This window comes from Strix uralensis, chromosome 4 (assembly GCF_047716275.1).
Source record: "Strix uralensis isolate ZFMK-TIS-50842 chromosome 4, bStrUra1, whole genome shotgun sequence".
Taxonomy (NCBI): Eukaryota; Metazoa; Chordata; class Aves; order Strigiformes; family Strigidae; genus Strix; species Strix uralensis.
Genome location: NC_133975.1, coordinates 77345670 through 77417758, shown reverse-complemented (window position 1 = coordinate 77417758; position 72089 = coordinate 77345670). Strand labels below are relative to the sequence as shown.

The window sequence follows — 72089 nt, the reverse complement described above, 5'->3', positions numbered from 1 at the left end:
TTTTAATCAAAAAATTACGGACTTTGTTACAGAAAAAACTCTCATATAGTGGTTGGATTTGCCATTTCCCAAAATGTGCTGGTTAAGTCAATTTATTGGTCATTGCAAATGGCTTTCTCTAGGAGCACAAAACAGTAACCAGGGTTACTAATCATCTAAAGATGATTCTCACCCCTCACTCCTGAAACAGCATTCCATATGTTTGGCTTGTTTCAACCTGGAGGTGGATCTTCCCTGTCAAAATTTAGGATCATATGGTAGAACTGACAAAGGAGGAAAGTGGTTGGAGGAAGAATAGGAGGTACAGCCCTTGGAAAACCCAGAAGCAGCAGAGAGGGCACTAGAGCAAAGCCAGATGACTGTGAGGGACAAGGGCTCTGCTGTCAGTCCTCACTTGATGAAGGGTTGCTCTCCCAAACAGACACATTTCTGTGCCCTCAGCTAATGTTATCGCTCTGAGAACTTATGTGACCACCCTGTGGTTTCCGTTTCTCCTAGAGGAGAATCAAGTCCCTTTTGCAAGTACACAGCACATGTTGTATATGGTCTAATTGCAATGTTGTTCCTTATTTGAGGGATGAACAAAAAAAAGGGGACTTGCTGAAGTGTTGGTGGTTGGTGTTGCTAGGATCTTGCCATGCTAGCAGTACGTGGTGAAGCACAGTCCCAGTTGTCCACCTTCTCATCCATCCCTCTCTCTTTGAGCATCCCCAGCCTGCAGCAGCACAGGAAAGGAAGAGGACTTTTAAAATGTCCCACACTGCACAGCAGAGCTGTTGGAACAGATGACATAGGTCCACTGAAACCCTGCAATACTTGGTGTGGTGAAACAGGATTGTCCTTTCACCCTGTTCACTGATCGAAGGAGATGGAGAAATGCCAGTCTGAATTCCTTTGGCTTGAATTCAGCAGTGCCTTTGAGTAAGAGTCAGCAAAGCTTGTTTTAAGTTAATGATTGTGCTACATGCAGTCCTCATGGAGAACATGTGCAAGGGATCATGTTCCCCTTTTATGCATATGTCAGCCCTTGAGAAAAGTAGAATGAGATGAATAAAACCACTTCATCAAGATTATTTGTGAGAATTTTCCACTGAGTCATCCAAGTTTCATGTCTTTCAGAATTTAAATGATCTATGTAGTTGTGTTTTGCCTTCTGCAAATAAATACATATGCAAATGAATGAAGGAAAGGAAAATAATATTTTTGGGAGTTGGTAGTGGTCACAAAAGAACTATTGTGTTACTTGTTTGTTGCATTTTTTCTCTTTATTTGTCCACGCTAGGAACAATTCTTATCATCAAGTGAAAAGACAGTGCAATTACTAATCGCCTTAAAAATGCTGCTGCTTTTTGAAAGGAGAAGAAGCAGTGTTTGGGCTAAATTCTGACCCTGCATTATAAATCAGTGTTAGTCACAAGCATATTTATTCAGTATTCTTCTTCTGTAGCTATTTTTATAGTAGGAAGAGAAAGACAAATTTACACAAAAGAACAGATAAATAATTAATATTTTTCTTTTTTTTTCTTTTGTTATTATTATTATTGTTGTTGTTGCTATTATTGTTTACACTTAAGAAAGGAAGAAATGTGCTGCTGGGCCAGACTAGTAGCCCATCTATCTCAGGACTATTTCTTAGAAGTGCCATAGGGAAGGACACGTGAGTTTATGCACTTCCAGCAGTCCAGCCCCCTTGACTCCTTGACATCCAGAATTGTGGTACTAGCTGGTTTAGGACTAGGCAGGAATGTACCTCCTTTTATTCAATTTGATGACTTGTTGACCATGAGTTTGTCTAATCCTTAGCCTGCTGATACCTCTAGACAAGGAATTGGAAATATAAATCACAACTAATGTGAAATAATCCATTCTTATCATGTTTAAATCAATGTTTTACAATGCAACAGAAAAGATTTAATAAAACATACCATTTAAACAATTTTAACATGTTTTGTAGAATCACAGAATTTGACTAAATAGCTCTTGATTTACACATAAGTTTTAAACTGACTGTAGCATAATTTGTGGTATTCAGATAGATTTATAATTTATTTTAAAATATATCATCTATAGCTATGAGTTTAATCCTCTCAGGAATGCCAAGTATGATAAAACAGTCTTAAAATGAAGTGTTCATAAGTCTAATTGAAGAGAGTCAAAGTACTTAGCATCTTGCTATATTCTAAGTAAACTGTTTATGCAGTATCATATGGCCAAGAACTTTGACTCATAAGGGAAGTGAAATGTCTTTAACAAGGTCAAGCAATTTATTTAACAATTTGATTTTCATAAGGACTCAGTCTTCAAAGGCAAGTAAAACACATTAATGGAAAAAAAACGTTTCAACAGCCCCTACGATATTTCCAGTATGGTTTGCTTGTGAATCTCAGTTACAAACCTATGGTAATTGTATTTCATGTGGGTAGTTTTGCCCATTTTTTCAAAAAGGCTGCTAAAGCATCAAAGATAGCTTGCTTCAGGTACCACAGCTACAGAGAGTCCCTGAGGCCATGGGCTCTGAACTAATGTTTATCACTGCATAAGGATATGACATCCATCTTGATTTTTCACTGAATATAGAGTTTTGGAAAATCATTTGACAGGACTTTAGACAACAAGAACTGCTCTACTCAGACATCTCTCTTCATGATTCTGGGTAGCACAGAAGTGTCAAAATGCATTGGTTTTCAGTTGCTGTTATTCATATATGGTTTTGACAATGAAGACATTATTATATCAGATTTAATCAAGTATCATAATTAGGTGCCTCATCACTTTACAAAAATTATGTCCTATCAATAACTGTGATGACAGCAAGATTTCATAAGGGATATCTGTAGAAAGATATGCACATTTGATATTTAAACATAATCTGATATATTTACAGCCTGCAGTAATTACTGTTATGCTTTTTTCAGAGGAAGTAACTGACAGTGGTCATTGTACCTTGACTGTCCTGCAGCCTCCAGGTAGGCCATTGCTATAGTTTGACAACTGGAACTGTTCTTGAGTCTTGCCTAACGTAAGGGGATTTCTGAAGGAAGGTTTCTCATTGATGATACAGGAAACTGCTACTCAGAAAGGGCTAGGCATCTACTAGTTTATCAGAGGAACGTTGAAAGCTATGACTAATGGTACTGAAATCTTACGTTTAGAAACACATACATGAGAAAGTTTCAAGTTGGTTTTATATTGCATGGAAGACTTTATGGAGCGCTTAATGTAGCACCTATTATTACTACATGTTCTCCTTTTCATTTTAGCAACATTAATTCAGCGAGACTGTAGCAAATAGCTCAGATACTGTCTAACTAAACTAATACAGTAAATTTGTCGGAGAGCAATGTGCCAGAACCTGACACTAGTTAATCAAATGGTTTTCAGGGAAACATCCTTTTAATTTCGTACCCAAAATTTCCAATAGCAAGACGTAGCCAACTTACAGGTATAGCAAAAAATGCTTGAACTAGCACTGTTAAGAAATTATCACTTATAAAGGCTGAGTAGAGTTCTGCTTTCCAATTAAAACAAATTGGTTTAATTTTAAATATAATTAATCTGTGTTAGTAATGAAAATAGATCACTAGAATACAAGCTGAGTGTTTAAAAGAATCTTAGGGATTCTTTTAGCCCATGTGGGAAATAAGACATTCATATGTAAAAGCTCTTGTTCCTGATTTAGGGCATTACTAGAACTGAGTAATGTAGGCTACACTTGGTATTGAAGCAGAAGAAATCAGTAGAAATCACGGTGTTCAGAAATGGTTTATCATTCCCAGAATAAGTCATTCTTAAAAATAAATTTTCATTTTTTTTAAGACACTACATAGAACTGGAATTGAGATGGGACTGTTCTAGACAATCACTTTAAATCAAATATATTTCATACTGTATGAAGAGAGCTGAATGATGTAGGCCCTGTATCTCTTCTGCACACAAATTCCTGTGAATCAAAGCCTTGATGGATGCTCTTTGTGGAGATTATCCTTCAATAATCCAAGTAAGTTCAAAAACTTAATACCTCATTTGATATCCTTCTTCATTTTGTTCTTGTGTTTATACGTTACCTCACATCTACCTGAACAGCAAAGACTATCTTTTCCTATTACCATATTCTTTATATATTCTATATTCTTTAGGGGTTTAAATGCTAGGAGCTAGAAATGGGAAAATAGAAGAAGCATACCTATGCTAAGAATTTCTGTTTTCACTTGTAACATCAAAATCTTTTCAAGCAAGTCAATAGTGGTGAACCCACAACATATGGATTATGAAATACATATCATATAAGTACATGTATGTACATATACTATTTCTACAGTGGGTAACTTTAGAAGTTGTATGTGCTATCAATGTCTTAGAGGTTGTATCTGCCGTTAAAACATCAACCAAGTCACAATGGTCAAGATTTTCCAAGATTGTTGTTAGGTTACCAAATCCTGATTAGAAATAGATATGCAGGAAGTTAGTTTTTAAAAGCTCTGAAAACCTACTGATTTTTACTGATTTCAGTATGATACAAGCATTCATAGACATTTATATTTCCAGATGTAACAGCACTCTAGGAAGAGCTGTGTACTTGGTACCCTGTAAAAGGAAGGAAATAGGCAGCTGTTCTTTCCAGCCAATTTATTCCACTGGAAACTCTTGGGTTCTCAGCACCTTTTGCTGAAAAGCAGCCACTTACTTAACTTTACTTGCTTAAGTTACAAAATTTTGCTATTTACAAACTTCCATAACCATTGTAGTGTTGCAGTTAAATAAATAAAAAAAACAAATCTGTGTTCCTTACTTCTGGAATTGTCCAACGCTTTTACCCACAGAATTCTTCAAGGAAACTGGTATGCTTTTGTTCATGGCATTGCCCATGCTGGGACATATGGTATCCCAAACTGTGTGGGTTGGGAAGGAAAAAAGAAGTCTGGGCTACTTTTCATGCTTAATGCCCAGTAAATGTTAATGTATTATATAATAACTTTGTGTTCAGTTTCATTAGTCATTCTGCTCTCTGCATCATATATCATTGATTTCTCATAAGCTAGAAGTGTACTTCACTCAGCAGCCAAAGGTTTGTTACTAAGGATTTTTAACTTTCTGCCAGATGGTTTCTGCTAAATTCTGAAAAAACACCAACCCTACATACAGGTTTAACCTTAAACACAAGTCTTCTCATTTTATCCCCAAGTTAAGCACAGGTCAGTGGCATACATTTCTGCAGTCTTTACAGATGCAGTAGGTGATTCCTTAAACAAACACAAACCTAAGTAGAGGCAATATTTGCACAGATAGCTATCAAGTCAAACAAAATAAGCCCCCATTTCATTACTGAATGCAGTGCAATAAGCACATCCAGCCTCTGAACAGAAACACATTTCTTCTGGAATTTCAGCCCTAGAACATATTGAAGGATCCCCATGGCCAAGTAAAGTAAGTTGAAAAACCATGTGTAATGAGAAGCAGGATATTATCCTGTTTGTCACTTTTATGGGGTTACATGCTTTCTAATGTTAAAACTGGATCATATAGCTCTTTAGTCACACAATAAGTAAGTAAACACTGAATGGTCCCTCTTCCTGTCCCTGCTCCTTCCTCCCTGACCCTTAGAGGAACAGTGGAAAGAGCAAAAGAAAGGGAAAAAAGACGACTTATATTTGCTAGGATTTAGCTTCTGGCAAGATACATTTAAGGAATTCATTTCCTGGCACATAATTTACATGTCCAGTCCTCCCTCCCACTCATTTTTTTCTCCCACCCTTCCCCCCTGTTCTTTCTCCATGCTGTCTTCTCGCTCCGCAGTGTTTGCCACAGCTTCCTGCCTTATGTTTGCTTTCTATTTTCATATCCATGGGAAAGGAATCTGCTCTAGCACAAGGCTGCTATCCTGCCTGTGCCCGTGATGGTTGACACTGCCACCTTTAGCTTAGGCCACAGGTATTTGGACTTCATTAAGTGATGGTGAAGCATCAAGCAAATGACAGTCATTAAATTTTAGCAGAGTCAGCTGGAGAAATCTCCTCTTCTCTTTGAGGTTTTTGCCTTCTGCTAGCAAGCTCCAGACAAAATAAAATAATTTTCAATTTTAAATATTTAATCTAAATCCTGTTTTAGGGTTTTATTTTGGAGAAGAGACAGTCATGTCCCTCTTGCTCATTAAAGGGCTCTCTGTTGTGTATCTTTGATGCTGCTTTGGGCAGCTCTGCTACTTTGATCCTCTTAGAAATAGGCTCATTACAACATCCACCTCACAGAGTAACACTTCAAAGAGCTTTGCAAGGACAAAGGGAGGAATTTAGAAACAGAGCCAAGTGGCTCTCAAGTATCTTGACTAAATTAACTTTGTATTAAGAGTTACTGGCCCAGTTGCAATTTTGAGAGGAGGAAACAAAGAAGTAACTCTGTGTGCTTCTTTCATGCATTTTATATCAAATTAAGAAACACACTTGAAATCTTCTAGGACACTCTGCCATAACTTCTGCTAAACTAAGCAGACACCACAGTTGTCACATCAAACTTAACAATTGCTCTGGAGTTGTTAAAAAGGTGGATTGATGTTACTACTCCATTTATATTGTTCAGAATGATAGAACCGACATTAATCAACCAGTGATATTAACAGAGGAAATAGGCAGTTCTCAAAATCATTTTCTCCAGAAATAGCAGTAACCATGTACATTTTCAACACCCTTAAATCTATCATAGCTGTAATGATTAGTATTATTGGTCATTTCCCAATCTAATTTCATTACTTCTGACATGTTTGATTTAGGACTTTAGTTAGGAAGTCATTACCATTACAATATATTGTCTATACTATGTGCTTTCAGCACAAATCACAGTGCTAGGTGCTGTACAAATAGAAGCTACTTAAGCATCCTTGTCCCAGAGAAACTACGGTGCCCATTAGAGAGCTCAGCTGATAACCTGAGTGTCATAGTCATGTGCCTAACAGGAGCGGGCAAAGCAGTCCAGCCCTTGTACATGACTATGAGCTTAGACTCTCAGCTCATATTGTCATCATCCCTGCCATGAAAAGGGTTTTCTCCTTTTGAAACACCAGATGACCCTAGTTTAAGTGGTAATGGTTCTTGACATAAACCCTTTGCATGTGCTGTAAGTCAAATACAGACGTCATTCATTACTCTAACCACTGCGACAGCCTTTGAAAACATGTGTATTGGTCTTTCTCAAAACCAGCACAAGGCCAAGACAAGTTCACTTGAAAGTTCTGATTTTATTATTTATTCTATTTATTCTGCCTTTTGAACACCTTCACCAGAAGGCTTTCTGAATAAATCAGAACATAATTTGTCTGAGGTCCCAGTAACATAATCTAATCCTGGCAATACTTAGTTAGGCTTAAGCCTTTCTTAGTTTAGAAAATTCTCCTTTAACTAGCAGGTGTTTTACGGTGCTTAGTATTAAAATGCAAGTTGTGCATTCTACTGTGAAAGTATAGTAAACGTGGAATAAACAAAGAAAAACCACCAGGAAGCCTGCACCTCTTAAGTGTCAGGATGGAGTGTGCAGATGGCTGCCATTCATCAGGCCTAGACCATGTTCATTATGTGACTTATTGCTCCACAAGAACTGTCACAGTTCCTTGCTCACACATACTTCTACTCTATCTTCCTAACAATCCTTAAAATGTACTTACATGTCTCCTTGAACCATTAATTTCCCACTTGCAAAGAGTTATAAGTGAATTTAATCAATGAGCTATGATTTTACTGGGAAAAAAAAGAGATAGAGCTGTATAAACTTTTGTTAATACACAATATTTCTTTCAAAATAAAGAAAATCAGAGTTCATATATATTTGGTCTACCCACATGTATTTCTTTGTGAAGTGTGAATTCAGTGCTAATATAATTTCAAATTCTTCTTTATCTGGGTTCAACAGGGCTCCTAGGATTTCCAGTCTGGTAAAGGAAAACAGAGAATGAAAATGTGACTTGGATTGATCCCTAACATGACTAAATTTGAGGTAGAACATTTGAGGACCAACAATGAAGCTATTCATTGTCTTATTCATTCCACTTATTGAGGAATCTACTTCCCAGCCACTCCAGCTGTATCAGCCTACCCAGATGAAAGATATGGTGATCAATCAACTACCTCAATTTTATGAACAATTTTTTCTCTGCCGTTAAATGTTTTAAACTAGAGATTAGGCATCACTACCATTTCACTCTTTATATGTCCTATAGCTGCAGCATTTTCCCCAGCAGCAACTCTCACTCTCTGGTTCCCATCTTCAAAATTATTGTTTAAATCTTTAATCTAAGATTCTAAAGAAAATATTGACACACTGTGTATTTCATTTGCAAACTGTATTGCAAATTGCACCTAACTCCATAAGCACCTAACTTTCACATTTTCTGCTAGTCCTTCTGTCTATTATTTGATTTTTTTTCTCATAAGATTTCTTGCAAATAATCATGTGAGATAACCATCTCTGTAGCTGCATTACATGCTTTATATCCTTCTTGTGGTAGTTAAAGTAGTCACATAGTGATTGCTCTACTGAGATGTCTGTTCTTAGAAGTAAATTATGGGATACATATAATCAGTCTGCTCTCTAAATTTTATCTGTGAAACCTAAACACACCTTGCAAGTGTTGTCTTAATTCTGTTAAACTCTGCTCAGCCCTGATTATCCTGAGGAATGCAGATTTTTTTCCACCCAGTGCAATAGGTCGAGGGTCCACTTGTTTACTTATCATTACTCAAAGTACGTAATTCTTTCAAAACAGTTTGGACTTCTCTTGAACCAGGCAGAAGTTTCAGTTTCCTTTCTTCCCAGTATGGCTGATATGTGATCCTTCTAGCTCTCCTTAGGCTGGAATGACAGCTCATCCTAAAGTTCTCCTTGTCAATTTTACAAATCCAGCAAAGAAATAAAAGCTCTTGCCAGCATCATCTGATTTGACAATTGGGACAACATCCAGTGACTAAAACATCATTAACTTAGTAAGGGACAGGGAGAAATCCTATCCATTTCATAAATAAGAAAGCTACTGTAAAGAGGGCTGTGAGTTGGTCTCCACTGATGGACTGCCGAGCCTACATGGAGAGTACTCTAGGGTGGAGTTAGAGATTTGCTGCTGTTTTGGGACCTTGCAGAGTTGCATTCTGTCCTGAACATGATACCTCAACATGATACTTTAATGTTCTTTTGTATTTTTCTCTTTAATGCAAAGCATGTTAAAATCAGCCTTCTCTCTGATCAGTCACAGCCTTCTGGTTCAGAAGGCTCCTTAACCTTTACACTTCAGTGACAAGTCTGGAGAATCTGCCTGGCATAGGCAGAACCCGTACTAGAAGTTAGGAGTGTAAGACTGCAGGCGCCTGCCGTGTAACCTAGTTATGTCAGTATATACATGCAGCTTAGGTCCTTTTGCATGTTGAGTAAATGGGAAAACCTTGATTTGTCCATGTTAATCTTGCTTTGGACATTGACTACTGCCATGTCTGGATGATAAGGCATCCGTATAAAGAGATTAATTTTCCTTCCTCAAACAGCAGAAATGTCTACCGTGTGCTACGTGGACTCTGGAATCAAGTCTTCCCTTCATAATTATCTTCAGGTAGAATAGCAGTTCCCTGTTCCTAGTGTACTTGATCTCTGAAGGAATTTCCCAAAAGAAAGTCCAGGCTATATGGCAATTTCCTGAAACTTTCCCACTTCTATTCTGTCACTGCTCAGAGAGATTATGGGCACTGACAGCAAGTCTCAACAGCAGTATTTTCTCCAGTCCAAGCAGTGACAGAGCCCTTTCATAGCTGCAGTTATTCTTCACTATTTAATTCACATTTCTATTTGTATGGGCATGCCATCAACATTGTGGTTTGATATAGCAGGACCCTAACACAGTGATAGTTATGACCTTCTTTTATGTAGAAAGGTATTCCTTTCTCTGACTGTGCCTAAGCAAAGCTAGAAAGCTTGAGAGATTCTTTCACTCTTGAACTGACCCTTGTAATTTCTGTGTCTAAACCTGTGTTGTATCTTTCCACAAGAAACTCAAAAAGTGTTTGAACAGAATACATGGTGACAACTTGCCTTGAGGAAATAAACTTTTGTAACTAAACTCCTGGAAAAAGCTCTTTTAGGGCAGTTAGGGGTTTACTATCCTGATGGGCTACATACTGTCTTGAGGGTGATTCTTTCAAAGCTATCTCTTCCTCTAAATTTCTCACCATTTTTAACATAGTTGACCTTTAGACAATGACCTTTAGACTGGTTTCAATTCACATCTTAGTTCTTCTCAGTCCTTCCCTCAAAAGTAGACCCTAATCTATATTTCAGTTTCCTTTTAATATCTGTTTCAGGCACAGCCTCATGGAGAAATAGACTGAATTTTACAAAGTTGTTAGCATACCCAAAAGAACATCCATGCCCAATATATGAGGAAACCCAACTTTTACCGATTGCACTGGTCATCTCGTAACGTTCAAAAGCTATCTGCCATGTCCAAGCAAATAAGATTTTCCTTGGAAATATTAGGTCTTGTATTTCACTATCTATTCCGTTCTCCTACTTCTCTATCTATTTAACTGTTGACTAAAGAAGATCCTGTTAGGACAAATCATACTGTGTTTTAAAATCTGCTTACTAGAAAGCTGAGTTTAGTGCTTGTACAATTTTATTCTATCCTATTTTGAGCAGTGTTGCAGCCTCTGTAACAGATTCAAAAGCAGCCAGTAGTGGCTTATACTGCATTATTAACAAATCCCCTGATTTGCTGGGAATCTTGATCACATACGAGTTTTTGAGGAAGTATGTATTTGCAGCTGCTGTCCTTTGGACAACTTTTCTTCCCCTTCAGTCCCTCTCATGAAGATGGGTAGATTCGTCAGACATAGCTGCTTTAATTGTAAAGCACCCTTACCAGCACTATGAGTGCATCTAATTCATCGTATAGCATCCTGGAATGTCATCCTTTTACAACATATAAATATCTTTCTATTTTTAAGACAATCTATCACTTCCATATAAGGAGAAATAAAATCCTGACATATTTCTCAAAATTGTGACATATCTCTGGAAGACTGTTGCCTAACTATGCTTTTCAGTTCATAGTAAGTTTGTCTCTCAGAATCTTAGGTTTATCAACTTCTACAATTTTCAAAAGCTCAAAGGAATTCATAGCAATAGGAATACATTCATGAACTTGGACTGCTTTCTCATGGGAATGTAGTTTATCTATTTGTTTAGTTTCTGAGGAAAAAAACTCACTTGTTTTTATCAGAGAAGCTAAGAAATCAGAGGCAACAGTAAAAGACAAATAATGGAAAGGGCTGACAAAGTGGGACTGGAGGGAAAGGAATGTGCTAGGCTTTTTTCTGTCTTTAGTGACAGTCCTCATTTTACCCCAAAACTACTACTCATGTTTTCATGGGGAACTACATTCCCTTGTTCCGTTATAGCAGAAATAAAACCTAGTGATCTGAGTTCTTTTACAAGAAAAAGACTAAAAGGTACAGGGTTTTTTCCCTCTGATAAAATGTCATTCTAAAAGCCTCTAGATAAATAGATATTACAAGCAACATAATATTTCTTGCATTATGTTCAGGCTAGTTTCTAAATGGACTAGATGATCACTGTAGGTCCCTTCCAACTGAATATCTTGAGAATTGATACCATACAACAGTATATGCTTGTGTTTACTATAGAATTCTGTAGCAGTAGCAGATAGACTCATTTTCAGTCCATACCTTTTATAGGTTTCCATAGTAGAATGACTTTTTTGCTTGTCTAAATTGCACAGATTTAATAGAAAAAGGCTCTATTTTAAATACAATTTTTAATTTTTGAAAAAAACATATTTTAGCACTTATTAGTCTAAGATGAAGCTTATTAAAGTATTTATTTTTACTGACAACAAAGTCAAACTTAAGACTTTGGCAGGATGACAGATTCCAAATGTAAATATATTCTGAAAATTCTGTATGGATTTTCCTAAGGTATTTACTGACATTCTCAATCATATTTCTTAATCTATGAATGATTTGAACATCTAAGGCAAATGAACCTAGACAGGTACATAAAAATAGAATTTCAAAATTGTATCTGCAACATGGGCTTATCAAGATTATGTACACAGAGTGAATGCATTGTGCTTGCATGGCTATTTTCTCAATACAAGGGCACAGAGAAGCATCTCGTGGCTGATGTAAACGATGTGTATAAATACAGAATTCTCTAGTAATTAAAAATTAATTTTTGTCTATGAATTTATGATATTTTTGTGTTCATGCGGCTTGGGACAGGCAGTGAGTTGTTAACCTGCTAAGGTATGTGAAATGGGATAGCTTACATCATCTGGGGTTGCTGTGCTATTTGCATGGTCATTAAGGAACGGATGAGACAGTCGAGCCTAATGAGATGGTACCCTCTGTGGCTGGTCCTGCCGCCGCCTGTAAGACCTCCAGGTTCCTCTGACTACTATGGGGTCAACAGAGCAATCGCTGTGCCAGGCGCTAGACAAAAAGTCAGACAGCTTCTTTCTGCAAGATGAAAAATGAGATGGCAGAGTTCAGTGATTAAGGCAGTGGTCAAAGAGATTAATGTGACCAAACTGAGACACTAAACTGACCAGACATAATTCACAAACTAGTATTACTCCAGATAACATGACAAAGTGCTCTGGCCCAGGGAGATCTATTTTTGATGTACTGGCATCTGAACAAGAAAACCGGAATTAATAGTCACATAATTTGTTTCCCACTCCCACCCCTCTTAAATTATTGGACAGGGCTCATGGGAGAGCACAGAGGTTTAATGCCAAGGCTGATGAAAACTGACCCATTTCAGTTTGCATGTGACTGGCAAGATGAATTTTAGAGAAACTGTGGCAAAAAGTCTCATGTTTCCACTGATGAATGCTCCACAATTGATCTCTCAAAGACAGCAGATGGGAAACAGAGCGAAGCTTTTCTAATACAGATAATGCGGAACAGAGAGGGACATTTCCAAACCAAATAAATAAAAAGTTGAAAGCATAGCAAACAGCACCTTTATAAATGTGGGTAACAAAGGGCTACGAACTCAGCTATCAAAATGAAGCTTTCTTTTTCTTTTTGCAATCCCCAGGATTCTTATCAGCCACACAGCAAATGGCACCTCACTAAATGCAAAGCAAATTCATGCTTGATCTACACAGTGACTGCAAGCACATTGGTAGAATGAGACATAAGATTTTTTTATCAGTTTAATGCAAGTGTGAGGTAAATAGTTTACACTGGGTTTAATGTTTTAATATATTCCTTTTTCTAACGTTATGTGGAAACGAAATTCATCTCATCAGTGTTAAAAGTGTAATTTAGAGTTGTCTCTGAGCAATGTGTACATAGCCTTCTAGCAGCTTCAGTCTCAAAACTGTATAATTATTATTGCTGAAAGCTGGACACAAGCTAATATTCTCTGCCTCCACAATTTCTGGACTAAAACTGTTGCTGAGGGAACAGATATATCTTTTTCTATCCACATAAATCTGATACAAAGTAATTATATTGGGGTTTACATCAGCTTAGCTAAATTGGTTCATAATTTAAATCAATGCAAGATGTTAGAAGTGGTCCTAGGTTTCAGAAACAAAGGTTTCTTACAGTGCTCGCTCACGGCTGTGGACAGCAGCCTAGATATGGAAGGCCACTACACTTGTATGTGACCATTGTGAATTAAACTCAAGTGAAAACAACTCCAAAATGCTGTTGATAATTTGCTAAGTCTCATTTGCACAAGGATAATAATGTTCTGCTGAAGTGGTACCATGTTACTACTATACTGTTTGCTTGTTGCAAGTCAACAAATTGTTTGTTGCCTTTTTTTTTTTTTCTCCTTTCCTCCTAAAAAGCAGGTTTTTAGTGGCAGTTTCTGCCTGGAATTACTTGTTCTTTAGACAAAATGGTGTCATCTTTCTTTCTTTCTTTAGCTGGTACAGCTGCAAACACTGTTCACTAACTGAACTAAAGTATTTTCCAGGCAAGATGACAGGTATGTAGATGGTATGAGCTGGCAATTTGCAGATATTAGCTGGCAATGCCTGAAGTGGTTTCTAAGAGTCAGTTGTGAAATAACTTGCAAGCAAGTGACTTCTCTGTATGTATGTATGTCTATATGATATTTTCTTTCTGGAAGACCCATTGTTCTGCCCGTCCTGTGTAGCTGCATTTGTGAGATCCAATGTAATATTCCATTTCTCACCAGTTTAAACGTGGCTCAGCCCTGCAATAACCACGGCCGTGTAGCTGCCAGGCAGCTCACAGTCAGACTGAACTCAGGCTTTTTTAAAGCCCAGTCAGACAGCACTCACATGGGTCTGCAAAACTCTATATAGGATTTAACCTTCATTATGTCAAAGGGGCCTTTGAATATTCATTTCTTTTCAGAAATAATGGTTCTGAAAGTTCCCAGCGTTGGCTATATGGTAACATTTTGCTCCCACTAGTCTCACCTATAAGGATGAAGGTCAGGATCGAGTGGATGAGTTGATTGTAGCACAATGTAATGTCTACTGGCCTATTTTTACCCTCAGAAGGAGCTAGAACCCTCTATTCACATTTTATATTCATTTATGCCTATTTGCTAAGTAATTCTTTTCTTCTTCATCTTTCTATACCCTGACACCTTAATCTTGCTGACATCTTACAATAGTTAATGAGAAACAGCTCCCTGTCTTTTCGTTGCTTGCTTTCCCTCTCTTAACACTAAGGCATCGGATGATAGTTTACTTTGCAAGACTTGAAAATGTTGTGTTGTATTTCTCTTTTGAAGAATACATATATATTAACAGGGCTCAAACCAAGAGCAATAATGACAGCCTTATAAACATGATTACTAGCTGAGACACAAGTACAGACATTCTCTTGAATATATCACCCAGGTATTATTTTCAGCTCCAGACCTGAAAGCAATTTCCATATTTTATAGACAAAAACATGACACCTAACTCTAGGAGAAACACAACTGATCTAATGTCTTTGGAAACACAATACTTCTTCTAAACAACACTGTTTCAGGGATGTCTATAAACTCTCTGTCATGAGGGTATTTCACTAATTCCAGTTCCTTTAAAGTCCATCATCTACTTAAGACATGCAAATAGTTTTAACAAGCAAGATCTCTGGCTCTCAGGAGGCAAGGTATTGTAAGAAAACAAACAATCAAACTCTATTAAGCTAGTGCTCAAGACCTAATGTAATTAACATAGAAAGAAGAACAAAACCAACAAGGGATTGAATTTGTCCTTAATATATTTTCAAAAATCTGGATAAGAAAATCCAGGTGGCTGGATAAACCATAAACTATTGTTTATACTATTAATGCGAAACAAAGAATTATCAAGTGGACAGGTTGCACTTAGGGTACTCTCAGCAGAGACTGTTGTGCCAGTCTCTTCCTCAGTTTCTCTCCATGTACTGAAATCACGACAGGAGTGTTAGGAGAATTATTGAGCCAGCCACTGCTGAGCTGAAAAGATATTACCTGTGCACCAGGTACACCTTGTCTTTTCATGCCAAGTTAACTGCTCTATGACTGAAATAAAGAATGTTTTGGTAAAAGAAATCCTGACTCTACACAGGTCAAGGGAACTACTCTTTTTATTTGATCAGGGAAGACTGTTGGCTTATGGTAGTGTGCTGTATACAAGAAAGATCACCTGTTTCTTCCAGACAGGAATCATGCCCAATGATATCTATTCTTCTAGGGTAATATCCAGGTTGTGAATTCAACAGCCTCTGGCAAGCATACCACTTCTTAAGTCCTGTTGAAACTTTGACTGCAGGGTGCCAAGTCTACATCTTTGTAATACCAGCAGCTATGGCAAACAGTAAATCTGTCCAGACTCAGGGTCTGCACCAGTGAGACACCTCCTTGATCTCCTTCTGATCTCACAGCCTGTCAAAAAGTGAGCCAGACCAGTCAAAATTGCTTTAGATGGTTGCTTCTCAGGTTTGGATGGGAATTGTAATATTCTAATTCATTCTTTTTCAGAAATTGATGGGAAGGGCTTTCCTGGTGATGACTGTTGCAGAAACTTTTTCTGAATCTAGTAAATTTATGTCACTGTCTCTTATCTCACAGTATTACAGTATTGATAAACTTGGCAGCACTGTTCTCACTTGTTTTTTCCACAAGATAATGCACACATTTTAGACTGTCATTTAAAGCTTTATCGCTTAGAAAAATTCGTTCTCTGATGAAAATCTAGTAGTTCCTTCTAAAGTTAGCATGTTAGCTCTGCTAATCTACCAACTGTTCTATGCACTGTTTATCTGGAAGTCAGGGAGGAGGGGTAGTGGTGGAGACATGGACCTCCAGCACAGGCCTGGTAATATAGGTCTTAAATGGTTAAGATGAAAAGACACAACATTTAGAATAAGGTACTGAATAGCAACAAGCATGAAACTTATTCTGCTGTCTGGTGGTTTGAGCTGGGGCTTCTGTGGTGATTTTCTGTTTGCAATTGCCCTAGTTCAAAGCAATAATATATTTTATGTAACTGTATCTGTCTTATTCCCCATTGAGTTTCTCTCACTGTTCTTGAGAAAACAGTTAAAAAAGATCTTTGATAACATGAACCTCTACCTGATCGGTTGTTCCAAACACAAACAGTTTCTGAATATCCTGAGCTAACATACCTTAATTTCCTCCTCAGCAATGGTCTTTTTGAAGATAAAGTATTCCTACTCTAATCTATTTTTTGCTTTGTGTATGTCTGTTTTTTTCCAGGTTGTCTTATAAATCATAAAGTCCTGAAACAATGGTAACTTCCCAAGACATAGTAGAAGTTCTGCTAGCCCACTCATGGCTAGTAGTTCTTATAAACACTGAATTTCACTGCAGAAATTCAGAGCTTACCTCAAAGCTGGACAGTGTATCACAGCGACTGTCATGAATTGATGCAAAGCTCATCACTCGTAAAACTCATCTACCTTTATGTTTGCTCATACAGATTCAGTTAACTTTCATGGCTCCATAATGTACGTAAAATAAAAGTATTTGGTAAGAGTGAAGTCCTGGCTGAATTGCATGCTAGTATGCTGACTTCAAAACAAATGTCCATTGAAGACTTCATTCATCTACCAAGAAATTATCCCAAACCTGGCCTAGAACACAATGATAAGTGAGCTTCAAATCTGAGGAGAAGCTGTACCATAGATTAGGACTAATTCAAAGCCTCCTTAAAATCCTCTTTTGCTTTTATCCACAGGCTAACTCAATTCTTTTTCCCTCTGGCCAGAATGCATGCCAGTAAAGGAAAAATTTATTTCCTGAAACCATGCTGCCTTCAGCAATTTCGAATAGCTCTAAATTATGTGTAAGTATCTCATTTCTTATTGATATTTCTCCTTTAGTGTTACTGAGTGCATAGGTCTGCACTACTCATTTAGAATTTTTTTTTGTAAATATCAGTTCTAAATTACTAACCCTGTTTGAGCACTTATCATTATTCAGACTATTAAGGATTAAGCAAGTATCAGAAAGTCCTTGTGTTCTTTTCTCCTCAGTCCTGGCTTGTAATTTACTTGCATTTATAAAGCCTTGCAAACTTCAGATACTTTTAATGGTCTGTCTGCTTTAGAGTTATCATAAAACCTTCTAACATTTCACCTTTGCATTCTTCAGGATGTGACCTTTAGCTTTTTCTGAAAGTACTAAAACAAGAATTAATTCTGCCTCTCCAACAATATAAAATTTCTCTATCACCAGCATCCTACTTTTTGTTCCATAATGGTCCTATTAGTGTCTGGCTTGACAGTTTGCTTATCTACATACAGAATTTCAGAGTGTAGATGAGAGGACCTGGGAACAACTCCTCGTATGCATTCAGGTCTAGCAGTATGAGGTACACTTAGTAACCCATGGTGCATATGCAAGCTTTTGCACACTTCTGCTATTCATATACATGAAACATGCCTCTATCACGTGGTATACATCATAATTTGGGTACTTATTACTAAGCACGAAAGACTGATGCTGATCAGCCATTGTTACAATGCCCCTTGACTGACGTCTTGAATTTTTTCATCTCCATTTTTCCCATTAGCTGGAGACTTTCACCCTCAGATCTTCCTTTTCAACTGTAAGACAAGAATAGAGCCAATATTGAACTAAATCTGAACATAATTCAGTGATTGAATCTCTCCCTTATTCCTTGCATTAAAGTTTGTTGGGCCAGGATTTAGAGTTTGGTAATGTTTACAAGTTAAAAATGGAGACAAGTGTCCTCTTTAGTGTAGCATTTAATGAAACATGACTGTTGTTCTTCTAAAATTCACTTCTTTATTAATAAATTCAGTTTATAATTTCCTTTGTATATTATACCTCATTAAAAAAAATCCCTAATGTATACATTTTTCAAGATTTTCTTACTCACTTGTTCATTCTTTACAACAGAAAATAGCTGACCAGCTGACTACACAAATGAAAATTAAAAACCCCAACCCTATATAAAAGTACTGTTAAAGAAAATACACTGCATAAAAGAGAAGTTCCTCATAACTTCTCCTTTATGCCACTTATCCCCTTTTCCTGTCTCCAGAATCATCCTTTAATCCTACTTTTACATTTTCCTGAAATAAAAGCCTCAAAAGTTGCTGTAATATGGGAAAGTGTCAGCTCTAATAATGCACCTGCTTGGGATACAGTAGACTTTCTTTCTCTTCAGAGGAATGTAATCTAGTCTTTTATTAATAATACAAGTTATCTTCAAAAAGAGATGCTAAGTAGAACTGAACTTTCTTCTCTGTTTTGAATTCACTTTGTTAAAAAAGGTAAATGCCAGGATTATGTCTGTCATCTTACTTTCTCTACTTCGCCACAATATCATCTACAGCTGGATTTTACGTTTCTTACTCAGGCATTCTTCTTATGGTCTGGACTGATTCATTTGCAGTTTCTGCTGTAATACTAAAGTTTTCTGGCACCAATTCTTTAAGAATCTCAGGGATTTCCAGTTACTCCTATTTGAGCACATACAGTTCTGAGTATATCCTTTTTGGATGCAGTCATTTCTGTTTTCCAGCTCCTCATTTGCATTAACCATCCTGGCTTTGTCCTTATATTTAAAGAGTTTGCCCCCATAAAGCAGTCCACTGGGAGGACTGGAGTTCTTGACAGCACATCACAGTAGACCGATAACATCTGCTTTCTGTCCTCCACTCATCAAATTATTCAGAAATTAATCCGATTCTGTTACGGTACGTAAACTTTTCAAAAGTACATGTATGATTTAGGAGTCCAATTCATATACTCATCACTGATAAGCTGTCAGGGCTAGATTCTTTTAAAGGTATCAAATGTTTAAATATTTAGCTGGACCGGTATTTCAATTGTGTCTAGGTGCCTAATTCATTGATTTCAGTGTATTTTCAAAGTTTCCTGCAGCGATCATTCAGATTATTGAACATTTAAACATCTTTTAAAAATCTTGCCTTTGAAAGCTGGAATTTCAGAGTTTGTTAAGGCATTTCTGAAATTTCTACCAATTCTCTTTGGTTTGGTGAGAAATCACTGCACATTAAAATTACTTCATTTACCTCTGCCAAGGAACCTAATTAATTCCCATCTCTTTCAAGAAACATTTAAAAAATAAATCATTATTGATTCTATACAACTTGATATCAGGTTTTACCTAAAAAATTTCCTCTTACATGCATCTTCCTGTGATCCTGTGATGCCTCTGTTCTGGATCATGAGTACAGTACTGAAGATTTTAAAAAAATAAGTCTAACACACATATTGTTCCACAGATCATATCAAGAATACACTCTCTGACTGAATATTATAAGGAAATCAACCATCAAAGCAATAAATGATAGTAGGAATATCAGTGAAATTCTCAAAATAAAAAGAAGAAAATCATACATTAAAATAAAGCTGCAACAAGCCCCACAAACCTGATGAAGGAGTAAGGGCCACAGTTCTTTGTTCGCTCTCAGAGAAGTTAATTGTTTTTCAGCTTTGGCAGAAAAGGTAACACTGAATGTGAGTACATGCCTAGGGAAATGAGGTTAGTGAGAGTCAAATGAATATTATGTACCGATTAATCAATATAAAAATGAATTACAGAAGCTCTTCCACAAGTGTAATCCATCTTACTTTTAAAGTCATCTTCAAGTTTATGCACTGCTATTTATTAGGTCTTTTACCTGAAGAGAGTGGCCATGTTTTCCCTACTCCTGTCCATGACTCATTTACCCACATACTGACTAATGTCTACACAGTGCTGATTTATGCAGATTCTCCTTTCCTGGCATTGAAATGGAGAGAATAGATTAGAATAAATCAGGATTTGAAAGTTAGTCTTTATGACCTGGGCACTGGATTTGTTTTGGTTTTCTTCACAAATTTCTATTTGTGAAAGTTTTTGAGAATTGTGATTCACTTTCATTTGGTAAGTGAAATAAAAGCAAAATCTTTCTAATGTTTTGAGAAATGGGGCAGAACAGAAGCACACATTCTTTCTGTGGCCAAAATTTACTGGATGACCTTTTTCTTCAGACAAGTTTTCATTTAAAGTTTTGTTGAGAGAAACAGGTTCCAGTAAATGTCCTACTTTAGGAGAAACAGCATATTTTGCTAAAACTATGATTAGTTGAAAACGTCCTGGCCAGCTCTAACAGGAACACAGAAATTATACCATGTTGTTAGGCTGGTTTGCAGTCTGCTGACTTCGGTATGCTTTTATGTTGTTTAAACATCTGCACAAGAAGTGTGCTGCTGCTTCGAGCTCAAATCATCAGGAAAGCAAAGGAAGAAGCTGCAGCTTCTCATCAGGTCCTTTCTTCCTCTGTCCTGCCAGGTGGCTGGCTCTGTTCTGCTGCTTCCAAGGATTTCTCTCTCTCTTTCCTGTACTGCCGGCTGCTAATTGATCCCTCCTGCTGCATTCTGCCCAGCTTCTGCTCCTCTCTGTTCACTGGTCTCAAACGTTGATCCTGGAACCCCTTTCTGCTGGCCACCTGAAGCATCCAGACAGCTACAACCCAGGCAGCGCTTCATGCTTCTCCTGCTCCCCTCGTCCCAGGACTGTTTTCTTCCACAATGCACATTCTGGAGATGCCTCACAGCTTGGTGAAGGCTCTCCTCTTTCCCATACCTTCTCTTGTTTTGAGCTCAGTCACTACTAATCCCCAGGACTGCACCCACCATTTCTTTCCAGCTGGCAAGGAATTTCTCCCTCTCTTCATCTGTTTGTATCCTGTTCTCAAAAGACACAGCTGGAGCTTGAAAGTGATAATTCAATACACATGTCCAATAGAGGAAGGTAAGCTAATAGTCAGAGCTCCTCAATACATTTTTAAAATCACAGCACTTAGGGCTTTGAGTACCCTGAATATAGCCACAATTTATCCCAGGAGCTTGCAGAAATCTGCTATTAGATGACACAGTGGGACCAAGGTATCATTTCTTCCCAAAACTGCAGAAACAAAATGTAGCACTTTCAACTGAAATGCCTAATTGTGAACATTCAGAGCATTAAATATTTTGACAGCTGGAGGAGAAAACATGTCCTGGAAATGTTCAGGACTGTTATTCATAAAGTGATGCAACGAGTAGAAAATCTAGTTACTTTAATAGATAAAAAGTGAAACCTTGCATTTCCTGACAGAATCTAAATAACATCTTCCCTTGGAAAGAAAAAAGGGGAAGTGGAAGAAATCCTTTCTAGATGATTATTATGTAATGACAAATGCTCTGACAGCCTCTCTGTTAGACTGATCTGAATAACACCTGAGACAGACAAGACCTCCCCTGACTTTAAGGGTCTTTGGATGAGGCTCTTAACCATATAGAAAAGATAGCTTGACATTTGCATGCAATAAAGCACCCACTCTTGACTTTATGCTGTTTCAATCTTAACCAACCTCCCTTACCCACACACACAAAAAGTGCTTGCACTGGCTGCTAGCACAAAGAGGTTGGTCTGTACGAGGTCCTGCTTCCTCTTCCCCATTCCAACACAAAAGGCAAACGAACAGGAGCACAAGCCAGTTTTTATCTAGAAATGATCATGAGAAAAAGGAGTTACGCATCTGAGATACCTAGAAATAAATTTACTACAACCAGCTGTCTAAGTAGAGTAAATATAACACAGCCCCACAAGAGAGAGGATGTTTAAACTTTGAGCATCTGATGCTATGCCTTTGACTTACTTAACTGTGCTGCTTTGCTGAGTGGAAAATCTAGTTACTTGAATGTATAAAGAAAATGAAGACTTATATTTCATGACAGAATCTAAATAACATCTTATCTGTCCAAGTGAAAATCATGTCCATTACACTAGAATGGTTATGTACATCATCCTTCTAGTTTACATTGTTAGAGTGCTTTTACATCAAAGATGTCATTTTATCTTCCATCAGACATCCAGAGGTTTCTCATGAAGTCTCTCTCCTCCCGCTCTGCCCTCACTGCTCATTGTTTTACTACCAGGTACTATGAAATTGTAGCTGTATTTTCTGAGCTGTTTTTCACAGGTTGGAGTAAAATATATTTATAACATGAGTAAATTCTGCATTTCAAAACATATAAAAGATATTTCTTTATTCAGAAAACTGTCTGAACTTAGAGCAGCAAATGTATTATTAGAAGCAAGGTTTCACCATAAAAGCTTTAAATGGTGTCTTAAAGCTTTTTAAATACAGTGTGTTGTCTTTGTGGCTCTGTAAATCACTAGCCTGTTAGAGGTCAAAAGATTATCATTTAGAGAAAGGTTTCATTCTTTATGAGGGAAACAGGTAAACCAAAGTTATATAAATAAGCTGTCTGCCCTGAGACTTAGTCATGTGGCAAAATATATCTTTGCTGTCAAATGCAGAGATGCTAATATGAAGACAGTATCTATTGTTTTCATGCAGTGCTCATGGATAGTAGCATTTTGTTTACCGTGAGAAAGTGAGGCTGGTGGATCATATATATTCTCAATGCTCCTAACTATCCAGAAAGATCAAGAATTTACAGCAGACTACCTACTGTGGTGAGGTACATGTACGAAGGAAGCATTTCTCAGAGTCAATAAACACCCACTCGACTCATTCAAAATTTCCTTGGTTTATATGTTTGACTTTGGGATAAGTACAGCATTCCAATAATGTGATTCAAGTATTATTATATTTGTATTTCTTATTCATATTCTCAATCTTTAGTTCATCATAACATAAGTTTATAGTAAAATTACCTGTGTACCTGCAGAAATGTGTGTATGCATACATATATTTCAAAGAACTTGTTTGTGAAATATGACTCTCAAGCGTAAGGTACATAGCATTATCAATATGCTTTTATGTTAACCTCTAGCAAAATCATAATAAATTAACCTCAAGCATGGCAACTTGGACTTGACTGTCCAACAGCTTCACCACTCAGCAACACTATAATTAAGATATAATATGGAAATGTAAGTGGTTGCAATGTGTAAGCAGGATTCCAGATACGTTAAAACCCCAGAACTGGCATGAATGTACATGCTTGACTTCTATGAGCATGTTGGCACACAAGTAGAGGGAACCCTTTCCTAGGCAAAACATGCAGGCATTAATTTATATTTTTAGTCTTTTTTTCATACGCTGGTGGCTTAATGCCAAAAGAAAGTTTCATTATCTGAGTTGATAGCTAACAGTCAAAGTTGTTCTCTTGTCTCTGTATCTTTCAGTGACTGGGAAACTGATTTATAACAATACATGGATGCACTGAATTAGAAAAGACAGTTTTAGAGCAGTGACATGTTTTTTTTCATGCAGTGCACACTCCACTGAGATACGTCAAACAGGCTGTAGGAGAGCTGCGTGCACTTGGAAAGGTTCTCCTTCCCACTCTCTCCTTTTCTTCCTTCCCTTTTCCGCATGTCCTTTTGCCTCATCTGGCTGCAACCGGAGAGCTGCTCTGCCAGCCAGAGGGCAAAGGGGAAGGGGTTGAAGGTCTTACTCCCTGGTTAAAAAGGGCACAGCAACCAGTGAGCTGAAACCCTGGCTCCTGAATCCAACTGAGCCCATCAGTTCAGTGGCACAAACAGCTTCCACTGTTTGCAGCTTGGCAATTCAAGATCTTACCCAAATTTCACCCTAAAGCAGCTCTAACAGGCTGTAAAGGCTTTGAACTTACACCCAAACTTGCTTTTACTTCTGAAATTTTCAGGAAAGATGGGATGATTTCTCAGTGATAGTTAAGTGTCCAAGACTGCTGTTTCAAAGGTTCTTTCCTTAACAAAATGTCCACATGCATTTATAAATCTAACACCAGTTTTCCAGGCTGAGATAAAGGTCATTTGCAAACTAGACTTTATATACCATTTTAATTATTTTATTTAATGAAGTTTCAGAGATGCTATTTAATCACACTAAGCTGTGTATTCAGTTTGATTTGATATCTAGGACAATATTCCTTTCCTACCCAGTTGTACCTGTATAGAGTTAGCATATCCTCTGCGGCTTTGGATACTAAACACATTCCTACCACTGAAACACATTTTCCCAGCTCTTCCACTGTGTCCAGAATGCAAAAGGAAATTTCTTTCATACTTTTATAAATTTTCAAATCCCATGAGCGGTGTATACCTTTCTAGCCCTAATTTCTTTTACTTTTGCTAAACAGAGAAGAAATAACAAGTAAACATTTCCTGTAAAATGTCACAATATGCATCTAATCTGTTACGAAGTGAAACTAAGCCAAATATAAAATGGCTGCTCCCTCCAGAAGACCCTTATAGAATACAGCTCAGCATACAAAAAGCACATTTGTAATGTTATACATACGTATATATACACCTACATGCCATATGCAGATGTTTCTGTCATAGACAAAATTGTTACATTCAGGATAGATTTTGTCACAATGTCCACCTGACTGGATGAATGAACTTAGCCTTTCCACATACAAATATAGGCACAATAATGTCTAAGAAAATAGCCCTTGGACCTGATCTGCCATTGAGGTCATATCCTTTCATAACTGTTTGGAAACTGTACGCAGTTGCTGGGGACTGCTAGAAGAAAATGACAAGATTTCTGAGCAAAATTTGTACATAAATATTTGAAAAGAAAGATGACAGCTTCTTCTGTTTGCCAATGACAAAACTGGAGTTCCTTAAAAAAAAAAAGGAAAATAGCTTCCAAACCAAATGTAACTTCATTGGCTTCATTGTAATTTGCAAATGTAACTTTTTAAAAAATTAATTTAAATATAGGGCTGATTATATATGTGTGTGTATGTGTATACATGTATTCATATATACATGTATTCATATATACATATCTACAAAAAGGGTAATCATAATGGACTATCTTTTTGTTAGCAAATTTGCAAAATTGCAGAACCAAAAAGTAAGTGTGGTTTAGGTGAGGAAGAATACGCAATGTTCAGAAATAACATTTATGTTCTGTCAAGCAACTGTGTGAGGAGTTTTCATGAATAAAATCAAAATTGTCAGGTCACTCAATATAATGGTTTTTATATAATGAAATAACCGAAATATAACAATAATAATTATTATTGTTGCTATTATTGTTATTATTATTTATTATTATTGAAATAGTTTTGATTTTTCCACAATAATGAAAATAATTCACCATGAAATTTCATCTAGCAAGGTTTTACTGAGAAGCTGTTTTATAACACAACACAAAGAGCTAAGATCATACTTACTGATTTATTGGAGAGGCTCCAACTTCAAATGCAATCAATTCCAGCAATGTATTTGAAGTCCTACTTTTTGTTCATATCTATTATATTTTTTTAGTTTCTCATAAAATCTCTTCTTTTTTTTTTTTTTTTTTTTTTTTCCCTAGAAAGTAAAAGAAAGGTCTTCAAATCCAGAAGAAGTTCTCCACTCGCTGTGCGTTTTTCTCTGAGGAAATTATTGCTTTTTAATCTGCCATTCATCTCATCCACATAGGAGCAAAGAGGATTTTCAGGTCATATACCTCTCTTACAAATCAATAAGGCATTGTTGAAAAGTTAAGTTTGAAAAGTATAGTAAAAATAGATGTATGTGACTTCCATGTAAATGAGGTACTTATATGTATACAATATTGAGAGATGTTTGAATCCCTCTTCACCACCAGAACCCAAGTGGGTTCTTGGCTGGGCTGTACATGCGGTGGAAATGAAGTCTTACTGAATTCACATTTTTGTCAAGGATATGTGCAGGATGTTTTTCTTTCAGGCAACTTATTCCTTGAGGTTAAATACAATCCATGTACATAGAGAAATTGGGTCATACTCTATTAGGTTTTACAAAACTATAATTAGCAATAAGTGGACTTTCTAAAAGGTTATAGAAGTGCCACTGTGAGGCTGTGAGTACCTAGCCAGAGTGAACAAGATTCAGCTGTGATTTAGGAGTTAGTTTAGAGTCATGATAATGAAAATGGTTTTTTTGGAATTGATCTGGAGTATTAATAATTGATTTTTCAAAAGTAAAGCTTTTATAAATGAAAGAAAAAGATCTCCTGTTTTAATTTTAAAAGGAATCAATTACTATAAGTGAGCTACAAAGACTGAGCTGGTATTTAAGTAATGGGAGCTTTCACAAGTAGATCACTCCAAAGACAAACATCAGGCTGGCCAAGAAGGCATTGGGACACTTTGAGGATTTTTTTCCCTATGCAGTATAAGCTTTATAAAACAACTGTTCATTGCCAGGTTTAACCATTATGTGGACTAAAGAGATGGGAACTGGCTACTGCTGCTGAAGCATTACATGTCCTTCATTTCTCCTGATCATTTGTACTCGTTTGGCTGCAGCCAGCTTGTGAGGCGTTTTGGCACTGAGGCTATTTCTACGCTGTGGCATTTGTTTCTATTTGGATCTAAACTTGCTCCAATTAAAGCTTGTTCCCTGGTTTTCTGCTGCTCATAAATGCAGTGATTCAGGAATAGTTTAATGATATATATTTTTAAGAAACGCTGACTTATCAAGTTGTGATTTTTTTTTGCAGCTGTATTTCTATGAATATTTAACTTTTACTCATCCTTCCTGAGATGAGAACCTGAAATACATCTCCCACTTGAAAGACAAATTTTATTTTACGTGTACAATATATATGTATATACATATGTATACATGTATGGAGATGTACCTATAGACATGTTTCCCCATGCAAATGGAAGATGAATGTTGATATATTCCACAAATAATTTTTACGTCATGGGCAGATCCCTGTATAAGAAATATAACATGATTGATATGCTCTAATAGATTTCACCTCCAAGTAATGTGGATTCTTCAGTCTTTTGAAGAACTTCATGCTGTTAACAAAATACATTTAGGCTGGGTAAACTTACTTCCTGAGTTTCCTTCCTTTCTTGTCCTGTCCTGTCCTTGCAATGCTAATTGACAAAACAAAAAGCTTTCGAACAAAGTATTTTCTTGACTTGTGGGCTCTTCCCAAATGTTTCACTGCTCAAATATTGCTCTTTCCTGCTCCAAACTTTTGTAACTTGGATGGGAGTTAATGAGCCCCACATGTCCTGGCTCCCAGCATTCGGTCCTCTGCATCAGCAGAACCACCCTGCTCCTCTGCGCAGGGTCATGAAAAATGACATCCTTTCTCACTACCTTTGTCAAGTCTTTTTTTTTTTTTTTTTGTTTATACTCTGAGGACTATATTTGCCTGTCAGCTGGCCCTGAAAAAGGTACACTGAATTCAGAACACAGCAAATTCCCTGTGTAGCTATAAAGACAGTAGACAAAACAGCAACTGCAGTGCTCCATTCTCTCTTCACTTCCCATGAAATATGATACCAAGATCAAAGTTTTAGACTTGATAAAGCCCTCTGTAGATATTACCCATTTTACTAAAAGATTTACTCCCTTTTCCACTAACAAAATTACAAGGGAGAAAGCCCCAAGAGTGGCACCTACTTTGAATGAAAGTGGTTCTGTGGAACAATCAAGAATCTATTTAATTTTTGAAAGGTGTATGTGTATAGATGTAGTATATATACACGTATATAAACTACTTTTAAGCTGTCTAGGAAAACAAATCACAATGAGCAGTAGAGAAGCAGCAAAAGCAACTCATCTGACAAAGCAAAAAATAGAGTCAGGCACCCAGATCAAATACAGTGATAATCATGGGAAAAGGAAAAAAAAAATCCTCAAATCTCAAAGACAAGACAGATATATAGATTTTTCATATGGATTTTCCATATCAAGGTAGATATGTCCATATCTAGCTATGTAGGTATTCTCTGTTACTGCCATAGTAATTGCTTGTATCATTTGTGTGCCATAACAACCCCATAAACCATATAACAGGCTGTGATTCACTGAAGTAACCTAGCAGAAGAGATTGGCTGAAGGAATGGTCAGTGGCTTTAATTACTAATTTTTTATACTTAAAAGGATATGGGAAAATTAATGTGGGATGGGAAGAAAAGTTTAATTAATTGGGAAAGAAGTATTCCTTCTTATGGGAGTGTTTAGTCAGCACAAACCATAAGCCAACAAATGAATGTAATCCAATTTCTTTCTCAGTTTGATTAGTTACAGAAACAGATATCTTAAGGGTAATTTTCTTTGATTGTTAGATGATAACTGAGTGTATCAGGCACTTTGGTATTAATTTGATAAAGCAGAAAGAACTGCTGAAAGAACTGACTCAACCATCAATTTTGGGAGCTATCTCAGATTGTTATCGGTTGCAAAATACGTGCCCTATACTTGCCTTATGTAGCATACAGCATTCAGAAGCAAGGTCCTGTCAAGGAAAACACTTAGGACTGAGGGATAACTTTAAGGCTGCATGTGTGCAGCCTTGGATTCATTTGTCAGTCCCTTACCACTGTAATAAGTGGTAAAAATACTGTGAGAGCAATTCTGCATTAACACAGAGTCAGCCTTAAAATGGTATATGCCATGTAGTAAGATAGACATACCAACTGAGAGACTGAGAACTGAAAACTGCTATAAAGTGGTATTTTTTCAGTTTTCAACAAAAAATAACTTATTGGGGGAATTTTTGTTAAGAAGGATGGAACAAAGATAACAGCACTTGTCTGTTAGTAAAGTCAACTGACTTTATAGGATTCATATACAAATTTATATAGGTCTTTAGTTCAAGGCTGAATTTTATTAATTTTTTTTTCCTCTTAGGGTAGTTATGATTCTTACTTCAAATACACAGTGCATGCATTTGATTTAAACTATACCAGGCTTTCATGGTTTTACAATATTGGGAAGAAAGCACATGTAATAAAATGCATAAATGATAAAATCATTGTATTTTGCAAATAGATTTTGCAGTAGGTTGCTTGCCCTACAAAATAATGATGAGATGTCAGAGAATTGCTCTCTTTCCCTCTCTTTTCCCTCTCTCAATTTGTGCATACATACAGTGACAAACCTGATAATTTCCGAGGTGCTCAGCTCCATGAAACTCATTTCACAACTCTTCCACTGTGTAAGATCTATTAAAAAAACCAAAGTAACCATTTCTCTGTTGTGATTTTGGGGCATCATAAATTAAACATAGTAACAGAGATCAGGGCTAGTAATTTTCAAAGGGAAATATCTCTGAAGTGTCCTTCTCATTTCCTAAATGTATGAATCGTAAGATTATGGTTACACCTCAGTTGAGAACAGAGGTCAAGCATTTCGGTCTCATTTCGACATGGATGGGGTTTATATGGGTTCAGGATTTTTTTCCTTTTTATTTCTGTAAAAAGACATATTCTTTCAGGTGGGTTATTGCTGTTACAGTGCAAACATCTCTGTTGTGTTTCAAGGAAATAATGCATTTATAAAAAATGGAGTTCCCTTCAGTTACACTCACTCATAGCAAATGAGACGTGACTGCGGCCCACACCAGGAGTCACACAGTGAAAGAGAGTTTATCTCCTTCTTTTAATCCTGTTATGAGGAGGGACTTGTGCTGTCTAGGCGACAGCAGAATTTGGCTCAATAGCAGGTATTTCCAGAGGTGGACTTTACAGAGGCAATGAGGTCGGTTAATATATACACTCCAGGTAAACCAGAGACCCAGTACTTCTTTCTGCAGCCTCCAGGTTTTCAGCCTTACTCCAGTTAACTGAAGGGTGAGAAAGAGATGGCCCTTTGCTTCCACCAAAGCCAGAGAGAGTCCAGTGAACATCCTAACGACATAAGCAAATCAAACCATCCTGGGCTGTCAGACACTAATGAAATGAAATGAAGCTTGAGGAGTAGTTATGAGAATAATGTCTGCTTGAAGTACTAGTTATGGATTGTAACCGTGCTGAATTAATAACGGATCAACTGCTTTTCAAGGCTGAGTGCTGTTTGACTGGGGTCAAATTAAACCATTAACTCATCTGTACATGTAGATACCTGAGTCAACAGGCTTCATCCTTCTCATGTTCAGACAACAAAGGAATTGGCGTTTATCTTCATTATCTGTAAACAAAAGCTGGTGTTAAAATCAGCTTAGGAAAAGGTTCTTTGACATCCCTAAATGAGCTGATGTGATCCCTAATGAAGATAATAATTATTTAAGAAAAAGGTTTCCACAACTGAAAAAGAAAGCACCCTGGTTTAGTTTCAAACCACAGCAGACCTGGGGAAATACATGCTGTTAGATTTCATAGCACATATGACAGGTTACATATTACTTAACTGGTTTAAACCAGTGCAGGTGTTTTGTCTAAAGCGATCATAAAACAAAGCTAACAATAAAAAACATCAAACTTGTCAAAACACTGAGTTTTTCTTAATATGTGCTTTGTACATTTATCACTTGGTTTTATAGCTTTTAGAATTCAAGTGACAAATTGTGAGGGATTTTTATTGTTAGCTGTTGAACCATTTCTTTACCAAGGTACTCAAAAAAAAGATATTTGAACTATGTTATAGAAGCTATATAAAAAATTAGTGTTTAAACAATAAAGGATGGCTAGGAGAACAGTTCCTAGCAATAATACTAAACATTGCCATGGAGCTTAACTTGTGTAACACTTAATCCTGATAGCAATATACTAAATCCACTTAGACTCTGCCATTTATTTTTATCAAGTTTTTCTGTTATCTATATATTGAACTTCTTTAATAGAAATTATCCATATGCCATACTGTGTGTGCTTGATTTATTCTGCATTTGCTTAATACGTTCACTTTATGATAGAAGTCCGCAGAAGGACAAAAGACCAATCCCTTAATAGCATGGATACCCTTAGAAAAGGCACACACAAGCAACAATTATAAATACTTGAAAACTGAAAAAGCAGCTTATTGAGATTCATTCCAGAGTTCTTTTTTACTGAACTTCTTGTCTCTCTAAAAATGTTTTATGTACATAAATAGATACAAATACATAGACATATGTGTATATGTATAACCCCTGCAATATATTTCAATGAAAAGTCTACACAGCTATATTTGGAACATAAGGGTGTCAGTTTATGCTTAAGTTCCAGTCATGGTAGTATTACTATTTACTGTTTTAGTGAATTTATGAAAAAGAAATGCCAGCTGCCTCATTACATCATACTGAAGTGTTCCAGGATCTGACATAGATGTTTTTGACCACAGAATTAGGAAAAAAAATGTGGGTGTACCCATATTTATGTAGCCTGGTGAGCAAATGCATTCCAGTAAGTTATAAGGTTATTTTGGAATAGTCTTGCATATTTATTTTAGTTGATGTCTGATTGAAACAAAAATCTTTCTGATGGATGAAAACTTTATTCAGATGGCTCCAGAAAAACAGAGCACATATTTTTGCTGTATTTCCAATACGCTTTATATCTTTTTGCTGGCTATAAAAATGTTAAATTTTATAGTATGAAAGCAACAGAACTCTTTCATTTGAACTAATGGGTTTCTAATGAATTTTATGAATGCTAATATGTCCACAATACATTTCATACAGTTAAGACATAATGCACTACTTCTAAAATGGGTCTGCGTAAATTAACTTTGAAGGGTGTCTGTGCTAGTCTTTCACCCATTAATTGCACGATGTGAACCCCCACAGCAGCTGATTTAAGAGTTCACCCCGGCTGATTCTTGCTGGTGGAAATTTGCCAAAATAATTACATCAACTTCCAACAAACCACATGTGCATGACAACAGTCAGCAAACAATTACTTAAAACCCTATAATATAATTTGTAATTTGACATAATAGACTCTTCTTTCAGCATTCACATTTCCATGACAAAGCCAGGGGAATTGGGGCAGTTCTGCAAACAAGCGTGGGCTCTGGACATGGGGCGGGAGATGGCCCTTGTCCCTCCTCTCTGCAGTGCTCCAGGCTTGCACAACTGCCGTGCTGCCTGGAACCTGGGATTAAAACCGTGACTGTCATCGTTTTGGGAATCTCACTAAAGTGTCACCATTTCTTTCTTTTTAGCCCTGAGCGATGACAATGCCCAGCTTAGTTTTTGCCTAACCAGACAGCCAGGGGTTGAGGAAAACAAACCTATAGTAATGATTTATGGAAACAATAACACTTCCTTGAGTTTTAAAAACATCTGAAAGCAAATGTCATGCCCTTGCCTCGTCCCCAGCTCTATGTGATATTTTCCATCCTCCTGTGTTACAAGAGACCTAGTAAAGGCTGAGTCTTGGGAAAGACATGTTGTGGTAAATATATTTCTGCTTTAATCTAATATTCTTCAGTAAGGTCACAAATTGCTATTTATGCAGCATTTGAAAACTGCAAGATTATCGCATAGTCAGGCCTTGAAGCCCTTCTGTTTTCTTTGTTCAAAGACAGAGATCCTTGATGTATATTCAGGAGATAGATCCGTTGAAATTTTCTTCCTCCTTCTCCTTCCTCTCCTCTTTGCTTTTAGCTGAGTGATTTATTTGAAAAACGTGTGACTTCTCTAATTTTCCATTTATGGGCTAAGGGTTCTTTGTAGCAATAAAAGGACGTAAGGCCAAAGAGGAGGAATTATGCAGCATCTATTGTAAGGAAATGTAAAATAATTGCAGTTTTATGTGGGGTGAGGACACTTAGAGGAATGTGAAGTCTTTATCTGCAGATATGTATTAACATTTTGTTTAGGCTGTGGCTGCCAGAGGAAGATGTCAATACACTCCTACTTTCTGTGATACTGTAAGGAGCAAAAATCTCACTTTTTAGTCTGGTTGCTAAATTAACTCAAAGGTAGAAAATGGACTTTTTCTGTACATAATAAAAAAAAAGAAAAAGAAAAGTTTGTCAGAACTTTGCAAGAGGTTGGGGGTATGGAAGTACAATAGTAATGCTCTGTAATATCTCCTGAATCATGGAAAAAAAATATAAGCTACTTACAGAAAGCATACGATAGCATAAAACCATAGAATGTGGTTTTCAGGAATAAAGTGACTTACACAGAAGGGAAAAGAGCTATTACTATCAATGCTGAAAGTTTATCGGTGGTGCTGTATTCAAGGCAGTTGATTTTAGGCTGTTAGTAGCTATTAGGTCAATTTGCTCTTCCTTCCCCGTGTGTTTCTCTGTATGATCTGTTTTCACAGTCCCTCGGCCCAGACTCGGAGGCAGAGGAACCTGTAGGTTCAGATGAATGGTAATGAGCATTGTCAGAGAGGCAAGAAAATTGAGTCCCTGCTCTGGCTGCCGGGCCGAGAGCTGCAGGAGCTAATTGTGTCAATGGTAATGAGACTGAGCAGGCGGCAGATGCTCACGTGCCTTTACAATCCAAATCCCACCAACAAATTCCTCCCACAGAAACTTTGAGGGACGTCTTGGCACCCTGGAGATGGTGATAGACCCGGTCTCAGCCACATGCCACCTGCTAGAGCCATTGTTTAAAAAAGAAGGAGGGAAAAAAAAAAGCCTATTATGATAACAAAGTTGTTTGCTGTCTCTTGCAATGACTTTATGGCACCAGTTTTACCATACTGCATCTATTGAAAAAAAAAAAGAGGAACATCTGATTCTTTAAAGAGAAACATTTGTATTGAGCACTGTTAACAACTTACTTGGGAAGCCGGATGTTCAGTATATGTTACATATTCTGCTGATAAACCATGCCTGCCTTTTTCCCATTACAGCTCCCACTGTGCCTGCTTCCTACAGCAGGTTTACATTTCCACATGTTTTCCCATGACATTGAAGCAGGGAGCATTTTTTTTTCTCTTTTTTTCCCAGAAAGATCAAGAATAAAAAAATGCAGATACTCATGTAGAGTGCTGCATAAATATTTAGTGTAAAATAAAATAAACAACATATTTAGTCTTTATTCACAAAGCAGGCTGGGTAGTGAATTGTGCCTGAGGTTTTGAAGAGAGGAAGGCCATTAAGGGTCCCTTAATGATAGTCCTTTGTGAGGCAAGCTTGCTAAATGCTGCAGTAGAGGGAGGTTGAGGCCCTTCCAGGAAACGTTTGCCCAAGAGCATCTATTTCTGCAGAAATCTAAGTAGCCTTTCTTGCTGCAAGACTGTGTGTCCAGCTTTGCACTCCTGTGAGGCTCATGCTCTTCAAGGCAATTTAATCTGCCCCTGAAGATGTTAAAATTCCTTCTGTAGATTGGGTTGGCTCCCATCAGCCCCAGAGCCAGAAGGCAAAAGTGTTTTAAAAACTCTGGAGTTGCCTCCAGCTCCACTGTGGCTGCACACAGCCGACCACTGGCTTTGCTAAAGATGACGGACCCTTTCCCTTCACGAGAATGTCCTACGTCATTAGAGCATGTTGGTCGCAAACAGCTGCTGGCAGTGGGCACACATGAGTGGATCTGGATCATTTGGTTTAGGCTGTCAGTGGAAGATTGAACACATGCTTTGTCTGGTTTGAAGACACTTGAAACAGCAATTATGCTCCTTTTTTAAACTCCCAGGGGTAATGGAAAAAGTTGTAGTTCCATGAAAAGCTTGGATTGAGCTGGTAATTTGACAAAGTATGTATTGCAGCCCTGGCTAAATTCACATCTACACCAAACTTCAAACCCTCCTTTCACAGAAAACCCCACTCCTGCGAAGAAAAGAAGTATCACAAATGCAGCTGCTCCTTCTGCTCTGTGTAAAGTAAGAGTGGCCTTGAAAATATCATCACATGCTAGTTAGTGTGTCGCAGGGTACGAGAGCAAAATGTTTGTCCAAGCAGGAGTAGTGTAAGACAGAGAAAGCCTTTCAAATTTATTCCTGTGAAGTATTTTAAACTCCAGTACATGCAGTATATTAATTTGTTAACATCTGGAATAAAACCAGATGTGGCAAATCCAATGCGAGTACATCACTGTGTAAGGCTGAAAACCAGTAAGCATAGCTCAGGCAAAGAGCACAGATGTTGCTAGTACTTTCCCTATGGGGAAGAAGAGGTCTGGGTCTCTGACTGCACTGGCGACCACTGCAGCCCCACGGTGGCTGCATCATTAGGGGATAGGAGGTGACAGAGCATCTTTGTTCCTCGAGTTCCACTTTGCATGAACCGAAGGCTATAGCCACCATCCCCTGAAGCATCTGGCTCTCCTTATGATTTGTATTTGCAGTGATAGAGATGGACAGAAGGGAAAACATGATGCGTTAGGGAATGGGCAGTTATATGTGTTGTACACAACAGGACCCACAGTTGATTTTAGGTGGCTTTGTGAGAAAGTGGAACAGGGCCACACAGTGTTACCCTTGTTGGCTTAGGTGTGGTGGGAAAGAGGTGTGCCATAGTTCTGACAGGTGCCTTTTATCCCAAGCATATATAATACTTTAAACCTCATTTTGCTGAAGTGCATATATTGCTCTTAAAGGCAATTTGGGGTAAACAGCTATCAAACAGAAATGTTCTACTTCATGCTTTACAAGGAAATAACTAAACAAAATGGCAAATGCATTAAAATGATCAAACAATGGAATTTCCATTATATACTGTGCCATATTAACTAACCCTCAAAATAATTCAAAAGCATCTAGTGATATATTACAGGCATTTTTTTTTAATAGAGATTTAGTAAACTGTAAGTCTCAAGCATTTTTCTCTTTTGCACTTGATAAAACTTTGAGAGATAAAAGTTTTATTGGTTCAGAAAGAGACTGAATATCTAGGTACACTACTTACCATGCATGGAACATGTACGGATTTAACTTGTTATTTATATACACAATGCTGCACTGCAAAACTGCCGTGGAAATTTACTCATGTAGCAGAAAATCTGATCCCCTGCCCTTTGCCACGATGATTGATGATAATGTAAAATCTAATTTTGAACTCACTTCTCAAAAAAAATTTCTCACCCATCAGCAGGTATATAGAACTTTGTGGTTTGATGTATTTTAATGAATGATCAGATTTTTTAAAAGCGAGTTGAAAAAGTGAAAATTATAGAACAGGGCTCTGCTTATCCCTACTTCCGAGCACCTGGCCTTTTGTTCCAGGGCTTCGACTGCCCATTTGTTGGGGCAGGAAGATACTTTTTTCTGATACAGCATTACCTTTACCAAACATTTGGATGAGTGTCTCTGAGGTGACAGACAGCGGCCTCTGAGCCTGCTCGTGCTGGACGCTGCATAGAAGGGGCAGCACTCTGACTGGAAATAAAAACTGTTAGGCAGGGTGTCTTCAGCAGGATTACTTTAAGGCATATGTGTATATAGTTATATATTTTGTGGTCAGGATTGGTTGTATCAAGTGGCATTTTTGCTTTTCTGATTTGCCTGCCAGGATCCCTGACCCTATTTGAGATCATCAATTCTCTGCTTTTTCAGGTGAACTAGGTAATTGATGCCTGATTGAGGTACACTGTTTACTATAACAGATTAAAATATATGCCCTACCTAATGTATTTAGGCTTAATTAAGAAGACTGATGCAGAGGTCATATTTGATAATCCAATGGCCCATTCTGCCTTCAATACCTCTTCAAGTAAGCCAGCCTCTGATGTACCTCAGTTCTGAAAAAGGTACCGGGTGATACAAGCATGACTGATGAGATTAGTAGGTTGGCCAAATACAGCATTAATTTGTGATGAGTTCTGCAATATGGGTGTCTGTGCAAAAAAAATCAGACTGAAACGTCAGCCTCCTTTCACCCACTCCACTGAACCAGCATCATATTGACCTTCGACCAGCTTATTTGTGAGTCCAAGAGTGAGTATAAAATGGTAACACTCATTTGCCTACAAGGATACTCTTCACTCAATCTGCACTCATGCTGCAACAGATGAAAATGTTAAGTACGAAGACCAGGGAGAGCTCTGTCATTATTTTCACTCTGGGAAACAAGCTTGTTGAAGAGGGATGGAGGGAGAGAGACAGGGAGGAAGAAAGAGAAGAGGAGGGAGAGAGGGAAGAGGGAGAGAGGAAGCCCCCCAGTTTTGTCATTCATTGTGATGGAAATGTTCTTTTAAAATACACTTCTGACTCAGGAAGACTTGTCTTTCACATTCATTACACAGGTGTCAAATCAAATTTTATCTTGCTATGTCTTGTGCACTGGAGCATAGTGCATATGACATTTTGTAACATGATGTAACATAAGGCAATAAATCATACTGAAAGTGAATAAAACCTCATTTTTGTGTGCGTGTGCGAGGAGGGGAATGAACCAAATGGCACTGTGCTAATTTCACTGTGCTTCTCTCATTGTTAAGAAAATTATTTTCTTTCTCTCCTATCCCTGCTGAGGGACCATTTCTCAAAATAGTTCTTCAAAGGAAAATTCTCTGTCACTTAAGTTTTGCATATATACTGTGCATCTAGGGGATCGGTAACTTTTAGAAGAAAATATATGCTTGAGAGCTCAATAAAACTCCTCAGAGAAACTAGACAGACTTTAAAGTATTATCGACCACAGAAATAAACCTACTTTCAGCTAAGTGAAAAATTAATTAATCTGCTGTGCAACTGGGTTTCTGAAGTAGTACTGTAGGTAAATGGAAGTGGTATTTGGAGTTAGTTTGGTTTTGTTCCTCAGGTACATCACCGGAGAATTTGAATGCAACTTTTGAGAAGAAGGTTGTGGTGAATAGATCCATATTAGATGGGAATAACTGAGATTACTCTCCAGGAGGCCAGCAGCACTCCACTCACGTGCCTAACGGCATTCACAATACCACGCTCTCTAAGAAGTGTCTGCTGGCTGCACGTGGACTCTCCCTTTCCTTTGTAAGGGAAGCCTGCCATGTCAAAGGTGGACTGGAGTTTAAGAGACTTTCAGACAAAACTCTTTCACCGAATATGGGAGAAATCAGCCTTGGGAGTGCTGGGATTGCTCATAAGCACCCTACAGAAGTATCACTTCTAGAAGCGCCACACACTTAAATATTGCTGCATCTAAACAACCCCAAGATGTGTTCCTCCTCACTTGCAGATTCAAATGAATGTCAGATTAAAAAAAAAAAAAAAAGAAAATCGAGGTTTTTTCATTACTTTAGTTCAGAATTCTGATAAGGACTATTTCGCCAGTGGCATTTTATCATCATTGTAAGTGTAAATGGTTAGTTGCAAGACAGAGTGGATTTAAGTGATAATATTACATATAACCTGACTGGTGAAGTTGCAAAATAAAAAATAAATTAAAAAAGGAAAAAAAGAAAAGAGGTGCTGTAATTCCTATCTGTAGGTATCCTGCTATCTATTTATATACAGAGTGCGTCTCTGAGAAAGATCGATGTGATGAAGTGGAATTACTCTTTGGAAAGTGATAAAAATTGCATAAACCAAATTCTGCTTATCTAAATGTACTAAACAGTTACTTGGAAGAACACGTCATTTAAGAGTATATCTAATATTTTAGTTTCTAAGCAGTGAGATTATTTTTACTATGAATTATTCATCTCCTGTACTCATCATGTAAAGGGGCAGTGACTTCCTTTATCAACAGAATACTTTTTATTGACACTGAGAACAGCATTTAATTGAACCTATTTCCCCAATTATCGTCAGAAAAGAGTTTACACTGGTGTTTTGGAAAAATGTTTTAGGAAGATTTATCAGAGCTGCAAAAAAAGCTGTCCATGAACTAATGGAATTAGATTATCTTTGAATTCTCTCCACCAGAACTTAGAATGGCCACTAATTCCTTTCTTTGCTCTTTTGGTGTTTGCAAAGGGGTTCACTAAAGCCTGAATTGATATAATTATTGGCTTGGATTGTTAGAGATTTAGGCCAGATGGCTATGGGTTTCTAAAGTCCCAGTTGCTTGTGTTAGCTTTTCTAGTTTGCCTATAGGGTTTGGGGATCAGCAATTTGAAAGGGCTGCAAACTTGTAAAACAGTATTATTCATGGGGGCAGAATGTTCATCAGCGTGACCCAGTACTAAATACATTCATTATGGGCATTTCTATTCTGCACAATTTGCCACACGGCGCTGGTTTGTGAAAAAAAAAGAGACAATGGCTTATAAAATGCTTTTGAATGCTTAAAAAGAAGGAGAGTTCACGCTGAGCCTCCTCTGCTTTCTTTTTCAGCAAGAACCTTCTTAGTGACTTTGGCCGAGCTCTGCTGAAAGTAAATTGGGAAAATCAGAGGTTTACTTTTTAAATTTTTGGACACGGAAGGGGGAGTATAAGAGAGAGAAAAGAGCAATAATAGAGAGGGATGGCATGATTATGGGCAACACCAATAAACAAATGGGCAAAGTTAGCAGAGAAACAGTGAAAAGCATGGCGAGACTGTGGCTAAAATGATAAACTTAAAAAGCAAATGCAAAAAAGAGGAAATAGAAATCACGTCATGGATAGACATTTAAAATGAGAAGAACACATCAGCTTCTATGACCTGGGTGCAGCCTGAAGCTCACGTACCGATCCATAGCATTTCTGGTGTACACAAAATACCTGGTCGACTCAGTCGTAAGATTTTTTTTTTTCTTTTTGTGCAAATGTGTTGCAGTGTAAACGTGAAAACAGTTTTCAGCAATAGCAGAGAGGCAAGGCATTTGTCACTTTCCGAACACTTAATCTATCTTGTGGCTTCTTTTTCTTTAAAACACTCGGCATGTGGAAGGTGTACTTAGCACAAATTGTCATGGTGAAGCATGAAGTGCTTTTTCAACTAGGGTGAAAAAGATCTGCTGAAGAGCCACCGGCACAGCAAATAAAAAAGCGGAGAAACACGCAGAGAGCCAATTGCACCCATGCACGCAGAGAAGAGCCAAGCTCAGGCAAACGCAGCCGCGCTGAGGACAGAAACGCTGCAAGAGGCAGTCAGGGGAAGGACAGGAGCGTGCAAAACCTTACTGACTTGGGAAAAGGGAGGGAGGGAGAGATTTCAAGGAATGAAGGGGATCTCTCTGTGCTCCGCACAGGAGCGCAGATGTTGAGGGAAAGCAGGTAGTAGGTAAATGAGCAGGAGAAGACGCTCTCGAGGCAGGGTTGGAGAGGCGTCAGCCCCCGCTCCTTTACTAAGCACACGCACTGAAAAGATCCCGCTTAGTTAAACAAGGGAACCTCAAAGTATGTAAATGAGGAGCGCGATCGCATTTTTCCTGGCAGGAAGGGGAGGAATTAAAATCACAAAAACCCGCTCGAAAGTGCCCTGAAAATGCGGGGGGGGGGGGGGGGGGAAGTTGATTTAAAGTTGCCCTTTAGCCATTTGTGCCCCACCCCCCCCCCCCCCCCGGCCCCCTTTCGGGGCGGCACACCGGCTGCGAGCAGGGGCTGGCGGAGGAGCCGCACCCCCCCCCCGCTTCCCCCGCCCTCCCCTCGTCGTCGTCCCCCCCGCCCTCCCGCCGCCCGCCCCGTCGCGCAGGGCTGGGGGGCGGCCGCGCTGTCCCCGGCGGGGCGGCGGGCTGATTGGCTGGCCCGGGCTCAGCACATGCCGGGCAAAAAAGCTTTGTCTGGGGAGTTGGAGTGAAGTTGCGGCGGATTTTAGGCTGGAGTCGGCGAGCGAGGGTGTTTAGTGTTGGCGGCGAGCGGGGCGAGGGGCGGGGAGCGGAGCTCCGCGGGAGGAGAGGCTGCGGATCCCGGCGGCTTCCCGGCGGTCCCTGGATGCTCACGGCGGGAGAGGAGCAGGCTGCCCCGGCACCCTTCATCCGCGAAGAGGAGCGGGGACTCAAATGAGAAAGCGTGGATTGCCTACAGATTGTATCTGGATGTCCTGGCACGGTGTGTATAGAAAAAAAAAAAGTTTTCTGATCTGGTAAGATATTAATACTTGGCTGACTAGAAAAGGCGTTTTCAAGTTTTAAAGGACCAGATGTGCGCTGGGTTTAAGGGAGGACCGGAGGAATTCGAAATAATTGCTTTTTAACTTGCTTGGAGAAATGAATTGCAAAAACTTACAAATGCACCGAATCGGCGGTAAAATGCACTTTATATTCCTTTTTGCACTGATGATAATATCTTTCAATAAGGCTGTGCTGGGCAAGAATTTGAAATACAGGATTTATGAGGAGCAGAGAGTTGGATCAGTAATTGCAAGACTGTCGGAGGATGTAGCTGATGTTTTATTAAAAATGCCTAACCCTTCCTCGGTTCGTTTTCGAGCCATGCAGAGGGGGAATTCTCCCTTGCTTGTAGTCCGTGAGGATAACGGAGAAATCAGCATAGGAGCTAAAATTGACCGGGAACAACTCTGCCAGAAAAACTTAAACTGCTCCATAGAGTTTGATGTGATCACTCTGCCCACTGAACATCTGCAGCTTTTCCATGTCGAAGTTGAAGTGCTGGACATTAATGACAACTCTCCCCAGTTCTCCCGAGCTCTTATCCCTATTGAAATATCGGAGAGTGCAGCAGTGGGAACCCGGATCCCTTTGGACAGCGCTTTTGATCCAGATGTGGGGGACAACTCCCTTCACACTTACTCCCTTTCTGCAAATGATTTTTTTAGTATTGAGGTGAGAACCAGGACTGATGGTGCTAAGTATGCAGAACTGATCGTGGTTAGAGAGCTGGACCGGGAGTTGAAGTCAAGTTACGAACTCCAACTCACTGCTTCAGATAAAGGGGTGCCTCAGAGATCTGGATCATCCCTCCTGAAAATAAGCATTTCTGATTCCAATGACAACAGCCCTGTTTTCGAGCAACAGTCGTATATAATCCAACTCTTAGAAAATTCACCGATTGGGACTTTGCTCATAGACCTCAATGCTACTGATCCAGATGAGGGCGCTAATGGTAAAGTCGTGTACTCTTTTAGTAGTCATGTGTCTGCCAAAATTATAGAGACTTTTAAGATAGATTCAGAGAAAGGACATCTGACCCTCCTGAAGCAAGTGGACTATGAAGTAACCAAATCCTATGAAATTGATGCTCAGGCTCAAGATTTGGGGCCAAATTCTATTCCAGCTCACTGCAAAATTATAATTAAGATTGTGGATGTGAATGACAACAGACCTGAAATTAACTTAAACTTGATGTCCCCAGAGAAAGAAGAAATAGCTTACATTTCTGAAGGGTCACCTCTGGACACTTTTGTTGCCCTGGTCAGAGTGCAAGACAAGGACTCTGGCGTGAATGGAGAGATAGTTTGCAAGCTCCATGGACATGGCCACTTTAAACTTCAAAAGACTTATGAAAATAACTATTTAATCTTGACTAATGCCACTCTAGATAGGGAAAAGAGATCTGAATACAGCTTGACTGTAATAGCAGAGGACAAGGGAACGCCAAGTCTCTCCACAGTGAAACACTTTACTGTCCAAATCAGTGATGAAAATGACAACCCACCCCGCTTCCAGACAAACAGATATGAAGTTGTTATCTTGGAAAATAACTCTCCAGGAGCATACATCACATCAGTCACAGCCACAGACCCAGATCTAGGTGACAACGGGCAGGTGACCTACACTATTTTGGAGAGCTATATTTTGGGAAGTTCTATAACCACCTATGTGACCATCGATCCCTCCAACGGGGCGATCTATGCCCTGCGAACCTTTGATCATGAAGAAGTAAATCAAATTGCCTTTATGGTCCAAGCTAGGGATGGAGGGAGTCAGCAGCTTGTTAGCAATACCACGGTTGTACTAACCATCATTGATGAAAACGACAATGCTCCTGTCATTGTGGGGCCAGTGCTACGCAACAGCACAGCAGAAATCTCAATCCCTAAAGATGCTGGAATTGGTTTTCTTGTCACCAGGATAAGGGCTACCGATAGAGACTCTGGTATGAACTCTGAACTCAGCTGCTCCATAGCAGCTGACAAGGAAAACAGCATCTTTGTGATGGATCCCAAAACTTGTGACATCTCTATCAATGTGAGTGTTGAATCAGTTCCAGCAAAACAATGGGAGTTTTTTGTGATAGTCCAGGATAAAGGCAGTCCTCAGCTTAGTACTAAAGCACTTCTGAAATGTACTGTTTTTGAGTATGTTTATTCATTTGCAAGCACAGAGGCAACTTTGGTAAGCCAACCCTCCCTGGATGTCTCCATGATAACAATTATATCCTTAGGATCAATATGTGCTGTGTTGTTGGTCATTATGGTCATCTTTGCCACAAGATGTAATCGAGAGAAAAAGGACACCAGGTCCTACAACTGTCGTGTGGCGGAATCAACCTACCAGCATCACCCAAAACGACCCTCGAGACAGATCCACAAAGGGGACATTACATTAGTGCCAACAGTTAATGGCACTTTACCCATCAGATCTCACCACAGAGCTTCTCCGTCATCATCTCCAACCCTGGAAAGGGGACAAATGAGCAGCCGGCAGAGCCACCACAGCCACCAATCCCTGAACAGCCTGGTGACAATCTCCTCGAACCACGTGCCCGAAAATTTCTCCCTGGAACTCACCCATGCTACTCCAGCTGTTGAGGTAAGGTCCATACCTCGTTTTGCACATCCCTTCACTCATAGGTTCACTTGGGAGCGTGGAGGTACTCTGCATGCAACCTGTGAGAGCAACTGGCAATTAGGTCTATGCCTAATGGGAACGTGCTACGGATTTCTCTTTAGATGTCACAACTTTGCAACTTTACTCCAATATCAACTAAATCCACTGCCATGGGGAACAGGATTAAATCTATTATTAATAGCATTATTTCTTGGTTCTTCCCTGCAAGGTTGAAGCAATGAAGTGTAACATAGATGGTACCCTGCTCTGGTTTACTGCTTGTGCTTTCTTCCTTGCCTTTCCTTTCCCTCTGTATAGCTCTCTTTAAGAAAGAGTGCCAGAGGATTTATATAGAGAAACACAGGAAATTCTTTCATTAATGAGGATGGAGAACTAAGAGGTTAAGCAGTTTTAAGTACAGCTGTTGTAATATATGATCGTAGTATCTCAAACTTTGAGACTACCCATCTCAGTTTTTACTGCAAGTGCTATGTAATGGCTTAAATGACAGCTGTGTCTTGGTAACTCTTTACATGTGGAGCAATGAAATTTTATTTTGAATTAGGATCCCAGAATGGTAAGGGGTTGATTCTAATCTATTAAAACAAAACTCCACCTCTGTTTAATCCCTTGTTTTACTTATTAATGAATTAATTATGAGTTCAGAATCTAATAAGCAGCAGTGCATTTCCTCATTGTACAAGGTCCTCAGGTGTTTCCTGTGGCAGACACTATACTACAAAATAGTCTGTTGTACTGTATTATATACGTGCAGGAATTTGATTTAATTAAACTTTAAAGGAAAAAAAAACCAACAGATAAGGTTGAGAGGCAAAGTAGTGGTTTTACAACAAGGAATTTGAGCTTTCATTTCAAGGAATCAGTCTTTTCACCTTTTCTTCAGCAGGTTTCTCAGCTTCTCTCGATGCTTCACCAGGGCCAGTATCAACCAAGGCCAAGTTTTCGAGGAAACAAGTATTCCAGAAGCTACAGGTAAGGATCTGGATTTTTCTTCTATATATGCATATGCATGTATCAGAAAACATAGACATGTATTTTTAATCAAAAAGTGGAATATAGCGTACATGAGATGATTTAATTCCACCATCACCACAACTCTCTTCACAGATATGCCCTACAAGATATGGATAAATTCAGCTTGAAAGACAGTGGCCGGGGTGATAGTGAAGCTGGAGACAGTGATTATGATTTGGGGAGAGAGTCTCCAATTGACAGACTTCTTGGGGAAGGATTCAGTGACCTTTTCCTTACAGACGGAAGAATTCCTGCAGGTAAGAACACAATGGAAGCTGAACAGTTTATTTACAGTGCTGCCTGACTGTCACTTTGATAAAGCTACTTCTGAGAAAGCAAAAAATTCTTTAGCTTTCAAGTCCTGTGTTTCCTTCCTTTTTAGTCCGCTTCATGATAAGTATTGAGCTGAAGCCTTCACATAGCTAGTAAAATGAAACCTCAGACACAATTGAAAATCTGCCCAAAGCAATGCCTACTTTTTTCTGTTATTCACATCATCATGAGCTGGCTCCAAATTCCCCCCAAAAGCATGATCTGCTCCATATCCTTAGACTTTTAATGACTGGGTGGATGTTTTTGCAAAGCCAGGCAGTTGTGGTTTCTTAAAAATACACTGAACTATAATTTGGGAGATACAGTTTCCACAGTGGATTTGATCCATATGATACAAACTTCTACTGTTCAGAAATGGATTGTGAAAGTGGTCTAGAAATATGGATGGAGAAGAAAGAAAAGTGTATTTTTTCCCACTGAAAAATGAACTTGAGTGGCAAGAGAAGGATCTAAATATGTCCCAGATTTTAAATCTTGCAACTCTAATTTCCAGAAGAAAGAGCTTAAGAGGTACAATTCAGGGGCCAGAAAAGAAAAAAGCTAGAAAAGGGTGAGTGAAAGTACAACACACACATAAATATTTATGTTTATGAAGTACCACTTTTAAATTTATGCCCAGTTATAAGTTGAATAAAAGAGGCACAGATACGAGAAGTTTGTAATTACTGTAATAATCATACAGCCACTGGTTGTACCCTAGATCTTGTACTTAGTTCATATTTAGTTTTCTCTGTATAACCAACAGGGCTGGATAATTTCAGTATGGTTCACTGAACCAATAGTGTAAACTTAAAAAGTTTAGTAAAGTAATTTTATACATGGGGGCACATTGCTTTGTGGGGTGGTGCAGCACATATTCCCTCCTAAAGTGACCCCCATATATTGCACAGGGCTGGAGGAGAGGAGCTGCAGTGCTGCAGCTCCTTCCCTCTGCTGCCATGGAAAACACCGGTGAGGGGATTGTACCTGACCTTGGTGTGTTTTACCCTGAGAAATATGTTGTTACACAAGGCAAGAGTAAACCCAAAAAGTTTAATTTGTTTTTCTTATACATTTTAACTTTAACATTTTCTTTGTATATTTTGCTCCAGACTAGGTCTTGTATCACCTACCCAGGCATTCACCTACCTCCTCAACTTAGTCTTATACACCTAATGTTCCAAAACCAAAGACCTTGAAAAGTTACTATTCTGAAAATCTGGAGTCTAATATATTTTTTATCCTAATCTTCCCCAGCTCCTACTACTTATTCCTCTGCCAGCTAGCATGAGGCACGTCTCATTCTCTCCTGTGGTTGGCAGGGAGGGATCTGCTGGAGCTCTCAGCTGCCAGGGGAACTTCAAGTGCGATGGTGTTTGCACTGGCATCCAGCCCCGCTGCTGCCAAGGAAGAGCTGTCCCCTTCCCAGTGGGCAGCTGGGGGCTGCTGCCAACAGGCAGGAGCGGTTGCCCTATTGGCTTGCTGAAATGCCCATGACTCATTTTCAGCTCTTGCAATTTGGTCTCTAAACAGGAAACCAAAGGTTAGGATTTCCAAAAGTGCCCAGCTAATCACATTCAGAGTAAGGAAAACTTCTGAGTGCAGACGGAACTGGGTTGGCCTATCACATGGGCATTTAATCTCACCCAGATGTGCACTTGCCACTATACATGGTCTTAATCTATCAGATAAGTATGCCGAACCTGCTCAGATGAGACCTGAATTGATCTGCAATCCAAACAAAAAGGAAAAGAACACTTCCTGAAGGTTTCCTGTTCTCCATTTTGAGAGTTTTCTGCATTGTCAGTCTGGACACAGGCAAAATGCTGTGAAACTCCTTTCAGTTTGTCCTTTTAAGGTGAAACTGGAAAGGAACAGAGTCAGTCCCACAAAACTTCAGAAATTACATGATCGGAAAGTTCAATAACTGTCCTTGAAAGACTAGTTTCTTTCTCTCTCTTTTTTTAAATCTTCACCAATAAGCTTTAAGTTCTGACAAAAAAAAAAAAAAAAGCTGTTGCACATCTGTTTTTTTTTTTTTATTTATTATTGATTTAAGGACAGACTGTGACACCATTCAGTTTCCTCAGAGTATCTTTTGATCTTATGTTCAGGAATGTCAGAATTTATTATTTTATACCAAACCCAATCCTGATAACATCAGTAACAAAACTCAGTAAGACAACCCTCATTACTAATAAAATCTAGACCATTGAAAGTCTCTTATTAATTTGCAGGAGTCTTCTTATTTAGAAGAGTAATCCTCACCTTCTGGGTTGAGTTGAGAGCTGGTCCAAGCACCATGGATCACTTAGATGTCTTTTCTGCTTTCTAACTCTTAGGCATTTTCTGTGAAACAGCACATGTGTGCTTTTCATACACGGGAACAAAGCACTTGCAGGCATTTCAGTCACTGGTATCAAAACTTCAGCCACTGATATTTTCCAGGTGGCTTTGTTCGTTTGAAGCTCACTGGATCAGCAGGCCATTTGCAATAGCTTGTGCAATATCCAGCCTGCAGCCTGAACCTGCGTTCTTGAAGAAATTCATACTCTCACATGTAAGACACAGAGAAAGTTTATACTCAGAGGAATGGAAAGGGCATTAGGAAAGCAAACAATATGATAGGCTGTGTAAAGTGCAGAGATAAATAACAACGACAGTATGAGAGTAGGACTTTATCAATCACTGGTATGTCCTAGGCTGAAATACCCTGCTCAGTTCTGCTTACACCATTGCAAAAAGATTTTCTGATAAACTGAGTGGATCCAGAGCCAGATGGGAAATGTGATAAGAAAGCAAGGAAAACTTACAGGGCATGACTGCAAATGTTTCTTATGTGTTCAATATATAAAGAGAAAGAAAAAGAAACTCTATTCTGTATGGGCTAATCTAACCATTAATTGATAGGGGGTTAGGGCAAAAGTTTCTTACAGTCAAAATATGCATAATGCAAAGAGTCTGGCATTTCTGAAAACTTTATTTTGAAGTATGTGACTCAAATTCAAGCTAGTGGCCCCTGCAGTACCTAGGTCTTTTCCAGCAGGTCTGCCAGGCACCCAGACAGCACCCAGCCTGAGCCGAGGCTGTGTCCTACAGAGTTGGTTCCCTTTGGAGAGGAAAATTTGACCTCTTGTGGCACATCTTGCTTTGCAGTTCTGTCAAACAGGGCTTTGCCTGTCTCTGCCTCCAGGGACTGTTCCCAGACCTCTTTAGGTGTTTGCCGAGGACTCTTTCAGTGTCCTTCCATGGGCCAGTTCAGACCAGTGTAGCTCCCAGGGATGCAGTCACTTGCCCCTTCATGTTGCTCCTTCCCGAGAGACACCACTAAAACCAAGCAGCTGAAAGAGCAGCCCTGTTTTCCTCTCCTCAGCCCTCCTGGCTGGCCTGGATGCCCACCTTGTGGGTTAGAGCCTCCCTTGTGTCTACGCCTGAGCCAGCACGGTCCAGTAACCTGAGCTACAGAGCTGCAAGTGCACCTCAGAGTAACTCCATATAAACACTGGAGTTGCATGGCGTGTGAAGTAAGCCCTAGGTGTTCTGATACTGGATTCAAATTTAACTGATTCTGTTAAAAAGGTAATATGGCAGTGGATCACCTCGTATTCAACATACACCTCATTGTCAGATCAAAAGGAGGTGTGTGAATGAAGAGGGAGATCCCTCTGCATGTTTTTGTTCTTTATTTCCACTGTCCATTTATTCCCACTTTATTACTCTGATATGTTTCTCTAATTGCATGTGGAAAACATCACTAAAACTTAAGTAAATGCTTGGACGTAGAAACACCTTCATTTTATTTTGTATTTTTTCTAATGAAACAGCACTGTACAAAGGGAACGAATGACTTTGAGTCACAAGTGCTTGTTTTCTACCTGGGATTTACATGTTTATCTTCAGTCCTAGTTAAGAGATCGCATTACTGTCTTACATGTTCTGCATTTATTGTTCTCATTTTTTGAGACCATTCAGAAATGGAAGTATGTTTAGCTCCAGACCATTTGTATTTGCCACCTTTCTGCACACAGAAAGTGAACCCAAACACCAGATTTGGACATTTTTGAAGAAGTTCAGTCCTTTTGTTAGTCCCTGTGAAGTAAGTGATGACTGTGACAGGAGGGGGATGCTCACTCCTCTTTTCTCTCTTGCAGCAATGCGGCTGTGTACGGAGGAGTGCAGGGTTCTGGGGCACTCTGACCAGTGCTGGATGCCACCATTGCCCTCTCCCTCCTCCGATTACAGAAGTAACATGTTCATCCCTGGGGAGGAGTTCCAGTCGCCCCAGCAGCAGCTGCAGCTGCAGCAGCAGCAGCAGCAACAGCAGCATCAGGGCCTTGAGGAAGATCCACAGCCTGCTGACGCCAGTGAGAAGAAGAAGAGCTTTTCAACTTTTGGTAAAGACTGCCAGAGCGAGGAGGAGTCAGGGGACACCTGTACCTCCTCTCTCCTCTCCGAAATGAGCAGCGTCTTCCAGCGCCTGCTGCCTCCCTCACTAGATGCCTACACGGAGTGCAATGAGATGGATCGCTCCAACTCGTTGGAGCGCAGGAAGGGACATTTGCCAGCCAAGACTGTAAGTTATCCACAGGGAGTGGCAGCCTGGGCAGCCAGCACACATTTCCAAAATCCTGCCAACAACGGGCCCACTCTGGGGACTCACTCGAGCGCGCAGCCTTCCTCGAAATGGCTGCCAGCCATGGAGGAGATCCCAGAGAATTACGAAGAAGATGATTTTGACAATGTGCTCAACCACCTCAGTGATGGTAAACACGAACTCATGGATGCCAGTGAGCTGGTGGCAGAAATTAACAAGCTGCTGCAAGATGTCCGGCAGAACTAATTGTTTCAAAAGCCTATTTTTCCATATTTATGGAAAACTGGAAAGGAAAAAAAAAAACCAACAAAAACCAGACTGAGAACTGGCATTGCCAACTAGTTGCATTTATCATAAATGTGTCTGTGTATGTTGAATATTAAAATACTGTATTTTCATATGTACACAATGCAAGTGTGATTATCTTTATCTGTATTTTAAAAATACATTTGTACCTTATATTTATGTGTAATTTAACAAATAAATTTTATTTTTGTACACCCACAGCAAGCATGTTTTCCTAAATGTATATAGATGGTACCACCCTTGTCAAACTTCCCGCCTTCTTGCCACACAGCCATGTTAAAAAAAAACGGGGGGATATTGCTTTCCCTTATTACTTCTTTTAAGTCTCAAATGTTACAAATACAAATTCAAACCACTGAAAATTTATGCAAACATTAGTTTCAATAAATGATCCAACACCTTGTTGCAATGTTTCGTTCTTATAATAAAGAGTTGTCAACTCCCATGAAACCTAAAATGTCCTTCTTTTGATGCTTTTGGTTTATAAAGTAATTTTTCCCACTTAATTCAAGGATTGTTGCAGGCTGGGGTCTTCCTCCCTTTCACAGGTAAGTGTTCTCCCAAGTGAACAAATCATGGAATTGAGTGATGGGACTTCCAATGTTATCTCTGCAAAAAAAGGTAAACTTGTTCTGCCATTGTTACACTGCAAAGCCAGTTGAGGTTAGTGGTGTGTACTTGAAAGGCAGCAATAAAATCAGCTTTTCTGACCTCAGGCTGAATTCTCAGTTTATGTAAATAAAAAATTGTGATTGACTGCTTTATTCTTGTAAATAGCACCAAAATAAATGGAATGTTGCATCTTCCAGAAAAGCAGCTGATTATAGCTATATTTTGCCTCTGTTGTAAGCGTGCCTATCTTGTATTTGCAAAGTAGTACAGAAATACTTGAACTTCCTAGAAAAGAGCTATCCTGCAGGTACGTTGGCTCTTGCTGAATCCCATCCTTCCCTAGTGGGGCTTTTCCCTGTACTGAAGCTAGCCCAATGAAAACAGTAATTTATACCGTGGTGCCATCACCTCTGGAGAGGTGACATAACTAATATTTCTCAGATGAAAGTTAATGAGGTCACTTTAGTTCCTTTTTTATCCAAAACATTTTTCTTTTGTTAGCCTGTCATACACATAGCAAACAAACTGATTTTATAGTTGAGAATCATGGGTGGTTCTCCATTTCAGGAGAGTGTTAAGTAATTAAGAGATGGCCAGAAAAACTGGTATTTTGGGCTTTCATTCAGAGTTGCAGATGCATATTTTTTATAGGGTGTATTTTTTACCAGAAGTGTGAAAAACTGTTGAAATAATCCAAGTGAACCCAGGCATAAAACCTGGCATATACCTTTATTCTGGAGAATTTCGCTTGTGAAGTACCCTATAGAATACTTTTTAATGATAGATACAGAAAAATCCTGTTTAAAGTTACCTAAAAAAGCTGGAATTTTGTTGTGTGCATAAGCTTTGTTTGGTCTGTGTGTAAGGAAACTTTAATCTCATTATTGGTTTCACAGTGCTGTAGATGTCATTTGTAGATGTGTAGACATTTGTTGACACCTGAATAATGGAGAAGTTCTCAACTTGTTTATACTTCAAGGGTTATATAGCCATGATGGTTAGAAATATCAGGACCTCAGATTTCTAACCAAGTATCCGTACTGGCAAATGAAACTACCAAAATGTCATTTTGTCAATATGACTTAGATGTTTAAGGGAACTGGCTTATCAGCATTGGTACAAGAAGATCCTCTAACAGTGGAGGCTCTGTTTCTGTTTTGGAGCGTTGTTATAGCACCTTTGAATGCCAACAAGACCTCAGTCTCTTTGAGCTAACGTCTGTTACTGCAAGGAAGAAGTCACAACATCTAATTTATTAAATATTTGAAAACCTCTTCCCTGTTTTTCCCCTTCACATTCCTTTGTACTAATAGGCCTTAATGGCCCCAACCAGTCTCACCTGGGTCCTGTGCTCCCAATCCCCCTCACCCCAAGAGCACAGGAGCTCATTGAAGCTCAGCCTAGAGCATTTAGCTGTTGTATGAGTGTTGGTCCCTACCCTTGCTTCCTGGATGGACCTAGGATGTACTCTATAGCAGTGTCTCCAACCTCATATCCAGCTGCTGCTGACAGAAGTCCTTGGATAGACCCTCATCTTGGTTTGTCACCTTGCCATGTTGGAGGCTGTTGCTGGATCCCATTACCAGCATCTGGCTTAACCTGTTGCATTCAGGTACTGTAGGATGGCACTTTGTCAGTGAAGGTACTGCCTGTGTTGGGATTGCTCTTGGCCCCTGGCCTGTCTCCTGCCCCCCTCCACAGAGCAGCCTTGCTCTTGGTGCTCCCTGACAGTATTTCATGCCCCATGTTCTTCTCAATTCTTGCCTGTTTATCAGCTAGGTCAGGTTGACTCTGAAATCAGTCTAGATGCTATAGCAGTCCTAGCAAGTCCTGAAGTTCACAAGGGCATGACTTCTTCCTTAACTAGGCTGTTTCTGTCTCATTTGAGCCACACCCTCCGCCCCCCCCTTTCAGTTTCCCTATTCGTCAGTATCCCATTTTGGTCCTGTTCTCCAAGTTCCCTCACCCCCACCATGAGCTCTCTGACTGTTTCCTTTAAGTCAGTCTTACCCATGTACAAATCCTGCACAGCCCATGGCTGTACTCTTGTGTTTACAAAGTACATGGTACCCTGATAACATTGCCCGTGACTGAAATTCCCAGTTTCTGCCTCTTCAGCTGGTTCTAGTTAACACATTCCTCAAAAACTCTCTTGCCCTAATTTTTCATGTGTAATTGCAAGCTCCACTGGATTCCTGAGTTCCCCCACACCCAATGCCTTTTATTGGGTGATTGTATGTGGTGGCAAGGGTGGTGTGCCTGTCTGCATCTTCTGATGACTGACTTTGCACAGGAGCAGAGCAGGTGAGGGAGGCTCAGGCAGAGCAACTCCCAAGACAAAACCCATGCCTGCTTAGAAAATCACTGGTTATTTGATTCCAGCTTGGGTACACGTGTGAGGTATATGGGGGACTGGTGGCTGTGTTAAAAGTGTACGAGATGGTAGTTTGACAATAGCTATTAAACTCGGAAATTATTTTAGTTTTCTAGTGACATGGATAAAACATTGCTGTCTGTTATGAAATCAGCAGCTGAGAATGAAACGCCCCTTCAAGTAGCGCAGATTCCTCCTTCATAAATAAATGCAGGTAGATATTGCTTTCCATTTCCAGAAAAGGAAATATTAGACCTTCAGGCTCAGACTGGTTTGCACTGTCTACAGACTTGCAGGGCAGCCTGATAAGCTCCATTTTCACAGTCACATCATCCACTAGGGATTACCAACCTGTTTTAAATTTAAAATCCTTAAATCAGTTTATGCCCACTGGCCCATGTCACATGGATAGTCTCAATGATTTAAAGAGTCATTGTTTGCAGAGGGGGCTTTCTAGCAAAAATAGATTGCAATGACTTTCTTTGGTAGGGCTAGGCAGCCCAATATCATAAAATACATAAGGTTTTCCTAGAGGGGATTTCTGTACCAGCACACAGTAAGAGTATTTGGAATGTGCATTGCTGCAAGAATCTTATCATGTAAACAGACCAGTTATAAGACCAGTCTCCAGGAGCAAAATTGATTACTTAGATTGTATCTGAAAAGCATTGGAATTTGAGCTACGTTTATTATTGATAGGAAGCTTGCTAAAAGATCTGTAGATTGTGGTAAATGAGGGAAAAACCGATCTTAATCCTACTCTGTTTAGATTCCCTCTTTTTCTCAGGCTTCCCTTATAAATGAGAGAAATTTTATATATATATATATATGTGTGTGTGTGTGTACACATATATAAACCCCCTAGCACTAAACCTCTTCTATGTCAAGAACAGGGAAAACTGATATTACAGAGATTTAAAAAAACCCCATATCTGGATTTGCTACATTTTGACAACTAATAGAGAGTTAGGGGTTGATGGTGTGTGTTAAACACCAAAAATGAGCAAGATTATGCTGTCCAGAACATTAGGTTGCTAGCACTTCTATAAATGCTTGGCACAGTTTTATCCTTGAAGCCAAAAAGTTTTCCTCCTTGGTATCATAATGACAGAAAAGGTCATGAAAGTCAGCAAATTACCAAAATACTGGTTATTACTATGTGCTTGTGGTTCTGTTATTGTTACCATAGATGAAATTATTAAGACTTTTGAACAAATTCAAAGCTTAATTAATGGCTGCTCAACCACTGTTTTTTTTTCCAGACTCCATGTACGTTTTCTTTTTTAGTCACTTCTGAAATGGATAAACTCAAAATTGTGCTGAGATAATGATCAGGGATAGCGGGTTGTTTGACCACTTATTTAATTTGTGTTTAAAGTATTTCTGTAACCACTGCATCGCACTTTACTATTCGGTGTCCATTAGGATAAACACATTGAGAGGATGTGGAGGATGTTGCTGTCAATAATGTCTTTGTTGCATTCTACACCCTGGTCATGTTTATAATGACGTGGTTTAAGAACAGCAATAGAAAGCAAACAAAAGCTACCACAAAATATTTAACCTTTACGGTTTCCTATCTTTTTTTAATGAAAAAATTGAAATTCATAGAAAATGCCAGGAAATTTAATTTCCTCCTCTTCTCTGCAACCTGCAGAGAATGTCCGATGTTTCCAAAGATTAGAAGACTTGAAAACCTCGATTGCCAGCTGAATATATGAAACATAAACTTTCCGTGCTGCAGCACCCAGACTAGGAAAAGCAGCCAAAGTTTGACTGCAAGCTGTAAAAAAAAAAAAAAAAAAAAAAGGCTGGATTTGTGAAGAAAATCTTATGTTTAAACTTTGTCAGGAAGGACAACATGTGGAGGTTATTCCAAGTTACTTTAAAGAACAAATACAAAAAGAGCCTTCTCTTGTTTAGTTAGCATTAGGTTAACGTAGTATCTAAACTGGGATCCCTAGGAGACTATGGTATACATACATTTTCTTTCAACAAAGCAGACTGTTACAGAAAGGAGTGAAATTGTGCCTGAAAGTGTATCCCCAGGGTCCGACTCTGGCTGCACATAAAACTTGTCCTGCAAAATATTCTGTAACGCAGTTGATATATATATATAAAAAAAAGGAAGTGATAATATTGTAACTTCAATCAATAAAAAATATTCATAATTAGCAACCCTGTTGCACTTTATATCTTCAGAGCTATATAAATAAATGACTGAGCAATTAAAAAAACCATATTCTGGGATCATTTAACCCACTACTGAAAAAAGAGCCTCTCTGAAGAGATGCACAAGAACAGTTTAAACCATATTATAAAAACTATTTACAACAGAATTGGTAAATAATACCTTGTTTAATTAAAACTCAAGGGAGACTGACAGAAATAGGTAATAACCTAAGCTGAAATTTGACCAGTGCACACATTCTCCCACCACTTAACCAAATAGCACTGTGGGAAATACAGTGAGAAATGACCACACAAACTGTTTTACAGCTTACATGAAGCATTTAAAACATCACCATGCATCCAGTTTCATTTCATGACTTTGGTTTAGTACTGATTCAAGAGAAGGTGGCACTACATAATGAATCAACAGCACCCCTTATACATAACCGAGATATTCCTTGAAGGACTTTTATCCTTGTAATGACCACACACAACAAATGCCAGGTAAGCTTCAGAAGTTCACAAAGTCAGACAAGAAAGCTACATGACTTGAATGAGACTTCTCTTCACAAATATGTAATGAAAAATATTTGTAAGCATACTAAGGTTTAGAGCTACAAAAGGTCTTCAGTAACCATAAGTTCATCTAGCATAGTTCCTGTCATCCAAATCCAAAATGTAGAATCTCAAAACATGGATGTCTGCTTGTTGATTGATTTTATGTCTATGACTTATAGCATCGCCAATGACTCTTGACATATAGGTGATTGACTGTATATGTTCCCATGTAAATACTACATTAAATTCTCAAAATGTGGAAAATATCTGTGCCTGGTCATGGTGAAGTTTGTCAATGCCTGAGTGCCTAATTAATGTGGGGCAAGCAATCCATTGCCTAACTCATTTCAGGGCCTCAGTGTTGCGGAGGTTTGCCAATCTGAACAGGCATGCAAGACCAGTCTCCAGAGAAAATACAGAAAGAGGAAAAGAGGGCTGCACACTGTGACAGGCCCTGGAAAGCAATTGTCTGCCTTTCCAGATGGTCACCCCTTTATTTTCACTTGTTTCTTTTCTCTCTGTGGCTGAAAATATGTGTTTTAAACATTAAACAAAGACAACAGCTTCAATGGTAAAAACTGAAATTGTATGGTAGGCTAATGGTTTAGACAAGAAGTTGAAGCTTCCTGGGAAGAGGAAGGCATTTGAAGCTGGGGTTTTCTCATAGCTCTGGTAATGATAAAAGTACCCACTATACTTTCATATACTTGTATTTTGCAAGGAAAAATTGTCATAAGCTCTTGTTCTGAAGATAGGATTGATCATCATGGGGATTTATTTAAAAAACCACAACTTCTAGCTTTAACTATTTATTATTTTTTAAAAAAAACTTTAACCTTTAATCCAAGCCCAGTATGTTGCCCTCCCATCTTCTCCCTCCCAATAGCCTCTGGGCATTCCTTCCTGTGCTCTTTGCAGCCACTGTTGCTTGAACAAAGATAGTGTGGAATAGCTCAGAGTCGATCTGGCTGAAAACTAATGGCTTCCTCATGATCACATGCACGCTGCTGCAGAGGTGTGTCCTGAGTATAATAGCCTGGGCTTTGGCTGGCACTGGTTGCTACAGACCTCTGCTCTTGGTCACTGGTGAACACGCAACGATTGTAGTTTGAGCATTGCCAAGAAAGCAGCTATGAGAGCAGGGAGTGCAGGGCAGGCTGCAGGATCTGTGTTATGTGCCAACTATTCAGGTGACCTGCTCTCAGCTTGGTGCTTTAGGGCTGATCTGCCAGTAACACACAGCTGGAGTGCTTCAGACATGGCTGTGGAGGGTGATCTTTCCCTGTGGGCTGGAGGTTTAATCCATACTGCCATCACCTGCTTTTCTTACTGGCCGGTTCAGGTCTAACATTCCCTGTCAAGTGCAAAGTTCTTCCTGTGTATTGCACAGAAAGCACGTAAGTACTATAGATCCCCCTACGTCAAAAGGTACCTATGTTATTTTGTGCATTTAGCCTTAAAATGCTGTGAAAATTAGTGGGAGAGGAAGCCTACCTCCTATTTGTTTTATTCAAATAATCCTTCATTGTTTGTTCCTTCCTTCATTGGTTTGGATACTGTTACCCTTCATTTCCCTAAAATACTGAATGATTTTTTTGAGGAAAAAATAAATCTAGCAGCAAGAAGTAAAGGGACTGGGAAGCCAATGCTGTCCTGTGTGGTCTAGGAGAGCTCTCTGCATGTAAAGTCCACAGAATTTTTACAGCAAATATGGACAGTGATAACTCCAAAATGTTTTTTTTGTGTTAAATTATTCAGTGCAAGAAGATATTTTTGAATTGCAATACTTACCCACTTGGCAAGATTCATTTCCAGCTGGTAAGGCAGTGTCCTAGGGTCACCATGATGATGTTAAATAGAAACCATGAATTATGCCTTAAAAGGAAGTGTTCTTGCTGCTGTGTAGGGAAAATGAAACTTTCTCTCACATATGGTACTGTGGCTCTAATAACTTGGCATAACTTAGTGTCTTTATCTTTTAAAAAGATAAGACTTCAGCAATGATTATATTTAGATCTCGGAGAATTCAGACTCTCCAATTACTATTATGTACAGAAAAAAACAGCTAAGACAAGGAAAATAAGCAAAGTCTAGATGAGAGAGGATTATGTTTGTATTTCCTTTTCATAGGCTCCAGCTGGTCTTGAAATAAAAATGGTTGCTCTCTCTTCAAATAAACAGATTTGTTACATGTTTAAAAGTGCATTGTTATAAAACATGGTTGGAATGGAAAGGGAGGCATGTGTGAGCCTAGTAATCAATTTTAAATGTACGGGTGGATCATGGACAGACTCCTTCTATTTAATCCTGGATGGGGTAGTAAGAAAGGCTGATTGCTGATGCCCTGGAAAAAGCTAATTGTAAGAATCTTGTAGCCTAATGAGCTGAAGGTACTTCCTGTGTGTGAGATAGTGTGTGGAAAAAATCCATTTACAAATTAATATAGTCCTGAGCAAGAAGAAAAGGAAAGGAATAGGTTAAAAAAAATCCAATTTTCTTGTTAATCAGGCCTGTGCTGCTTCAAGTAATGCCTATTATCCACAATATTTGCAAACTGACAGGTAACCTGGCTGGCTTTTATACAAATGATGACAAACAACCACAGCAGCTTAGTGCACCTCTGACAAAGAATGATGGACATTTTATATTTAAATAAAATGAAAAAATAAGCTTGGTAAATTGGCAGGCTTGAGACCACCTGGGCTTATTTTGACCCATCTGGCTTTCTTAAATTCTTATTATAATTAGGTCACCTAACTAAAAAGAACATGTTGATTTGTATCCAGATTAGAAAAATGTTTGTGGTGAACTGTTCTATTTATCATCTTTTCAAAATATCAGTGTATGATGTTAGAATCCTTATGCATCCTGATGTTTGGATTTTTGTTTTTTGTTGCGGAAGCTTATGTCTGACCTGACTCTATGAAGAGTCCTATAATTTAAATTTTTAAAATCTTTTAGAAAGATAATATAATTTGGGCATTACAGTTTCAGTGGTGCAGTAGGTGAATGGTGTTTGCACTGCTTTAAGGAACCAAGTTATGCTATCACAATCATGTCTGCTGATCGTAAAAATCTATGAAACAAAACCACAAATTTATGTTGAAGGGCAACCAAAATTCAGGTCTGATGATTCTCATCTTGCTTATTGTAATGCTTAGAGCAGCAAAGTGTATGCTACACGTTTGAGTGCATAACTTCATATGGGAAATCACAAAGAGATTTATCATTGAAAACATTTGTAAACAACTAAAAACTCAGTGGCTTTCTGACAGTGTGGGTGGACAGCAATAGTACATTCTGATTTTTTCAGCATCATTTACGAAAGTCTACAGCAAAACACTCATAGAGAATATGCAGCAGTTCAAGTTAACCATGCAGAGCGACAGTGAAGACTTGTAGCATATGTAATTCCGCATTTTCGCATGTATTAGAGTAAATTACCTCATTCCTTCATACCACAGGGAAACTGCTTTATGGGAAAGATATGCACACGTCATTAACTGCAATCTTAAAATACAAGGTTTACGCAGAAGAAAGCATGAATTAAAAATGTGTCAGAAAGGAGCTAACATGATTATTTGGCAATTAACCTAGAATGAAACTTCAAAAATTAAAATATGAAGCATAGCCACTTGTATCCATGTAGGCTTCATTCAGTTGAAAATTGGGAAAAAAAAGGAAATAAAGATAATGTTCTTGTGAGTGACTGTGCATGCTATGGTGTTCTTAGATGGCTTAATTTCTGTGAAGTATATAAATACAAATATAAAATGAGAATCTGTACATGGAATGCATTATTTTTTTTTTTTTTGCAAGTAAATTTGTGATTTTTTTTTTTTTTTTCAATTGAAATATAAACATATACTGAAATACAAAACACATTCATGAGTATTGGTGATACTACTCTTTCTGGGTTGGGCACAACCCAGTGCGGGCACATAAGCTTTACTAAAAGACCAAAGGTTCAGGTATTATGGCAAACACTTTGTGTAGGTATTTGAGTGTTCATAGTTATTTCATCTACTTACAGCCCATCTTCGGTCTCATTGCTATGACTAAAAGAACTTCTGAAAGACTGTTGTGTTAAGAGTAAGTTTTTAATGGTAACGTTTCATTGAAAATGAAACTACAGTACAATGGTAAACCATGTGTCATCAGAATCAACTTTAATTAGCATGTGAAAGAATAAGAATAGATATTATTTCCCTGAAACTCAAGGGAAGTTTCCCACAAGGCACTGTTACTATTTTAACAACTTATTTTAAAACTGAGCAAATAGAAAAATACTTCTACTCTTTCACTTCCTATACTGCTTCTCATCCCAGATTTCCAGTGGAAAAAGGAAGGACAGGGAAAAGGCTTAGACAGTCCTTGGAGAGTAGCAGTGCTCTGCCCTAACTGTTTTCCAGGGTTTAAGTACTTCAGAGAAGGTACTGAGCCTGTCTGGGGATGCCTAACTAGATGTCAAACATGCCTTTCTGGATAAATCCTCTGGGTCAGGTGCTGTGCAAACCTAGCAATTTGTGACTGGTAAATCTTGTCAGTGTCTGCTGCCTTATTGGGTATGCTTCAGCTGAGAGTGATGAGGGCTGGGGTAGACTCTGTTAGCGCAGAGCTGAGTCATTGAGCCCGGCGGTTCCAGCATGGTCTGTTTAAAAGCTTGGCTGAGGCCTGAAACGGCTGGATGTTCGTCAGCGCTAGCGAGAGGAGTCTGAATGAATTCGGTGCCTCATTCCAAGGGCTGCTGGCCGTATGGGTGACAGCCAAACATATGGTGACTCCTCAGGCTGGCGGGACGCGAGCAGCTGGATCTGCCAGCTCCTCCACCCGCTGATGCAGTGGGCCTCTGGAGAAGGTTTGTGTGCCCTCTTTCATTTTCTCCCTGCTTATTGGACTGGTGTCCAAAATGATTCATGCCCTCTACGGCCTGAGGGTCTGACTGAGCTGGCCAGGTAGCAAACGGTGCTTCTGGAGAGAGCCCAGCTTGTAACTCAGGGAGTGAAGAGTGGTTTGGGAAGAGGGGATCTGGCGTCTTTCTTGACTGAGTGCATTGTCCTCAGTAATGGTCTTTTTCACTGAAAGCAGCAACATTATTATTATCTCTCTATGGAGTCAATAAGCAATAAATGAAAGCCTGTCTGACTTCAGAAATGAAAATTGATTCCTTCAATTTGGAGACAGCTTGTGTTCTCTTCATCTCCCTTGGAACCTGAACACACAGAAACCTCTGCCAAAATTAAGATGATGCTGCAAGGGTATCGGAAACAGCTCTCATAAATATCAACAGGAGACAAACACAAACAAACATGGGTGCAAAAGGGTAGCGTCCGTTCGGTCGTGCTGGGGGCAAATCTGCAATGAGGGAGGAATGTCACCCGGGTGGAAGGTGCATGAGAAAATATTCCAGCCCTAGTTTTTCTCTTGAGAATCGCTCTGCAGTATGTTCCCAGGCAATTTACAGAAGAGTTACTCACTGTACATTACATATGGTTGGAAGAGTGTCTTTGGGCAATTTAGTTAAATGTTGAGCCTGGGACTCATTGTACAAGACCAGTGAAATTAAGTAACATATGATAGATTACTTCTAAAGAACGTTAGCAGCGATGTTATACATTTAGTAGCATTACGTGGTTTAATGGTGGCTTCCCATAAAGCAGCCTTCGAAGGAACAATACCTGAAAGCAGAAATAAGGGAGAGTATGCTGAAGTATCTGTACCAGCCCATAAAAATGTGAACATTTTTTGTGAGGGCAGTTGGAGACAATGTAATTATCCTTGCTTTTTTTACCTCATGGTTTAGAATACTTATTTCAGAAGACATTATTGGGGGGAGAGAGATTCCAGTTGTATCATGATAGGAAGTGATTTTCCTGTCTTATTCCAGCTTATCTGGAGGATGGCTGTCTGGTCCTGACTCCCTGGAAGGGCTTCTTGTCCCTCCTGGTATTCCTCTCGACAGCGTTAGTAAAACCCATGAGGCGTTTTAATCACACTGGAAAACTCTCAGGTGAGCTCTTAGTAAAATAAGTAATTTAAGTATTTAGAAAAATAGCATTTAGTAAGCTTAATTAAGCAAGCTTACTTAGGCACAATTTCCTGGTGTCTCCTAGAGCTCCAGTATCTGTTAACATGCTATTCACTCCAGCCAGCCGCTGGCTGCTCAGTTGAATCACTCAATATTTATGGTTGTTTAATCTACTGGGCAAATAACCTAGAATATATATTGCTGGGATGCAAATTTTTTTATAACACAACATGAAATTCAGCAAAATACTTGGGTTCAATCTGTTCAACAAGAGGACTGTTCTCTAAATTATTTTCAAGGTGTTTTCTTGGATGGGATTTGGTTTTGTTTTTGTTGGTTTGGTGGTTTTTTTTTTTTTTATTTTATTTTATTTTATTTTATTTTGAGGAGATCAGTGTAGAGTATGTTAAATACCAAAAATAAAATCAGAAAGACTTATGTCCCAGGTGAATTGAATTGGCTTCAGGACAAACAATGATTGAATACAAAAGTGTTTAAAGAAGTTTTTATAAAGCAAATATCAGCACTCTGATGAGCTGGCATGGATGTTTTCTTAACTTTGCAAAAAGGATATATATTTTTTTTCAAATGTAATTACTTTAAAAGTCACTCAGGGAATACAGTGGTTATTTAAACATATGAGTTCACGGAGAAGGGTGCCACTCAGGTTGGACATTAGGAATAGGTTCTTCACTGAGAGGGTGGTTGTTCACTGGGACAGGCTCCCCAGGGATGTGGTCATAGCACCAAGCCTGTCAAAGTTCAAGGAGCATCTGGACAAGTCTCTTACTCATATGATTTAGTTTTAGGTAGTCCTGTGAGGAGCAGGGAGTTGGACTCGGTGATCCTTATGGGTCCCTTCCAACTTGAGATTGTGATTCTATAATTTAAAACAAAACAGCAAAATCAGACTGCTGACAAAAGCTGTTTTGTAAAAAGACATCTCTAATCAGCCATAGCCAAGTACATCAGAAAATACAACAGGTTCTTTGGTTATGATGATCCTACACCAGGGGATAAACATACTTCTTACTTGCCTGTTCAGAAGAGCATATATAGATAGCTCAGTGACTTCAAGTGACAGGTTGAAAAGTAACAGCCAAACTGGAGATAAAACAAGAATATTTGTAATATCATTTATTTCAGAAACAGTGAGTAAAATTCACATAATTCTAGAGAGTTTTTAAGAGTTATTCCAGTTTTTACAGGTGAGAAAACTCATACAGGCATAGGCAAATTCAAAGAACCACCGGAAACCAAAAGCAGGTATTAACCTATGAACAGGCAGCCTGCTGCTCCAAACCATACTCAAAACATGGTGAGAAGTTCTTTCGACAATGAGTTGTCTCAGCCAGGTGATTAACTACTTCTGTCGTATTGATGCAAACCTCTGTTGTACAAAGATGCCACAAAATTTACAGAAAGGCAGTTCAGGCTAAGCAGCGCCACTGGTAATGGAAACTGCGGCAAATGTTCTCTCATGGCTTTTTGGAAAGACATAATTACTTTTTGCTCAAACTTATGCATATTAATAAAATAATTTGATATTATTGGACTGGTATTTTCCAGCTAAAGCTTGCCAAGTGCAGTATATCCCAGCGTTTGAACTCCAGGGTGGACAAATATCTCCTTTTTAAAAAAATCTTTTCTGAAATAGGGCAGACTCTATATGACTTAAAGAAAACAACACCTTGATATCCACAAGAGTTTAATGCTGGAAGGCTGCCTTCTAGCTGGATTGTTGACAGAATAATTAAATGTTCTGCAGGATTGTGAAAATAAGCATACTCTTAATATAAATTTTCATATATATCTGGGTTTTTTTCCATTCCTTTTCTCTATTCTCTAACAGGATGCAGTTTATACAAAGTTAATCAGGTTCTCTGATCCAGAAAACTGACATGTTATAAGACCTATGTCCCATCTATAAATGTAAAAGTAAGGTTGAGAGACAATGAGGAGGATGTGTTCTGGATCTAATTCAAGAAGGACATTAACAAAGAAAATGGTACCTGGTTTACTGAGCATGAAATCTGATCTCCAATACATTACAAATGGAAAATGCATGTCTTCATCCTGCTTCCACATCTGAATTTGTTTTTAAAATGACTCCTTAATATAGAACGTGATTAAACGAAAAGATTGGAATATCAGCAGCTTAGGACCATTTTGGCCGGTTAGAGGACAGAGTACAACTCTTCACAGAGGATATCTAACAAGCATCATGGAACAGGATCATGAGTAATAGCCTTAGCAACTGTCATTAGGTAAAATTCAGAGGCTGGGGGAACATTAGTGAGAAGGAAGTATCTCCAGGTATCTCCTGTACTATTCTGTGTTACAGTAATTTTCTCTTCTCTGTGTGTGTTTGTTTAGCTGGCGGCTATTGGGAACTAAAGCGATGAGTAACAGAGATGCGTGTTTAAAATTAAATGTAGCTTTTCTGTTTGGTTTAGGATTTCAGGACTTTCAAGAATGTTCTTTAACAATCAGGAACTTATAGGAATTGCAGGACTGCAAAAGACAGTAAAATAAATGATACAGTCAAAAAAAAAAAAGAAAGAAAGAAAGAAAAAAATGTCAGAAATGAGGCACCTAAGTGAAAGGAACATTTCTTTTAGTCCAGAAACTGCCAAGGAGCTCTGCATAACCAGCTCATTCAGTTCCTGCAAAACATAACAGGACGGAAATTAGAGACAGAAAATACTTATTAGGTTATGAAGGCCATTTCCCAGTGCTAGCAGAGAAGGAAAAAAGTGGAAAGTACATCTCATGTCATTCTCTCATGTCCCCTCTGTCTATATTCGGAAATGACATGAATAAACTCTGGAGGGAGCCCCACCCAGTCACTTTTAGCCAGAGGAGACTTAGCAGCATGTGAAATGGTAAGAAAGGGGAGGGAAAATTTGGGGCATGCTCATTGAGATGGGAAACCCCTTTACTTTGTGACCTGGAGCACTTTTATTGAATTTATTGGCATAGGAAGTGACCAAATGCTGCCATGATAATCTGGTTTGCTGTAAGAGCTATTCTCTCTTCGTGCCCACACACCAAAACCTTCCCTTCAGCGGTCCTCCTCCTCAGGAGTGTACCGCTGCCATGCTGGAGGTGTGCCCACGGGGCCTTGAGATAATTTCTGGTGGGCAGAGGGTAATGTGCCAAAGAGGGTACTTGACAGCAATTTGGAAATTTTGCAAATAAAAAAAAATCATGGCACTTGAGCTGTTCTGACCTGGTAGTCAGAAAATGACAAAAGCGATATCAAAGTTTCTGTGGTAAAAGGGAAAAAGTCCCTTTGACTTGCCTTAAATAGCTGACAGCTAAAAATAACAGAATTCAAAACTAAATAAGATCTGCCTCTCTCCCTCCCTTTGTTTGCTGTTCAGCTCTGTGCTCTTTTTTATTCTGTTTTTGAAGTTAAGCTCCTGTAACCACTACCACCAAAGCCAGGTCACGTGAATAGCAATTCAAAACTGAGTAATTTTGTGAGCCACTTTCAATCGCCCAACTACAGGCATAACTACAGCTGCCAGAAAAGAACCTAAGTGTTTTCTTTTCTTTTTTTTTTTTTAACCTTTGGAATTTTTTTCAAGTAGTTTATCTGGGTTTGATTTCTTTTTAAACTGCATATTTTCTAAATATGTTGGCAGATTATTCTGAAACCACCTTGACTGGGTTTTTGTTTTGTTTAGTTTTTTGAATACACAGTTATGCTCCCTTTCTTTTTGCTGAGGGTGATTGTTGGTGTACCTTTTTAACATGCAGTCCCAAGCAGTCAGAATCATAGTTACTGTAAATAACATGCAGTATGCACACCTGAGTAGGACAAAGAAAGACATAACAAAACTTTAAAAATTCAAATTATTCACCCTAACATTTGAAAGGTCTGAAGTGAACTAGTTTTCAGCTTTAAAGATTAATGAAACCTTTTTTTTGTTTATTTTGTTAAAAGAATTACCCTGGCATCTTGAAATGTGACATGGTAGAGGTGAAGTAAGCCAAAGCATGCTGGAGTCTTCTTTTAATAGAGAAGATAGTCTACTCTGAGACTCTGGACAACAAATGTTTTTGCAATTGGTACCATACGATGTCTGCAAGATCTAAGAGTCACCAGTTTATGAGGTATTGTGGGTCTGATCTTTGTGGTGTCAAAATAGCTACGTCCTTTGAAGTTATAATAGCTGAGCAGATTTATATTGGCTACAGTATCTGGCCAAACTGATTAACTGATTATTACTGTGTTTTGGGGAAGGCTTGCCTTTGATCTCAGATACTTTTGAATGAAAGGACAGCCCAGTGCATAACTCCAGGTTTATACTCTACCAGTGCTTTCCTGTGTGAAGCTAGGGGAGATCCCAAGAGAGGTTTATATTGGTGTCTGAACTAGCTTGCTCCTCGCGGTCTGATGGAAGAGTCCAGGGAAGCTCATGGACACTTTCTTAACCACAGGAGATGAGTAGCTAGCATTAGTCTTTCCCCTGAACAGTGACAAGCAGAAGGGGAAGAATATAAAAATTGTCATAGTTTGAACTATTTCAGATAAATGAGGCTGTTCTACCTCATGGGGTTAAAAAAAAACCAACCAAAAACCCCACAAAACCCAAACCAAAAAAAACCCCAAGTCTATATCCATAGAATACAACTTTCATTAAAAGTAATATGAACAGCCTAATGGAAATAGTTATTTAATATCCAGATCAGAATGTTCTGAAAAATAAAATTCATATTGTGGGTTATTCTTTCTTACTTTGGTTCCAGTTGGGGCCACTTTAGAACCCTCCTGATGGGGACAGGGGAGAGGGAAAATAGGGGATGGACATAAATAGTATCACAATTGCACAATGAAAGGCCATTAAAAATAAGCGCTTATTAGCTACCACTATTTCTATATATGTTTCTATATATGTTTCTATATATGTTTCTATCTTCCTTTACCATCTGGAAAGAAAGAAAAATTTCTTTAAGCCTGTAAAACATGAATTGGAATTGTGAACTGTTAAACTAGAAACTGAACCAAATACGTATGATGATTTCGTTCTAGTTAAACACTCCATGAGTATTCAACTGTAAGTCACCAAATGTTGATTTAATTATTTACTGCCAAATAATGAAAGGTTTAAATACCTGTTGATTTTTCTTCCAAAAGATTGCCACCCGGTTTATCACACAGAAGTAGATAAAAAGGAAAAAAACGTGAAAACAAGATGGACTATGTGGCAGAGAAATGCATAGATATGAATCAGACTACTAAGAATGGTGTTATACTTGTACTGCTAAAAAGGCTGATACTCACCATCATATAAATTGGATAATATTTTAAGTAAATACAACATTAACAGAAAATGGAAAACAAACTGGTAAAAATGTGGATAGTATAAAATTTTAATGCATATTTTCATAGGCAGTGACACACCAAATCAGTCTCTCTTACTGAGAATGTGTTTTGATAGAGCTAAGAATAGAAGGTGAGAGAGAATTAAGTGGCCCACATGTACATTTTTGTCAATTAGTGTTTGTTTACGTTCAGAAACATAAAAGTATGTAATAACATTCTGTGACATACAGAAGGATTTTTTCCAGTGGAAAAAAAAAATCCATATTTATAATTTCAAAACTGCTTTGAATCATAAAAGGCCTTGGAGTTTTGCAATATTTTCTTTTACAAATAGCAAATTAGAGGTTAGGCTTTACATTTTTGATATATTTTTCCAATAAAAATCTATACATTTACCCAAGCATATTATTTTCATATTTATAACAAAAATATAAAGTTAAAGCAGGATAATTAAAGATTTTTTTTTTTTTTGATGTCTTATTGTGATGTCTCTTAATATATACCCCTGAAATATTTCTTTTTTCCTGCAAATAAAATACAACCTTATTTCATAATTACATTACATTATGCCCTATTCCACTATAATCTAAATGATGCTTCCATATGTAATGTCTTTTTAAAAATATACTTTTTGTGTTGACTGTCTGTTATCTTCTTACTTTTCACCTCAAAAAATCTATAAGCTTTCTGACATAATGGGAATATGTTTATGGCAGTAAGTTCTACCGCTTAATTATACATTGCTTAAGAGGAATAATTTTAGTAGTTTTGAGAGGCATTATGTAATTTGAAAGACAACAAAACAGTTGATTTGCATTCTCTCTTTCAATATTTTTTAAAACTGAAAGGCCAACATTCTTTAGGCAAGTGTTAATATAAATAAAAGAAAGTTTATGTACAAGTCATTATTAATTGAATTACTGAAAAGGATTGTTCTTTCATTCATACCCTCTCTAATAGTGATAGTTTAAGTAACTAATCAAGTTATTGAGTTACTAAAAATATTTTTATTTATGTCTTGTGTAATGCAAATAGTACCAGTCTTGTAACTTGTAAGTACAGCATACAGAGACAAGATTTAAACATTTCCGTTGAAGACAGGAATAGCTGTTCAAAGTAACATTCAAAAGGAGCTTTTCACTCAGGCTAAAACATGTTATACTGAGGGGCTTAAAATTCAAATCAGTTTTAGCACATTAGTCACAAATTAAAGCGTAACTCACCAATGTTGGTAATAGTGAGTAATAAGCATAAGTAATTATTATCTTGTATTGCAATGTTAATGCCAAACCTCTAAACCATTTGAGTTAGACTGTACTTGGACAAACAATCTTAAGGAATATATAAAAGAACTTCAGTCAATTATTCTGGTAGTGATGATTGAATTGTAGTTTCTTATAACTTCTGTTTGAGCAAGGTATCATGACTACCTGATGGGAGGAGGAGCTGAGGTTCTGACCATTTGAGGGTATCAATGACCTATTGGCATTCTTCATAAGTCTTATGAGCTCATGCAGGTTTAATCTCTGTTCAAACTACAATCTAAGGATAACCAAACAACATCTGCAAACTCTCCGCTACCCCTTCCATATTCATCGCCATGTAAACAGATCCCATGAAATGATACCAAAGGAATGTGAACTGTAATTAATATGTCTTTACAAAGTCCATTTTAAATTACTGTTGCTAATCTTCCATCTATTTTTAGAGAGGGATGGAGAAGCTTGTCTTACAACATATCTAGGTGTTTAACAATCTTGAGCTACCAGGGAAGGCCTTGTTGAAAAAAAGCAGCCCCAAAGGCCTGAGAAGCCTGGGGGATAACATGCTACTCATCACTATCTCCATCCTATATCTTCACAATTCAGTGCTACAGTAAGTTCTGTACAGTAAGTACAGAAAACCAAGACCAGAGCTTCTGGCTTTTTATGCCTATACAAGTAGCTTAGATCCTTCTGATTCCTCAGTGAAGTAAAAAAACAGACTACCGCAGGTACACCCATGTCTCTTTTTCATTAAAAGAAGAGGGATATGGCCACAGCATGGTCATGACAACTACATTATGTACTACCTATCAGCTGAGACAGAGACTCTTAAAAGTAGCCTGCCTGTCCATTTAAATATGCGTAAATCAAACCCAGCATTTATAATCCATTTAGAAACCCGAAAGCAATAAACATTAGAATTGGTCTATGAGGCTTAAAAAGAAAAAAAAAACCGCCACCAAAGACTGTCTTCAGTAAGTAAATTTTTTCAACCCTTCACCTCCTCCTCCTCTCTCCATCTGACACTGTTTTCTTTTTGTGGTTTATCTGGTGTAGGATGAGCTGTTCAGTATTTGCAGTTTTTAGTGATTCCGAGAATATCTGGGGACTAAATCTTTAGCTTGAAGGCACTATTGTTTGTTATTTTTTGTATTTCAGCAGTGTCTAGATGTCCCACTGTGGACTGGAATCCCATTGTGAAAGGAGCAATACAAACACATGATAAAAATAAACTCTTGCCCCATTGTGCCACTGGGTAGGAAATGGGTGGAGGCAGATTGTCTTTGGACCAAGGGTAGTGAGGACAAAAGACAGTTCTAGCCAGGAACGATGAGGGTTGCAACCCACCCGTGCACATTTACAGAAATCTTCAAGACTAAGCTTTGAAGTTTTATACTGAAATATTCCTCATCTGATTTACAATTTTGCAATATATTCACCTTCAATTCACCCCAAGTCATGCCTATATGTTAGCATTTTAGTATATGTGAGTCAGACTTCATCCCTGCACATTAGGTCATACCTGAAATTATTGGAGACAACAAATGATGGAAAGATTTGACATTTTGTTATGAGGTAGAGGAGAATCTGTCAATACCAAAATTAGTCATGACTAAGTTAAAGTTCTAACAGAACGCAGAAATCTGAGTTTCGTCCATGGCAGACTAATTAGAAAAAATCTACCTGAAATTCAAAAATGGGAATGTTTGATTCTACTCACACAAGTAATGTGAGCGCTGTTCAGAGCTAAGGTGTTTGCTAACGTAGTTGTTTAAGTTTTTTCTTTTGCCAAAAACATCCCCTGTACTCAGGATGATGCAGCCACTTGCAGGTTTGACTATAAACCAGATCCCAGTCATGTACTTCATTAGGAAAAACATTGCAACTCTGTAGAAGATGAATGCAAATAAATATTGTTGTATTATTTATTAATTACTATTTAGTGAATTATGCGTAGACTAACAGCTAGTGGACTCACAGCAAGAATGTTAAACAGGTGATCAGGAACAGGGACTTGGCAAATTTGAATGAGGCTTTTAATACTTGCTAAATTTTGTTGAGCTTTCTTCTGAAGAGACTGTTAGTCAAAATGTTGGAATTACCTTATGATCTAAACATCCAAAATATTATTGAGCATAGCAACTCTTCCAGAGAGAAAAGTTAATGAATTTTCAGCTAACGTCCACAGTACCTAAATATATTTGCCATGATTAATGACTTGTATCATCTTTCTTCAAGCAAATTATTGGAAGCAGTTCATTTTCAAAGCTTGCATAAACTGTGGCCCTGAAATATGTGAGAAAATTGGGGTTTCATGGCTGAATACTGCAAGCATGTATGGAATTTTATTGTCACAGAATAACTTCATTGGCATGAGAAATTATACTGAAACTGAGCTTGGTAGAAAGGCAACATGAGTACCAGTGCTAATGTGTAATACCTAGGCCTCGAGTAGAAAATATGTATTTTATAAGTATAATAATCTTACTATTTTAAATGGAATTATTATATGGTTAAAGATAAAAATGTGTTTGGAAAATCAGAGTCTCAATTACTTGCAAGAAACCCACAAACACTTTTTTTTTGGTGAAAGTATGATGACTTTTATGTATTAGTTAAATTTCCTTTGGGATTTACGAAGTAGTTTAGTGGGTCAAAACCCAAAGATATTTAAACTTTTATAGAGACTGAGGGCACCAGCTTACCTTGAAAAAAGGGATAGTGATCTCATTTCTGTGTAACTAAGTCATAAAATGTATCCCTTTCTTTTTCACAAAGATGCAAAGTTTTCTATCTATAAACATCAGTATGAATGATCACAATGAAGCATAATGAATTTCTTAATTTACATGTACTCCATGAAAAGTTTTTAAAAAGTTGTCCTCAGGCAATCTGTCCTAAGGATATGCCATCTGGGTGTCACTTTTTAAAATATATTTTTTAATTTATATGGAAAAAGAGTCAATACCTTAGTAAAGCTTGTGAAAAACTCATTTGTGAGTGGTGAGGCACTAGACATGAATAACTCTGTGTGTGAAACTACAGGAGGGGAAGCGCTTGCCTTTTTTTTTTCTTGCCTGCTTTATGGCTTGTGAATGATAAATGAAATTTACTAGCAATGCCCTGCAGTAATATTTCAAATTATGTTATAGAATATACTGTAAAAAGTATTGAGTTATAGCAGAACCAAAGAAAAAGGTCCTCATTTTTTCTTTCTGGAAAAGTGTGCTACATAAGAACATTCCTCAGCCACCATTTAAATATTGCAGGATGCTACAATGATTCAAGTTCAGTGTGCTCAAACATTTTATTTAAATAACTTTAAAAAATTATGCCTGCTATTAATATTGAGACTTAGGAATTAAGCGAGGTTAAATCTCAGTATTAAAGCATAAATCTGGGTAGCTGCGGGTGCCCACTGTCAGCCCACAAAACAACCTATACACAGCAGAGACGAGCCTGATCAGCGCAGATCCAGTGGCACTGCCGCCTAAGCCTCTCTCCTAATGATGCGCCCCCTCACCCTGGCCCATGCTAGAAAATTTGCATTGACACGTTTTTATGACGTTTTATTCGTGGCTCTTGTTGAACGATGAAAACCAAGACGAAAATGACATTATCCTAAAACGGGGCCGCGGGTAGTGTCTAGTGTCCTTTAAGCTCTTTAAAATGGGATGCTTTTGTCGGCTCGGGTGAGTGGCGGCTCTTTAACATTCTGAACCTGCTGTGGCTGCTGGGGCAGTTCATCACTGGAGAATAGAAAAGGGCCCCTGGCATATCAAATAAAAAAAAAAAAAAAAAGAGAGAAAAGAAGAAGCGGGGGAGGAAAGGAGGAAAGTGAGAGAAAGGCAA

General features: G+C 38.4%; 1 protein-coding gene across 2 annotated transcripts; it reads left to right on the top strand.

Annotated features, from left to right (window-relative positions):
• Positions 1-40748: 40748 nt before the first annotated feature.
• Positions 40749-50093, top strand: PCDH18 (protocadherin 18). Of its 2 annotated transcripts, none has more exons than XM_074865169.1 (4): positions 40749-43628; positions 44554-44639; positions 44775-44938; positions 49145-50093. In XM_074865169.1, the coding sequence occupies exons 1-4, from the start codon at positions 41124-41126 to the stop codon at positions 49831-49833; spliced, it is 3444 nt and encodes a 1147-aa protein (XP_074721270.1). In that variant the 5' UTR covers positions 40749-41123; the 3' UTR covers positions 49834-50093. The 2 variants fall into 2 exon arrangements, with proteins under 2 accessions (XP_074721270.1, XP_074721269.1); XM_074865168.1 differs by having other exon boundaries at positions 44551-44639.
• Positions 50094-72089: the final 21996 nt, after the last annotated feature.

Excerpts from the sequence above, each read along its gene's own strand:
- PCDH18 (XM_074865168.1), top strand. The coding sequence starts at position 41,124 with ATGAATTGCAAAAACTTACAAATGCACCGAATCGGCGGTAAAATGCAC. Across the intron at positions 43,629-44,550 it reads ATGCTACTCCAGCTGTTGAG|CAGGTTTCTCAGCTTCTCTC; the intron begins GTAAGGTCCATA and ends CCTTTTCTTCAG. Across the intron at positions 44,939-49,144 it reads AGACGGAAGAATTCCTGCAG|CAATGCGGCTGTGTACGGAG; the intron begins GTAAGAACACAA and ends TCTCTCTTGCAG.